The following is a 70,118-nucleotide window of genomic DNA, read 5'->3' as shown; positions in this document are numbered from 1 at the left end:
TCACAATAATTGAATAAACCTCATATATTGATAAACACAACTTGGATTCACGAATTGCACCAAGTTGCAAAGAAACAAGATAAATGCATTATACCTATTCAATGAATTGCAAGGTGTAATCATCTCTTTGGGATTCACGAATTTCACCCAAAAAGCCCAAGTGCTAAGGTACCTTTTATGATCTCTCAAACAATAGTATTCTCTCTAAGAGTTTTGCCAAAAGATTTTAAGGTAAGTGAAAGATGTTCTATTTATAAGTAATACAAATTGGAAACCCCCAATAGGTCCATTAGAAATAAATAATTAAATCAAATTAAATAAATAAAATAAATAACATGATAGTGGTCATGGACCAAAGCTAGTCGTGGCAAGCATGGGCCATGATGGGCTAGGTTGGTGCATGGTGGTCTTCGGGCTGGTCCATGGTTAGGTGGTGCGGCATGGCTTGCTGATGGTGAGCCATGGTGATGCGCTGCATGGCCCAGGTTGGTGTCCTAGGCGTTGGCTGCATGGCCCAAGCTAGTGGCTCGGGCGTTGAGGCTGCAAGGCATGGGCTGGAGCCATGCGCTGGATGGCATGCCTGGTGGACATGCCATTGACCTGCTCTGCAAGGCACAGGCTGTAGCCGTGCGCTGGATGGCATGTCGTGAGGCATGCCACTAACCTCGCTGGTATGGTACAGGGCTGTGCATGTGCGTGCGCGCCTGCATTGAGTGGGCTGGGGGTGCTGTGCATGGTCTTGCGGCACATGGGCACGCGCAAGGGCCACACAGCCCATCAAGGTGCGCATGGGCTTGCGCACTAAGACTCGCAAGAGCGCGCGGAGTGCTACTGCTTGCAATGCCGCGCGCATGCGCGTGCGGCCCAGTGTTGTGAGCATGGATGCTCACATGAGTGTGCGACGCATGCCTGCGTGCATGATTGTGTGGTGCATGCCTGCGCGCGCGGATAGGCGCTCACTAGCCTCGCTAGCCCGCATGCTGGGCCCCCCATGTGTGCCATCGCACGGGCCAAGGCATGCATGCATGCTGGGCGCCCTGTGCGTGTCACCCCATGAGCCAAGGCATGCTTGTGGGCTAGCCAAGGTCGTTATCCCCACCATGACTAGGGCATGTGCAGCGTCTCTAGAGGCAACTCGACGTGGAGGTCTAATACCTTGCCCCTTCACGGCACCCTACACATTGAAAAACACCACTCCCACACGCATCAACGCCACACGCAAAACCTCTATTCCTCACTTCCGAAAATATAGCACAAGCCTTCTCCACCTTGAACCGTTGCAAGCTACCATCAGTGAGACCTCACCAGGTCAGGATCCCACAGAAATCGCCGCCAAAGAGTTTCTGGCACCCTAGTCCATCGCACGCCTCTCACGGTCTCACAGTGAGTTTCGTCTCTCCCTCACGTTGTGCTTACTTCCTTCTCAGCCCCGATACTTCCCGGCACTTTACCACCCTCATGCACTTCACCGGCAACAGAGGATGCCGGAAAGCAAGACTCCTCAGTTGGATTGCAGCCCCTACCTTATTAATCAGTGACTTGGCATTTAGACCACATTAATCGGTAGTTCCCCCGCTCCCATAGTAAACTGCCAAAATCGTTTATTTGCACTTAGAGTTAGGCATTCCAACTGTTACAACCGTATATTGTTTTCGTGAAAAATTGTGTTGATTTCTAATTTCAACCAAAACTCAAAGCATCACAATGTTTCCTTCCTTGCAACGTTTCATGCTTCACTGATACAAAATGGACCCAATTTCTGGCTTTTCAAACAGCCCACGGCAAAACTATCTAGAAGTCATGTCGGCAAAATTCTCCTGATCATCACTTCTTTATTGCCGTTCAAACAAGCCGCCTGAACTTTCGTTCCATCTAGTCCTCAAAATACAATCCCTATTTCCAAAAATCAAAATACAGTCCTCAAAAACTCAGAAGGCATTGAAGTTGAGTTTTCCCTTCCTCCACAATGGGCGTTGGCCCTATCTCTATACTTTGACAATTTTTCATCTTTGATAGTGATTTAATTTGTGGGATTCACTCCTGCTTTGCCATCGAACATTACAGGGAGAGTCGGAAGACAATTCAAGCAACCCAGAAAATTTTGGCCCAGTCGCCACCATCGTACTCCAATCTTCTCTCGGTAAGACCACGCCGATTCCTCTCTTTTTTCTCCACCGTTCTTGAGCCTAACGAATCCGAAATTATTTTCTACTACACAGAAGCCTTCGCCATGGTAGCCTCAATCCAACCACCAGTTTCATCGCATTCTCTCCTTCCTTTCGGTGAGTCTATCGTATGGCTTTACGCTCAAGTGAATCTGTTTTTCCCTCTCGGCACCGAACCCTTTTTGCTTGCAAATTGTTTTCATTCTTTAACGTGAGATATGCAGCTAATTGTTAAATCAAATCATCTGCGTTTCCCTATGAGTTCTTCTACGGATCACACCTTAGCTTCCTGTTTTTTGTTTTTTTTTTCTTTTTCCTTCCTTTAAACGCTCGTTTTATCCAAACAAATACCCAAATTCGAAATCCGAAGCACATCCCGCGTCGCCCAGCACCTGCCCCTCCTGCCCAACGCCACCCCCCGACAGCCATCACTCGGTCCAGCGCCACCCGTTACGGCTATCACTCGGTCCAGTGCCACCCCGCGCCGCCCATCCCTCTGTACTGCGCCGCCCCTTGTGTGTTTCGCTTTTATCTCTATCTGTGCCTGTCTCTCTCTCGCACTCATGGTTTCGACATCTTCATGTTAAAAGAGAAATTTCCTAATTGAATCCCTTTTCGGCTCCCCAATAAACACTACACCTAATGTGCCGCAGCCACTAATCTAACCTCCATGTTTCCTGTTCTTCCCAGGGTTTATTAGGTCATTTTGCATGCTCTTCTAGGGTTCCAATACCAAAACTGGAAAGATTTAAATAGGAAAAAAAAAAATGCAAAAGAGGATAAAATGGATCTAGGATTCAGAAAGTTTATTTTCTCGTTAGCGTTAGTGGTTGTGAAATTTATGCAAATCCATCTCGTATATGCCTCAGGGCCGTGATTTCAAGTGCTGGGGGTGTTTTCTTTTATTTACAATTCGTTTTGTTTGTTTCAGTTGAATGACGAATAAGATGGGAGTACAATGTGAGATCTCGCTCGGAATCGTGCTGCTCCGCGGTGGTTATATGTTTGATTAGCGAAGACCGATCTTTGGATGCAATGGTAGATTAATATTTCGCGCTGAGTAGAGCAAGAATCTTTGTCTTAAAAATGCATTTCCCAAAGCTCGATGACTCTCCTATGTTTCGCAACTAGGTCCCCCCTGTCTCTATTCTTGCATGTTCAGCTGAATTATCTTTAATTGTATAACTGATGAGAGCACGCTCCAATGCTCTGTCTGGTGTCTAGGGAAATCTAGGAAAATCAATAGGAACTTTCAAATTTTTACTATTGAAGGTTACCTCTATGCCTATATTTTAGAGTTTAAAGTTTTAAGGAAATTTGTATTAATTGAATATATCTGAGTAATATGAAAATTATGGTTGTAAGAGTTTGCAGTTTTCTTGATTGTCATTGTTTGTAATTGCTTACTTGTTTAACAATGCGGGAAATTTTTTATTTTTGCTTGCACGGTGCTAAAATGTTTAGGCTAGATAATATTGCTTTGAAGCTTATTAAGAGCCTATGGTATAAGTCGTACAAATTTATCTCTGAAGCTTCAAATATGATACGAGTAGAACTTTGAGTTGGTTAATTTCCTTCTATAGTTTTGTTTGCTAATAGCTTGGTCTAGGTATTGTGGCTACCCCATGCAGTCATTATTAATGTTTAGTTGAGTTGAGTCGAGTCAAGTGGGTGGTGGAAACACTCCTGATTGTGAGAGATTGATGGTTGAGGCTCTGTATAGCTCTGTATCAACTTCATGACATTCCCGGTTTGTATTGTTCGAATACTTGAAGCAAATTGTTAATGATTTCTGAAGATACCATCACTGTAATTGCATTCATGATTTATACACTGCTCTGAAGTATTGTGGCTTGTTGATGATTTATTGTTAAACAGATATCATCCCTCAAAAATTTAATTCAACCTCTAGTACTTACTAAAAATAAAATTCAAGACATAGATTCATGTTGTAGAAAGTTTTCCAAATTGTCAATTGTCTAGCTATTGCTATCATTTTGAATAAAATTGTTGACAATGTAAATTAGAATCTCTACCTAGATCATGTTTTTAAAAATAACCTTTGTTTAGCAGTTTCTGAGTCGTTCCTGATGTTTTTGGTTGCATAAGGTAATCTTTGTTATCCTATGGACCTTCAGTTTGTGAGGGGTTTTAATTGCATTATTTTGTCCTTACACAATGAAGGACTTGGGGAGGAATATGATGGGGATATTGCTTTTGTGGGTGCACTAGAAACTTTTGGTGGAGGGCATGATGATCCCATTAGTTTGGCTTTTGGAGGTATGTCAATTTGTTCATGCTGGGCTTTATTCTATATTCTTTGTTTGCTAAATGGTAATTAACTCTTTGCCGACAGTTTTTAGAGATTACACTTTGAGACTAGAATATCCACGATTCATGGATCTCAAAATGCAGATTGAGGTGTCTACTAATTTAAATTGAATTTCTCTACTACTACATGCCTTGTTATGACCAAATTTACCATTGCGCTGAGAGAAATTGGGACTTACAAAGAACTTCTTCGATCCCAGGTGAAAATCCTAGCTCTTAAGAACTTTCAATCCTAGCTCCTGTACCTGATTCTGGTTTAGGATGAATTAGCCAGGAAGAAAAATGAATGGAAAAAGTTGATGTTACTGTTTCAAATGAAAGTTACTGAATAAAAATATACTGTATCATACAAATGTGCTGAAATCCTAAACTCAAAAGCATATAAACTTGCGGAAAATTAAAATGAACTGGAAAAATAAATTGAAGAAGAAAAACCGAACGAAATTGGGATGAGAACGAAATACAAGAAAAAAAACTGAAGGAAAACCGGTGCACGAATAAATTTTTCGTTTTATACTCTGCTTTGCGCACGCCTAAGCTACGCGTTTCATCTCCCTGCAGTGCGCACGCCTCAGCTATGCGTTTCACGTCCGCATCTCCTGCGTTTTGAGCCGGTGCTGTGAGTGGTTCTGCGTGAGTGCCCGCGTTTCGAGCGTGCGTCCGTGTTTCGCGTCTCGCCTAACTCCCATTCCACTTCGTCCGCTGCTGTGCGTTTCATTCCACTGCAGTGCGCACGTCTCTGCCCACCAGGCCTTGCTGCTGTGCGTTTCATCCCATTGCAGCCCAGGACAGATCCGCGTTTCATGCATTTCATCCCTGCAACTCTGCGTTTCGTTCCAGCCCAGTACATGCGTCCGCGTTTCATGCCTCCCTCTCTTGCGTTTTGATCTGCTGCAGCTGTGCATTTCTTTTGTTGCTGGCATTAGGTACTTCCAATAATACCCATATAATTTTAATATCTTTTCCACAATGCCCTGCAACATAAGTAAATTATCAGAATAAAATTTGAGATATTAATCAGAATTTAACATTGAGTCAAGTATTAAAAATCAATACATAATTAAGTGCTTAATTCATTTTTTGTTAAATAATTCATTCACTTAAGCAGCTTTATCATGTAATTTTTATCACTTTATCACACCCCCCAACTAGCTGTTTGCTAGTCTCTTAGCAAATAATGCGATAAAAATATTGCGGAATTCAAGAGTGAGCTACTAAACTCAAAAATCTCTACAAAAGATTAATCATATTGAAATCATGGGCATTAGAATATAGACAAGTCAAATTTTAGCTCAACACAAAAGCTTATAAAATTCTCAAGAGCTCAAACAAGGGAAATGTACTTAAGCTGGAGATCTTTGAGTGCACCAAGTGTGTGAACAGATTTCCATTTGTTGGTTTCAAGATCTCTCACAATAGTTTCAACCTAGCAACTTTTTTTTCAAGAAAGACCAAAAGGTCTTCACTCCAATTCAAAACCATTACGTTGGCGGCTTTCACGCTATCACACTTTGAAAGACCCATTTTTTTTTTAACAGATCCCGGTGATAGGTAGCCTTTTCCAATGTACATGCTTTTTTTTTTTTTTGCATGATCTCTAGCTTGTCCCTTTTCTAATGTACTTTTGCAACCTTTTTTTTTTTTTTTTTAATTTTCATCACACTTTTCCTAAGCCATTAAGATATGGTTCATTGTAGTTCTTGCTAGTTGCTTAGAAGAAACCACTGATTGTCGTCAAACAAACCACAAAAAGTATCTGTTTGTGTCAATTAAGGTCATCAATCAATAGCTTTGAAGTAACTTTCCCAAGTTTGAGTTGCTAAGACATATCATAAGATCAAGTGTCAAACTTAAAACTAACCAATGAGAATTAGTGTAGCCCAAAACTGCAACTATCTGATCTTAAGTAGAGAAGTGTGAAAATAGTAGCTTGGTGGCAACAAAAAAATCAGACCCCACAATAATTAATCCTGAGAGACTAATGGTAGAAGGCTCTCCTTACCCCCCAACTAAAAATGAGCAGTGTCCTCAATGCAAATCATGAATGCAATAAAGCATGAAAGAAAATAGGGCCGAAGGGAAATACCTGAGATGGCTGAAAGGATTGTGAACGTAAAAATGAAACCATAAAGGAATAAACAGTGCTGAAGCTGAAAAGATATACTAAAGAAAAAGAAAAAGAAAGAAAGAAAAAAACATAGAACTGAAACAAATAAAAGCAGAAAAATAAAAGGAAAAGAAAGAGAAGAAGAAAAAAAAAATTAAAACAAAACAACAATGAGCTAAGAACCATGAGAATAAATGGGATCTTCCAAAGGAATAGAAGTATCCTCATGTGAAAGTTTTGGCAAAAAATGTTTAAGTTGTTGGCCATTAACTTTGAAAGTGTTTCCATTTTGAGGATTAGTAATCTCAACAGCTCCATATGGAAACACAGTCTTAACTACATAAGGCCCACTCCACCTCGATTTTAATTTGCCTGGAAATAGATGGAGGCGGGAATTGTAAAGTAAGACTTGCTCATTGGGCTCAAAACTCTTTCTTTGGATGTGCTTGTCATGTAATACCTTCATGAGTTCCTTTGACAATTTAGAATTGTCATATGCATCTCGCCTAAGCTCATCCAATTCTGAAATCTGAAATTTTCTCACAGAACCAGCATGGTCAATAGAAAAATTAAATTGTTTAACAGCCCAATATGCCTTATGTTCAAGCTCAACTGGAAGGTGACATGCCTTTCCATAGACCAAGCGATAAGGAGACATGTTAAGAGAGGTTTTAAAGGCTGTCCTATAAGCCCAAAGCGCATCAGTAAGCCTTAAAGACCAATCTTTTCTGTTGGGGTTGACTGTTTTTTCTAAGATGTGCTTAAGTTCCCTATTAGCTAATTCAGCTTGCCCATTCGTTTGCGGGTGATATGGAGTGGAAACTTTATGGTGTATACCATATTTTTTCATGAGGGCAGCAAATGGTTTGTTGCAAAAATGAGTTCCATTATCACTAATGATAGCTTTAGGCATGCCAAATCTAGCAAAAATGTTTTCTTTCAAAAACTTAAGCACAATCTTATGGTCATTTGTTTTACATGGAATGGCTTCAACCCATTTAGAAACATAATCAACAGCCACGAGGATATACAAATAACCAAAAGAAGATGGAAATGGTCCCATAAAATCAATCCCCCAACAATCAAAAATCTCAATGACCAAAATGGGTTGTAAATGCATCATATTTCTTTTAGTGACTGTGCCTAGTTTTTGACATGGCTTACAAGTTTTGCAAAAATTATACGCATCCTTAAACATATGTGGCCAATAAAACCCACTTTGTAAAATTTTTGCAATAGTTTTATTTGCAGAAAAATGCCCCCCACAAGCCTCATTATGACAAAAAGAAAGAACAGCTTGTATCTCATGATCAGGCACACATTTCCTTATGATTTGGTCAGAACAATATTTAAACAAGTAAGGGTCATCATAGAAGAATGACTTTACCTCATGCTTGAATTTCCGTATGTCTTGAGCACTCCAATGGGGTGGAGTTTGTCCTGTCACCAAAAAATTAACTATGTCAGCAAACCAAGGCAAATTTTCAACTGACATTAATTGTTCATCAGGAAAAGAGTCAAGGATAGGGATAGTGTGATCCTTTTCTGCAAATGTAAGCCGAGACAAGTGGTCGGCAACTACGTTTTCAGCACCCTTCTTGTCTTTGATGATAAGGTCAAATTCTTGGAGAAGAAGAATCCATCGGATTAAACGTGGTTTAGCATCCTTCTTTGACAATAAGTACTTTAACGCTGCATGGTCAGTGAAAACAACCACAGGAGAACCAAGAATATAAGTTCGAAACTTGTCTAATGCAAAAACTACAGCAAGCAATTCCTTTTCTATGGTAGAATAATTTCTTTGGGCTCCATTTGAAGTTCTACTTGCATAAGAAATGACATGTGGGAACTTATTTATACGCTGTCCAAGAACAGCTCCTATGGCTACATCACTAGCATCACACAATATCTCAAAAGGAATAGACCAAACAGGGGGCTGCATGATAGGAGCTGTGGTGAGCAAAATTTTCAGCTTATCAAAAGCATCTTGACAAGAAGAGGTCCATTCAAAAGCAACATCATGCATAAGTAACTCACACAAAGGCTTAGAGATAGAACTAAAATTTTGAATGAATCTCCTATAAAACCCAGCATGCCCAAGAAATGATCTGATTTCTTTTACTGTTTTGGGTATAGGAAGCTTGGAAATAAGTTCAATTTTAGCTTTATCAACTTCAATACCTCGTGATGAGACTATGTGACCAAGAACTATGCCTTGTTGAACCATGAAATCACACTTTTCCCAATTGAGAAGCAAATGCTTCTCTTCACACCTGGCTAGAACAGCTTGTAAGTTAGTCAAACATGCATCAAAAGAACTGCCAAACACTGAAAAATCATCCATGAATATTTCCAAACAGTTTTCAATCATGTCACTGAAAATACTAAGCATACATCTTTGAAAAGTAGCCGGTGCATTACATAGTCCAAAATGCATTCTTCTAAATGCAAAAGTGCCAAACGGGCAAGTAAAAGTTATTTTTTCTTGATCTTCGGGTGCTATTTCTATTTGGTAAAAACCAGAATATCCATCAAGAAAGCAATAGAAATCATGACCCGCAACTTTTTCCAACACTTGATCAAGAAATGGCAAAGGGAAATGATCTTTCCTAGTGGCGGCATTCAACTTCCTATAATCTATACACATTCGCCAACCAGTAGAAATCCTAGTAGGAATCAGTTCATCTTTCTCATTTTTCACAATGGTAAGCCCAAATTTTTTTGGAATTACATGAATGGGACTTACCCACTTGCTGTCCGCAATAGGGTAGATGATTCCCACGTCAAGTAACTTTAAAATCTCTGTTTTTACCACCTCTTTCATGGTAGGATTTAATCTCCTTTGCATCTCCCTAGAAACTTTAGCATTTTCCTCTAAGTAAATCCTATGAGTGCACACAAGAGGATTTATACCTTTTATATCTGCTATTGTCCACCCAATGGCACCTTTGTGTTGCTTTAAGATTTCCATCAATTTGCCTTCTTGATCATGAGAGAGTTGGGCTGAAATCACCACTGGAAAGGTGCTGTCCGGTCCCAGAAATGCATATTTCAAGTCATTTGGCAATGGTTTCAGCTCTAGTGTGGGGATTTCATTTGCTGAAGGCTTCAAACTTGCTGTCAACGGTGGGAGTTGCTCAATCTTTGGCCTCCATTTAGTCTCCAATTTATTTTCTGCATTAAAAACATGAGAAACATCAATGGGGGTGTCATCAGTGAGAAGTTCACAAAAATTTTCTAACTCAAACAGCAGGTTAGTGGGCTGGTATGCCAAATAAGTCTCCTCCTCAAGGATGCTTTCCAACAGATTCACTTCTTGTACATCTTCCAAGTCTTGAGGTTGCCTACAAATATTGAAAATATTTAGTTCAAGAGTCATGTTCCCAAAACTCAGCTTTAAAACACCACTCCTACAATTTATTAATGCATTTGAAGTAGCAAGAAAAGGTCTCCCAAGAATCACAGGTGCTTGAAAAGAAGATTTTGGTGTCAAGTGAACATCCAACACAACAAAATCAACGGGATAAAAGAATTTATCCACTTGAACCAAGACATCCTCAACAACTCCTCTTGGCATTTTAATAGACCTATCCGCTAGTTGTAAAATTATAGGAGTTGGTTTTAATTCCCCCAAACCAAGTTGCTTATAAACATTATAAGGCAGCAAATTCACACTTGAACCTAGATCTAACAATGCTTGACCAATTTTTGAACTTCCTATAACACAAGCAATTGTTGGTGAACCGGGATCTTTATATTTTGGTGGGGTATTACTCTGAATTATGGCACTGACCTGCTCAGTAAGAAAGGCTTTCTTTTGCACATTTAATTTTCTTTTAACTGTACACAAATCTTTTAGAAACTTAGCATATGCAGGAATTTGTTGAATAGCATCCAACAAAGGGATATTAATCCTAACATGCTTGAATATTTCTAAAATTTCAGATTGGTGTTTGTCTTTGTGCAGAGAAACCAATCTTTGAGGAAAAGGAGCAGATACAGGACATGAAATCTTTTCAGTTTCAGTTTCATTTTGTTCAAACTCACCATTTTCAGCCTCATTTGGTTCAAGTTTAGAGACCTTACCAGCCTTGTCTGAACCTTGAGCTAGAATGTTCACCACCTTTCCATTTCTCAAAGTAGTGACCGCCTTCACTTGCCTCACATTTGAGCTCTCAACCGCTCCTTGTGGTGGTTGACTTTGTGGATTGGGTTGAGGTTGTGCAGGAAGTTTTCCTTTCTCTTGAGAGCTCCAAGCCGTAGTCATCTTTGTAAGTGTGCTCCAAATGTCATTTATCGCTTGAGAGTTTTGATTGTTGATTGTTGCTTGACCTTGCATAAACTGCTGCAAGGTGTTTGACAATTGATGCATCGTCTTCTCAAGACCCTTCTTTTGCATTGGAGGTGCTTGAATTGCGAGTTGAGAGGGTCCTGGAGCCAAGGCTGCTGGAGCTAATTGCTGGTCATTCCTCCACCCAAAATTTGGGTGGTTTCTCCATCCTGGATTATAAGAATTAGAATAAGGACCAGAATATGGTTTTTGTATCATATTTACAGCATTAGATTGGTCCAACAATACCTCTTTGAATGCGGGGATCGTGGGACACTCATTAGTTGCATGCCCATGATCCTCACATATGCCACACTTCTCTAAATTTTTATGGACAGCATGCACTTCATTTACCTTTTTCAATTCCATAGCTTCTATTTTTCTAGACAACAAGGTTAACTTAGCACGCAAATCATCATCTTCTTTTAAAGTGTATTTTCCATGACCAGACTCAATTTGCCTAGACCTATCATGCACATCAGTTGTGTCCCAAGATTGAGCATTTTCAGCAAGGTAATCAAAATATTCAAATGCTTCCTCAGGCTCTTTGTCAAAAAATTCTCCATTACACATGGTTTGTACAAATTGGCGCATTTTAGGTGTCAAACTTTCATAAAAAAAACTTATCAAACGCCAATTTTCATAACCATGATGAGGACAAGCATTTAAAAGATCCTTAAACCTTTCCCAACTTTGATAAAAAGTTTCAGAATCTTTTTGGGTAAAGTTCATGATTTGTCTTTTAAGTGCATTTGTCCTATGTATTGGAAAAAATTTCTTCAAAAATTCAGTTTGCATTTCCTGCCATGTGCCTATAGATCTAGGTCTTAATGCATTTAACCATGTTTTAGCCTTATCTTTCAAGGAAAATGGAAACAACTTTAGTCTAATAACCTCCTCAGTGCATGTTGGGTCCATGAATGTAGAACAAACCTCTTCAAATTCTTTGATATGAAGGTACGGATTCTCGGAATCCATGCCATGAAAATGTGGAATTAATGGAATCATTCCAGGTTTGAAATTAAAGACATTTGCATTCAAAGGTAGGATTATGCATGAGGGGGTACTAGTTCTGACAGGCTGTAAATAATCTCTAAGTGTCCTATTCTGATTCACTACTTCCCGATCATGATTCTCATTTTCAGTCATGGTACTGTTAGTGTCAGAAGATGACTCAAAAGAAAGTGATGCTGAGGTAAAATATGCTTGTGATTCTGTCCTAACCAACCGAGAAGTTTGGTCCCTAGTCTAACCAGTCATACAAACAAGAACAGAAAATAAAAGAATATGCAAGACAAACAACAACAAAACAAAGAAAAAAATAAATAAATAAAAATAAAAATAAAATAAAGGAAAAGCATATAAACTTGCGGAAAATTAAAATGAATTGGAAAAATAAATTGAAGAAGAAAAACCGAACGAAATTGGGATGAGAACGAAATACAAGAAAAAAAACTAAAGGAAAACCGGCGCACGAATAAATTTTTCGTTTTATACTCTGCTTTGCGCACGCCTAAGCTACGCGTTTCATCTCCCTGCAGTGCGCACGCCTCAGCTATGCGTTTCACGTCCGCATCTCCTGCGTTTTGAGCCGGTGCTGTGAGTGGTTCTGCGTGAGTGCCCGCGTTTCGAGCGTGCGTTTCATTCCACTGCAGTGCGCACGTCTCTGCCCACCAGGCCTTGCTGTTGTGCGTTTCATCCCATTGCAGCCCAGCACAGATCCGCGTTTCATGCATTTCATCCCTGCAACTCTGCGTTTCGTTCCAGCCCAGTACATGCGTCCGTGTTTCATGCCTCCCTCTATTGCGTTTTGATCTGCTGCAGCTGTGCATTTCTTTTGTTGCTGGCATTAGGTACTTCCAATAATACCCATATAATTTTAATATCTTTTCCACAATGCCCTGCAACATAAGTAAATTATCAGAATAAAATTTGAGATATTAATCAGAATTTAACATTGAGTCAAGTATTAAAAATCAATACATAATTAAGTGCTTAATTCATTTTTTGTTAAATAATTCATTCACTTAAGCAGCTTTATCATGTAATTTTTATCACTTTATCATATTGTTATCATTACAATCACAATCAACAAAGTGCAATGTAAACTATTACATTATAAACATGTTTTTGTAAGTAACATTCAAAGTTACATTCCAAAATGTCTTACAAATATTACCACATTTTTGAACATTACAACTGGCCTAATATCCATATCTTAGCATTGAACGATATACATTATTGTTTTTCGAATATAAAATAATTACAACACAAATCACAATAAAATAATATCCAATCCAGCTTCGTCTTGAGTTTCTTTGCCTTTCATATTGCTTGATTCCAATGCAACTGTCCAATCATGCAAATGAACATACTTTGCAGTTGACCAGTGCAACTGTCCTATTCCAATTTGTTTGATCTGCATCCGATCTAAAGAGGCCCTGAAAATAGTTCATCAAAATTTATTAGCATAAGCTAGTAGAGCAATTTGCATTCATTGTTGTCCACTCTAGGGGAAAATTGCTAAAAGGACAAGATAGAATCAATAGAACAGCAAAATGTAGTATTACTTGCAAGCATTCACGAACTAATTACAAATACAGAACATTTCAGATTTCAGAGTCCTTTGATTTCACAAGATTCTGGAAAAGTCTAACTAATTACAAGTAAATGCTTCAAATTCATGCAGATGAGACCTTTTCTCCTTTGTCTTTCCTATAAATTCTTCCCATTTGTGGAAGCATAGTTCACTTAAGTGTTTCAATGTTAATTGCCAATCTAAAGTGTTTACACATATACTTACCATAAAAAAGATAAATATTAAGTTCTCCATCATCTAGGTACAATATCATAATCCATAGTGCATCAGTAATAAGTAAATAATTGAAATTCACCAGCAACAGATTCTGAAGTATAACATATCTTTAGGATATCTTGACTCGATAATACAACCAACTTTTGTAAAATGAAAGCCCTGAGCATGCAATTTTCAAGATCATAAGAAAAAAATATCCATTTTAGAAGATGATGCTAGAGCGGAATCTAAAAAAAAAAGAATATGTAGTTTTAAATTGCATCTCAAATGCCAGCACTCATAGTCCCTTGTCTATACTAGGAAAAACTGCACACAAAATTACAAAAAAACAAGAAGATGCAATTCAAGATCAATTGCAAAGCTTTTTTTGATAGTTAGGCAAGAAATTTTATCAATAGCAATAGACATAGCCCACGTACATGGGCTTTATACAAGAGAAACACCTAAGTAATTGCAAAGATTTCATATCAAAATGTGTGGCCTTGGCACAAGGTGAATGATAAATTGTCTAAAATAATGTGAAAATGTTTTTTTTTTTAAAATTAAAGATCAAGAGAAAATATGAAAATCGAGAAGATGAAGGTTATGATTTTTCTCTTGCATTTCTTCCAATGATTAGAAAAATTAAACAATGACTTCTAGGAATTACCCTCTTCCAAATTTGACATTATATGAATGAAAAATCAACACCTAGAGAAACCTACAAGAATGCATACACTTTTTCTCGTTAGGTGAAAGAATGAAGATAATATCATGATCTCATAGTAGAACCCTCTACATACAACACAAACCATGTATACAGTGATCGTGTACAAGCAAAAAACCATCAAGGTTCTGGTTTAAAACATCAAAAAGCCTGAAAAGTAGTATCCAAGCCACTGGAAGTACATTAATTAAACACTCTCCAAGCCAAGCCATTGGAAGTACATCGATAAAACGTGCTATGAGCCAATTATCTAACATATAGTAAGTGCATCAATATGGCAGAAGAGCTTCAATGCAGATGTAGGACTAAATCAGTGAGAAGAGCAGTCTACAATCAACTAAGTGGTCTACACTCAAACCAATGTTATTCATTAACAAAAAAAAATGACTCACACCAAAGTTTGTGAATTTAGTCTTTAAATGTGGAAGAGAATTTGTAAGGTTTATGAGCCTGACAGCTAGCGGGAGGTTCAAAACAAACTGTAGGATTTCTGTGAAAAGCAGCTATTTTTTGGGTTATAATTTAGACTCTAGCATGCTTGAATATGATTCACTTGCTTATATATGAAAATTTATAATCATTTGATTGCACTTTTAGTACATCAAATAATAGATACCATTCTATATACTAACCCTAGATAGTCAAAATCGCAGATCATCACAGAGAAGAAATGACAGAGGAAGTCGACAGGAGGAATTACTTTCTGTGGAAAAGCTTCAGTGTGAAATCGAAGTGTGTGTGTCGCCGGTGAGAATCTGAGTGTGTGAGTGAAATCATAACAGAGAAGAAGAATGAGGGCTTACAGGCGTCAAAATCGTAGAGAAGCAAAAATGTACGGTGTAACCCTAGAATCACAGAGAAAAAATGAGATATCCAAAAACAATTTGAAGAATATTAATGGGTTTGTTGACACATTACCTGTTTCGCGGCGGATTTTTGGATTTTTTTTTTCAAATCATGGTGTGTTGGATTTCTGGAGATGAAGCACGGGTCTGAGGGCTTGCAGGTCACTTTGAGGTGCAAACTTCATGAGGATGAAGGATGGGGGAGATGAAGAACCGATGAGGATGAAGGGAGGGGGGAGATGAAAGAGATTTCTGCATCGCACCTGAACGAGGGGGCTTCGGGAGGGAAGTAGATTTCGCTAGGGGGGTCTGAGGGGGCTTTGGGAGGGAATGGACGAGGCATACCTGAGGAGGTTTTGAGGCTAGGAATTGGTTCACCGAGCCGTACGCCTCCACCCACAGCCACCACCTCGGGCCTCCCTCAGCCATCAGCAGCTCCACCGCACCTCCCTCAGGCCTCCATGCTCAGTCATGCCTCTCATTTGGCCTACGGGGGTACGGGTGGGGGAGAGGATGCGATGCAGGTTGCGGGTGGGGTAGAGGATTGCGACGCCGGGTGGGGTGGAGGTGGGGGAGAGGATACCGACGCCGGGTGGTTGAGAGAATGCCGACACGGGCAGGTGGTGGGGGTGGGGGGAGAGGATGTGCGAGGGGCGGGGATGTGGTGGGGGGGGCTCGAGCGACACGGGGTAGAGGGAGCAAGAAGAAACATGGAATGAGAGGGAAGTTGATTTTGTTATGGGGTTTTTTGGTCATTTTACTTGGAACACGTAAGGTGTGCCTCGGCTGATCCAAAATCGGCGTTGATACGAAGATTTATCCTTTCCCTATAGCCTCCCTATGTAGAGCATAAAAGCAAGTCAGATTTGCTTTTGTCAATATCGTAGTCTCCCTCTCTAAACCATTAGCAGGTCAGATTTACTTCTTTATGGCTAAATTACGTTCCAACACTTTTTTTTTTCTCAAAAGTGAATACTTTATTCTTTTCAAGATTGAGATTTGGCTCTAACTTTTCCGCGAGACACACGCGTGTAGAGTTAAAATTATTACAAAAATGCCATCTAGCTTTTCCAATAAAACATAACCATTATTTATTGCTCTTGAATTCAAAATAATGACAAAAAGTGATTGCTTACAAGATTTGGGCTTGATTTCACTTGAATTTGTTTTAGTTTGGATTCTGTTTTATGAGAATGACACTTATATTTTATGACAGTTAAAATATATTACTAAGTATTGATTTATAATTAGATTATTGTAGTAAATTGCAAAGGATTTGAATTAAGCATTCTGCTACTTATTTTAATAGTTTTAGATAAAATATAACTAATCACTAAGTTATAATTTGAAAATAAGATATATTAAGAATATTTAAATAATATTATTATTAGTTTTATATAGAGAAACTCAAAATTTTTTACATTATTTTCTATTATATACTCAGTTAGTGACACGTCTTTTTAGAAATTTAGAGAAATAAAGATCATGTTTAAATATTTATTTTTTGAGATCTTGAGCTAAGTTGGGTTCTTCATGAATCGAGTATGGCATTACGGACCTTGGACTTTAAAGAGTTCTTATAGCTACCCATTTGAAGGTAATAGTTCATAGTTTTAGGAAGTGCATCAAGAATATGTGTTGATGGTGAATGAAGCAGAAATAGAACAACAGACAAATATTTAAATATATATATATAATTCAGCATAAATAATGGTCCGCACATTGTGCGGGTTATAGGCTCGTATGTTATAGTTTGTGTTATAGCTTCTATGTGTGATATTGCATGAATAACTTTAGACCAATTTGAGAATTAGTGTATACTCAAGTATTCACTAATTCTTGAATTGTCCAGTTTGGATAGTTTGAGATTATATTATCTATATTGCACATTTTCGTTACTCTTTCTTTAAACGTTCAGGATGAAAATCTTGGTGTCTTCTTCATTTGTTCTTTGGTATATTGTTCGCAAGTTGACAATCCCTCTCTGCAGCCATGTATACTTGGAGAATTATGGGGATGTGCTGTCGAAATTTCTACTGACGTGGAGAATAGAAGAGTGACGAAACTTGTACAATATGGATGATATAATCTCAAATGGGATATGACCAACTACCTTTATCTAAAGAACATGGGGAATTGAAATATTGAATTGGAGCATGTGATGCATCTGAAATTAATTGACATTACACTAATCCATAGGTTTTTTAAGAAATGGACAAAAGTTGGATGTATCTTGCCGATAGACTTGGAAAAGACTACGTTTTGTATGCACTTGGAGTTATAAGCTTTATTGATTTTGCTCGGTCCTCATATGATAGTCGTGGTTACATTAAATGTCCATGTCGAGGGTGCAAAAATATGTGCACTATAGAATTGGATGAAGTAGAAAGTCATATATTTGTGAATGGTATGGATTTGGGATATACACTATGTGTATTATATGGTGAGCCATACGAACAATCTGTTGATATTCTATTCAGTGATGGTATTGAAATGAGGCACATGGATGAGGTTATGAGCGGGATGAGATGGAGGAGATGTTGAGTGACATTAGAGCTAGGTGTTTATGGATGAAATTGACAATGATGCCTCAAGTGGCTAATGGACTGAGTCAGAGAATTTCTCTAGAACGTGGGAAGATGCAAAGTATGAGCGTTATCTTGGCTGTCCAAGATACAGTAAAATTTCATTTATTGTGCGGCCGCTGCACTTTAAGTTGTTGTGTAGGATATCGACGAAAGCAATCAACATGGTATTGAACTTATTTAATGAAGTGCTCCCTGAAGGTTCTACATTGCCAAAGAATGTTTATGAAGCGAAACAATTGAGAAAGAGATTAGGGTTTGAGTACAAGTTCATACGTGCATGCAAGAATGATTGTGTGTTGTTTTGGAAGGAGAATGAGGAAAAACAGGCTTGTTTCGTATGTGGAGAGTCAAGGTGGATGATGTAGAAATTTATTTCACACATTTTCTTAATCCTAATTGTTTTGATTCAGAGTGTTTTGTATATTTCTTAGCTCATTTGTCTAGAATTTTAGGTGTCTTTTACATTTATTTAATTCTTGAAAATTCTTGATATTTTGCACATGTTTAATTATTGAATTAGGTTGAGATTGGGATGATGTGAGGAGGCAGAAATCGAGCTAGGCCAAGAGAGCAAATCCTACTTGGTCTTGTCTAGTCAAACCAGAATACTGTCCGATTTTTGGAATATAACTAGAGTTACAAATCTCAGTTTCAGGAGTTGTTTAGCTTTATGGAAAGCCAAGACATAGGTATAAAACTTTTATGAAGAGCCCAAAATCCAGTTCTATTGTTTTGAAGTTCAAACCTTAGTAGAAACTGAGAAGTCTAAATCTGTCCAGAAGTTTATTGCAGCACAGACTCTGTTTCGGTTTTCATCCTGTATCTAGAGTTCTCAAAGTTAGAATAAAGCAAGCCTATGTGCATTTAAAAGCTGAGAACGAGATCTAAAACTTTTGTGAAGGACTCAACTCCAAAATGTATCATTTTGATGCTCTAAAACTAAATGGAATTCGGTTAGCCAAAAATTTTGGATTTTCAGTAGCAGATATGGAGGAGATCTGTTTTAAAATTTGAAAGGAGAATTGGTTTTGAACTGATTGGATTTTCAACTGTAGATATCAATGATAGGTTTTTGAATTAGTTGGCACATAACAAAAACATTTTATAATTAAAAATAGAGGAGACCAAGCGGTGATGAACTTCTAGCTAGCTGCGTATTGAGAGAGGTGTAAAAAAGAAAACAGATCGGTAGAGAGGAAAAAAAAAAGGATTGAAGGAGTAGCTGTAATTCCGAAAGGAAGAACAAAGCACCATGATTTCTGCAATTACAATGTTCTTTTTCTCTTTCTCTAATTTTTAGTTGTTGAATTGTTATTAAGGATATTGAATTCGAATTTATGTTTGTGAAATAATTGGATTATTTTATTAGTTATTGTTTACTAGTTTTCTTATTTTAGGGTTAGGATGTAGTCATTGAATTTTGGATATGATTTGAGTATGGTTATATTAAATACCCTTGTTAATTGCAATTGGATGATTTCGGTTTTCATTCTTGTAATTTACTGGTCATGAATTGCATGCTTAAGATGTTGAATGAAGTAACGAAAGTTGAAGTTCAATATTTGTTCGTGAATTCATCGAACCTTGGCAGTGTAGTTTAGATATAAATACACTTTCTTTGTGACCTACATTCAAGATTTCCATAGAGTATTATGAATTTATATTGATTTATGTGATAACGATAGTAGATATAGGATTAATATAGGTATAAGTGTTATACCTTGAAAGAGGACTTCACCTAAAAAAGGAAATTTGGTAATTCTAATTAACAAAACATTAATGCAAGCAACCAGGTTTAAACTTATTGAAGGAATTCAATTGATAAAATCCAAGCCCTAGGAACATTTCATATTTGATTTTTCAGGTTAAGAATTTACAGCCAATCACATCAATTTGGGATCGTCTAAGTAATATAGGAAATTTTATAAATTGGTACTCGAATATTCTCCTTATGGAAATGATACTCTTTTTGCCCTATTATATTTGTCACGACCCATGCACTTGTGGTAGAGTCTAGGGATCATCAAGTTTTTGGCCCTATTGTTGGGTATGATTGTTTTCAATATTAATACAAATAATTTCTTGTGTTAATTTAGATTGTATTGTTCTTTTTTTTATTATTATTCATTTAGACTGGCCCACCTTCTCAAGGCCAAATTCCATCATTTTCTAGGATTTTTAGGCTGTTTTGTATTTCTGTTTGTCAATTTACATTTTCTGTATTTAGTGTATGCCATGTAACTGTGAGCTAATTAAGCTTCTTGATCCAGAAATTGAGAGAACCCTACATGAACTAAGGAGAAAATAAAGATTGGAACTAGAGCAAGAACAAGCAGTAGCCATGGCAGATAACCAGAATTAGAGGGTGTTGCGTGATTATGCCGTGTCAAATGTCAATGGTGCTCAACCCAGCATTGCGAGACCTACAGTCAATGCTAATAACTTTGAGATTAAGCCTAGTCTCATTTAGATGGTGCAGTAGGAGCAGTTTGGTTAAGGACCTGCTGAGGATCAACATGCACACCTTGCCAATTTCTTGGAGATTTGTGATACAATTAAGATAAATGGAGTTAGTGATGATGCTATTCGGCTCCAACTTTTTCCATTTTCTATAAAGGATAAAACCAAGGCCTGGTTGAATTCCGAAGCGCCCAACTCTTTTACCACCTGGAATGCCTTGTCACAAGCTTTTCTGAGTAAGTATTTTTCTCCAGGTAAAATTGTCAAACTTAGAAATGATATTACTAGTTTTGTTCAGTTTGATGGTGAATCTTTGTATGAAGTTTGGGAGAGATTTAAAGAATTGTAGAGGAAGTGTCGACATCATGGTCTCCCTGATTGGCTGATTGTATAGACTTTCTATAATGGATTAACACATTCAGTCAGGATTACCATAGACGTAGCTACAGGAGGTAATTTAATGAGTAAGTAAAAAGAAGAGGCATATGAGTTGCTAGAAGAAATGGCCTCTAACAATTATCAGTGGTCTAATGAAAGAGGTATGCCTAAGAAAGTTCTAGGTATGTATGATGTAGATGGCATAAACATGTTGAATGCCAAGATTGATTCTCTGGTAAAAATATTCGGTAAGCTGGGTAATGTGAATTTGGTTTCTTGTCCCGTATTCAGTTGTAATTGTTGTGAAAGAGCTCACATGAGTTTTGATTATATACAGGTAGAGCAAACCCAATTTGTGTCTAATTTTAACAGCAACAGCAACTAAACAACCATTATTCCAACACATAAAACCCAGGTTGGAGGAATAATCTCAACTTTTCATGGAAAGATCAAGGTAACCAAGATAGCAATTCTAGACCTTTCCATCCTCCTAGTTTCCAACCAAGACCATCCTAACCAGAAAGTAAGCAGCCTTGGGAGATAGCTATTGAGAAGTTAGTCAATGCTAGTTCAGAGAGATTTGAGACACTGGAAGCGAAGGTTGACCAGTTGGCGTGTTCCAACAGAAATGTGGAGATGCAAGTGGGGCAGTTAGCCAATTCCATCAATTCTCATGGACAGGGCAATTTGCCTAGTAGGATAGAGGTTAATCCAAAGGAGCATTGCAAGGCAGTCACCTTAAGTAGTGGTAAGCAACTTGGTCAGGTAAGTGGTGAGACTGTAGTTGGTGATGAAATAGACCATGAAGAGGTGAGCAAGAAGGTCAATAAAGAAGTTGAGGACCTAGTTAAGAAACCATCCCCACTGCCACTAGTCGAACTCATTCCTTTTCCTCAAAGGCTTAAACAAAATAAAATTGATCAAAAGTTTGAGAGATTTTTGAAAGTGTTTAGGCAGCTTCACATTTATATTCCTTTTGCAGATGCCTTAGCACAGATTCCTTCCTATATAAAGTTCCTAAAGGAGATCGTGTCCAAGAAGAGGAAATTGGAGGATTGCAAGACCATTGCCTTGACAGAGGAATGCAGTGCCATTATCCAGAATAAGCTTCCACCAAATTTAAGAGATCCATGGAGCTTTTTTTTATCCCTTGTACTATAGGTGATGTTAAGTTTTCTAAAGATTTGTGTGATTTTGGTGCTAGTGTTTCCCTAATACTTTTGTCTATGTCTAGGAAGCTTGGATTAAAGGAGTTGAAGCCTACTACCATCTCTTTGCAGCTAACTGACCAATCGACGAAATATCCTTCAGGAGTTCTTGAGAATGTGTTGATCAAGGTAAAGAAGTTTATCATTCCAGTTGATTTTACTGTGTTGAAGATAGAAGAAGACACCGAGATCCCTATCATTTTAGGCTAGCCTTTTCTAGCCACAGCTGACGTTTTCATAGATGTTAAGAATGGTAGGCTAACTTTGAAGGTTGGTGAAGAAGAGGTAGAATTTAATTTATTTGAAGCTGTTAAATATCCTTCTTTTACTGATCCTGTTTTTCGAGTTGATGTTGTAGATGAGTTGACCATAGAGGTTTCTAGGGCTAAAAATACTAAAGAATCTCTCAAGACTTGTTTAGGGAGTGCATAGACAAGTAAATATGATAATTTGGAGGTTGTAGAAGTGGCTTGTGCATTAGAGGCTACATGTCTTAAGTTGAAGTAGAAATGTATTAATTTTGAGAATTTAGGCAAATGTAAGCCACTCCCTCCCCCTTCAAATGTGCAAGCACTAGTTTTGGAGTTGAAGTTATTACCCTCACATCTCAGGTATGCATTTTTAGGTGAGAATAATATTTTGCCTGTGATTGTAAGTGCTTCTTTGTCTAATGATCAACTTGACAAATTGATGTGTATTTTGAGATTGATAAAAAAAGTCATAAGATGACCTATATCAGACCTTAGAGGAATTATCCCTTCATTGTGTATGCATAAAATTTTAATGGAGGATAACCATAAAACTATTGTTGAAAATCAGAGACGATTAAATCCTAACATGAAAGAAGTAGTTAGGGCTGAAGTTCTTAAATGGTTAGATCTAGGGATGATTTATCCTATATCTGATAGTTGATGTATTAATCCAGTACATAAAAAGAGCGGGATGATTATGGTGTATAATGAAAATAATGAATTAATTCCCACTAGGACACTAACTAGGTGGATTGTCGGCATAGATGATAGGAAACTTAATAGTGTTACTTGTAAATATCATTTTCCTTTACCTTTTATTGATCAGGTGCTTGAGAGACTTGCTGGGTATGCGTATCACTGCTTTCTATATGGTTATTCAGGCTATAACCACATACCTATATTTCCCAAGCAAAAATAGAAATTATTGAAATATTTCCATCACATACCAATGTTAAGGGAGTTAGAAGTTTCCTTGGTCATGCAAGATTTTACTGGCATTTTATCAAGGACTTTTCTAAAATTTCTAAACCTCTTTGTAATCTGTTGAATAAGGATGCTGTGTTTGATTTTGATAATGATTGTTTGAATGCTTTTAAAAGGTTGAAGCAAGAGTTGGTATCAGCACCAATTATGGTAGCCCTAGATTGGAGTTTTCCTTTTGGGCTATATGTGATGCTAGTGATTTCGCTTTGGGTGTTGCTCTCAGCCAGAGAAAGGACAAGAAGTTGCATGTTATATATTATGCTAGTAGAGTTTTAAATAATGCACAGTTGAATTATGCAACTATTGAAAAGAATTGCTTGTTGTTGTGTTTACTTTTGACAAGTTTCGATCTTATCTTGTAGGTTCCAAGGTGATCATATATACAGACCATTAAGCAATCAAGTATTTGCTGAAAAAAAGATGCCAAACCGTGCTTGATTCGGTAGGTGTTGTTGATTCAAGAATTTGATACTGAGATTTGAGACAAGAGAGGCATGGAGAATGTGGTAGCAAATCACTTGTATAGATTAGAGGGGCAATCAAGAGCAGATGAGGTGCCCATTAATGAAAGCTTTCCAGATGAGCAATTGTTGGCAGTTTCAGTCATCCCTTGGTATGCTAATTTGGTGAACTATTTGGTGAGTGACATTCTTACCCCTAATTTGAGCTATCATCAGAAGAAAAAGTTTTTGTTGGATGTGAATCATTATTTTTGGAAAGAATCGGTACTGTATAAACACTGTGCAGATGGGATGATTAGAAGATGTGTACCCTAGGATGTGATGCAGGATATCCTTGACCATTCTTTGGAGTGTGGTGGGAATTTCAATACCTCCAAGACAGTTGCAAATGTATGGCTGTTAGGTTTTCACTGGTCGACCATGTATCAAGATGCTAACAATATGTGAGCATGTGTGATAGATGTCAAAGGGTTAGCAACATTTCAAAAAAAATGAGATGCCCTTGACTAATATTCTCGAGGTTGAACTGTTTGATTTGTGGGGAATTGATTTCATGGGCCCATTTCCTTCTTCCTTTAACAATTAATACATCCTAGTAGCAGCTAATTATGTGTTTAAATGGGTTGATGCAATTGCAACTCAGACTAATGATTCTCGGGTGGTGATGAGATTTGTGAAGAAAAATATTTTTTAAGATTTGGTATGTCGAGAGCCATTATTAGTGGTGAAAGCTTCCATTTTTGTAACTGGTCATTTGAGGCTTTGTTGAAGAAGTATGGGATTACTCATAAGGTGGCACTTGCCTATCATCCTCAAACAAATGGGCAAGTGGAACTTGCAAATAGGGAATTAAAGCAAATTTTGGAGAAAACTGTGAGCAATTTAAGGAAGGATTGGGCAACTAAGTTAGATGATGCACTTTAGGCCTATAGGACAGCTTTCAAGACACCTTTGGGTATGTCTCCTTACAGACTTGTCTTTGGAAAGTCTTGTCACTTACCAGTTGAATTTGAACATAGGGCTATTGGGCAATTAAGGAGTTGAACATGGACTTGAAAGCTGTGGGAGAAAAGAGATTGTTATAGTTGAGTGAGTTCAAGGAGTTTAGGTTGGATGCTTATGAAAATGCTCGGATTTACAAGGAAAAGACCAAGCATTGGCATGACAAGCATCTTTAGATTAAAAATTTCAAAATTGGGCACCAGGTGTTACTCTTCAACTCAAGACTTAAGCTATTCACAGGCAAGCTTCAGTCTAAGTGGTCTGGCCCATTCACGATAAAAAAAGTGTATCCATATGGTGTTGTTGAGGTGTATAGTGAGGTCACTGGTGCATTCAAGATTAATGGGCAGCATTGCCTTATCTTGCTGGCAATATGGTTCCTAAAGGAGTTACTTTTGAAAAATCATACCTACGGTTGATGGTGCAAAAGTCAAGCTAATGACTATAAACAAGCTCTTCTTTTGTTTTAGTTTTAGTTTTTATTTAAGTTTTTTTTTTTTTTTTAGTAAAGATGGTTGTAACCCCCCTTCTTTTGGTTGTGTTGTGTAGGTTCGAAAAAATAAGTAAGAAGCTAGTTCATGTTCACTTCAATCGGATATTCGTTGTGTTTAGTCTTGCTAAAAGGACAATATTAGTCTTCTATTTTTATTTCCTTTCACATCAAGAACAATGTGAAAATTAAGTTTGGGGGAGTGGATATTTGATTATGTTGAATGTTGGTGTTGGCTATGTTTGTTTGAGAAATATTTTTTTTTCTTCAAAATTCTGGTTTGTTCACATTCATGCATGTTAATTGGTGATCGTATCCATGTCTTCCAAACCAGATTTTATATGAAAGATTAGGAGAAATGAACCTACATTTGCACTTGTGTGAGACTTATTTAGGATCAACATTACACTTTTGGGTTCTTTATTGTGCTAAGCATTGTATTTTTTATTTAGGATAGACGATATCTTATAAAGTAAGATTAAGCATATTTGTTTTCTTTAGGATTATTGAAGTACACATTTCCTTGCAAAGTTGTGTGACTATGCATAAAATATTAGTGTGATGATTTTCTTGTGATTATCCCCTTTGATCTACTCCTAAACAAGGTTTTTTTTTTAGAAGAGCCGAAGTCACCTGTCCATGAGTGACCCCGTGCCAAATTTTATTAATAACCCTCACTTGTGGCGGAGGAATACCGTGGTTACAGACCGACACCTAGTATTACAACCAATATTACCAGATGTCAAAATTACAAAATAAAATTACAAACCTGCTAAAACGGACAAACATTACACAAGAACAAGACACTAACGATAACGTAAAGAAGGCAAACCCAAATTATCCAAACGGATTAAACCACGAAGCACCCTAGGCACCTCCCTAACAAATCTCCACTCTGAATTAAGACCCGACGCACCACTTCGAGCCAACCAATCCGCAACTTTATTTCCCTCTCTATAAACATGACAAACAACGCACACCATAGAATCCATGAGAGCCAACGTATCTTCCCAAAAATCTTCTAAATACCACACACCACACCTTCTCCTATTCCACCACGAAATCACCACTTGCGAATCTAATTCAATTTCCACAAAATTAATCCCCAAATCCTTACATGCCTTGAGCCCCTGAAGAACAGCTAACAACTCCACTCTATTACTTGTACCGATACCAATAGAAGAATTAAAAGCATTAACCATAAGACCACGATCATTCCTAATGATACCGCCCACCCCTGAACAACCAGGATTACCCAGACTACTCCCATCTGTATTCAATTTAAACCACCCATGAGCTGGCTTTTGCCAAGCCACTGATTGTAAATGCTTTCTAATAGGAACCAAAACAGGAATATTCAATGACTGTAAAACCTGTGAATCATGTCTGGAAGAATTACTAACCTTTTTCATATCTCGAACTACAACTCCCATCCATCTACTAATAGAAAGCCGAACCGAAAAAATAGACTGGAACCTTCCCTCCATACGCGCAGCACAACGTCTAGTCCATAGATGCCAAGTAATAATAGATGGTAAAATCCCCACTATTATTCCCAGTTGAGAATTAAAAGATGCCCTTCGAAACCAAATTTGTACCGTCTTCCTCCAAGTACGACCAATACGAATACCAAAAATAGATCCATAGAAATGCCATAAAGCCGATGCAAATTCACCTGTAAGTAACACATGATCTTGGTCTTCATAATTACCTTCATCACAACAATCACAACGAGAAACTATCTGGATCCCAATGCGCCGAAGACGATCATCAACACTTAATGCCATGAACCACACCTTCCACATTAAAACCGAAACTTTAAGTGGAAGTAATTTATGCCATACCCAAGGATGCCACTCCATACTAGATCCTTGAACACGAATATAATCCCAAGCGGATTTGGTCGAAAAATTCCCACTGTCATTCTTCATCCAGATCAATACATTAGATCCTCCCTTACACCCAGCCAAAGCCTCAATAATACTCTCCACCTTATCCTGACCAACCAACGTACTCAAAAACTCCACATCCCAACTATTGGACAACTTACACTCTTTAACTTGCAACATCGGATTACCCACTATCTGTAACTCATCAATTAGAGGACCCTCGTCTCTCCATTTATCATACCAAAATAAAATATTACCATCTCGAACTCTCCATTTAGCATTATTAAAAACACTCGGAATACTTTTGACAATCATTTTCCAAAACCTCGTACCTTTTCTCATATCAATAAGACACCAACTCGAATTTCCCACATATTTTCCTTTAAAGAAACTAGCCCACAGAGATTCTCCTTTCAAAAGATTCCAAGCAAACCTCATGTGCAAAGCTCTTTGAATATCCCCCAAATTCCGCAAACCAAGACCACCCCCCTCTATTGGCTTACAAATATTCTCCCAGGCCACCCACTTTTTTTTTCCTTTACCATTAATCTCACCCCAAAAAAATGTGCTCAACAGTAGATTTAAAACTTTAATAATAGAATGAGGAACCTGTAAAACTGCAAAAATATGTAAAGCCATACTAGACAACACATGACGAAGTAAAATTAAGCGCCCACCCGCAGATAATAATTTCATTTTCCAACCACTGATTTTATTCCAGACTTTGTTAATCATCTCCTCTAGATGCTCATGCTTAAGACGCCCTAATACAATCGGAACCCCAAGGTATTTAAAAGGAAACAAACCTTCAGAGAACCCTGTCAGCCTTTTAAGATCTCTCTTTCTTGCTAACGAAATTTTAGGAGAATAAAATATAGCCGTCTTTTCTTTACTAATTTGCTGACCTGACCATTTTTCATATTTTTCAAAAACCACCAACAGTTCCTTAACCGATTTCTTACCCCCATTCAGAAAAATAACAATATCATCAGCATACATAAGATGAGAAATATGAGGAGTACCTCTAGCTTGGGAAAATTTTCCAATCTTGTTCCCATCAAAGCTTTGTTTCAAAAGTCTAGAAAGCACTTCTTGAAGAATAATAAAAAGGTAAGGCGAAAGGGGATCCCCTTGGCGCAAACCCCGCCTCCCTTGAAAGAAACCTTTCGTCGTACCATTAAGCATCACAGAATACCACACATTCGAAATACAAGCACTAATCAGAGCACAAAAGGAAGAAGGAAAGCCAAAACACCTCAAAACCTCAATCAAAAAATGCCACTCCACCCGATCATATGCTTTAGCCATATCAACTTTAATCATAATATTACCACCATGTGACGTCCTCTTCAGAGAGTGAACCATTTCCTGGGTAAGACTGATATTCTCAAAAATACTTCGCCCAGGTATAAACGCTCCTTGTTCAAGAGAAATCATTTTGGGAAGGAAACCTGTCATGCGATTCACAATAATTTTTGAACAAATTTTATGGAAAACTGAACAAAGGCTAATTGGCCTAAATTTATCAAACCCCGAAGGCACATCTACCTTCGGGATAAGCACAATAAAAGAAGCCGAATAAAATCTCGGAAGACGTTTTGATAGAAAAAATTCTGAAATAGCTTCTAAAACGTCCACTTTAACCACCTCCCAGCAACTCATAAAAAAACCCGCGCCAAAACCATCTGGACTCGGAGAACTATTAATAGGAATAGTTGATAGAGCCACTTTCACTTCAACCAACGAAGGGATCCCACAAAGCCGGACACAATCCTCATCATTAATAACCGACGAAATTAAACTAGATAAATCAGGCACCTCCCTAACCGGATTAGATCTTTGAAGAAACTCAGAAAAATAATCAATAGCTCCAAGATGAATTTCTTCCGGAGAATTAAACTCCAACCCATTCGAAGTTCTCAACTGATGAATTTTCCTATGCTTTTTATTAGATAACCACACATGAAAGAATTTTGTATTCCTATCACCATCCATTCTCCACTTAATTTTAGCCATTTGTGCCAATCTAATATCCTCTCTAAGCCTCCAAGAAGACAACTCATTAGAACTCCTCACTAATTCCCTTTCAATATCATCATCCCAACCTCTCTGCAACAAATTTTCCAGATTCTCAATCTTATCTTCAAGAATAGCAATCTGATTATTAGTTCTCCCAAATACACTCTTGTTCCATACACGCAACGCCACCTTAAGTTTTTTAAGTTTAGTAGCTAATTTAAAAAGGCCCGAACCTATAACCGATTCAGACCAAACATTTTGAACAAAAGTCATAAAATCCGGATGCTCAACCCACATTTGCTGAAAACGAAATGGAGGTGGACCATAAGAGAAAGGATCATTTAAAAATTCTATAACCATAGGACAATGGTCCGATGTAGTCCTAGGAAGATACAAACAATGAGCAGTCGGAAAAAGAGACAGAAAATTTGCATCAAGTAAAACTCTATCCAACTTTGCCCAAGCTCTAGATAACCCTTGCTGACCATTACACCATGTAAACTTACCACCTTGTGAATTCATTTCCAACAACCCACCCTGATGAATCCATCTATTAAACTCATCAATTGCAACTCTATTCCTCGGACGCCCACCACACCTCTCAATATCCGACCGAATTACATTGAAATCCCCAGCAAACAAACACGGCTCCACACCCATTCTATCCGAATTCAACTCCTCCCAAAACAGCTGACGTTCAAGCCTATTACACTTTGCATAAATAAAATTACCCAAGAAATGATTACTTCCTTCGGTAATACATAATGACACAAACTGCGAACTCATGCGAACCACCTGCACATCCAATTCATTTTTCCAAAACACCCAGATTTTACCACCATCAGTCTCATTTGATATCGCCTCATCAAATTTCAATAACCGCATGAAACTATGGATTTTAACCACACTCTGAAAAGGTTCCAGCAACACTATCAATTTTGGCTTATATTTAGACAGCATTTTTTGTAATCGTCTCTTAGAGGTACCTAAACCTCTTACATTCCAAACTAAAATTGATCCAAGCATTGAGAAAACTTTTGTGTTCTAGTGATCACCCGCCTAGAACTACGGATCTTCTCAAACTGCCTCTTTTGATATTTACGCTGAACAACTTCATCTTCGGCAGCCGAGTGATATTCCTTCTCCTGCAAAAAAACTTCCGCACATTTCTCAGGTTCCGGATCAGACATCGACCCATCTTCCAGACATACCTCTTCCTCAGGTCCATCATAAACATCTTTTTCTGCAGAACTAGGAATCACTTCCCCCTCCCTCATATCTGTTTCCAATTCTATTTCCCTTAAACGGTTCGCACAATCCAAATTTCCGTCCATAATTCTTGGAATCATTTCTTCTGTAAGTTCCGGAATCTCAAGATTATCCTCTTGATCCTTTTCCGGTTCCAACTCCGCATGATCAAGATTATCTGCTTGAACAACTAACACCCGATCCTCCTCAGCTGGTTCTTTTGGCTCAACGTCTGTATTTTCAAGAACTGAATATTATTCTTATCCTTCGGCTCCTCCACGATCGGTTCTTTTTGCCGAACCCACACATTACTTCCTACATTTTTTTCCCAGCACGGCAAGTCTTTAAATTATGTCCCTGTATATGGCATTTAGAACAGAACGCTGGCAACGTTTCATAAACAATTTCTTGCTTTCTGCTAGTTCCCAAACCAGGCATTCCAATCCAAAAAGAAAGTAACGGTTTCTTAGCAACATCCATTTCAACACAGATACGAGCACCATCAGTCCGAGTAACACAACGAGTAGAGTTATCACTTCTAATAAATCTACCAATAGGGGCTGTAAGAATTTTAAGGAAAGATTCATGATAGTAATTTGGAGGCAAACCTGGAAGTACAATCCACACCGGAACAAGCGAAGGTTCTTTTTCTTCTTTAAATTCTGGAGTCCAGTGGAATGGACGGTAAGGAATTCCATCTATATCATTAACTTCACGAGACAGAGCCTTATTGCAATCTTCTTCTGAAACCATTCTAATAAAAACATTCCGAGGATGCCGCATATTGGAGACGACTGGAACTCCATCAAGATTCCATCTCTTATGAATGAAGGCCCGAATGGCATCCAAAGATGGTCTGTTTCTCAAAAACTTCAATACGATCGAATACCGAAATGGCTCAGCAGAACGTTGGACTTCCTCCTTAGAGAACTGGAAAAAAATTTCTCCATCCTTAGACTTCGGCAGACGAAAAGCCACAGACATATCTGGAAGAGGTTGAGGAACCACCAATACTAGATCCACGAAGGGACGCCGACCTCCGTTGATAGCAGCAGCAGCCATTACTTGCGTCAAACGAAGCAAGAAAAAACTTTCAAGGAGAAAGCCATTCTTGGAGCGTTCTTGGAGCTTCGGACTTCATTTCTCTTATACAGAATTAGTAAAAATAGAAGCCATGAAAAAATCAAGCTCAACATCCTTAATAACTTTAATGGGGGTGTGGATGATAGTGTAGCATTGCTTTGCTCCTATGTCAGAATACTAATCCGAGCTTATGCACCATTTTATATGCTGTCATGGTGAGATGTTCCGAATGAGGTTAACGATAACATTCAGAGTCGTGTACTGATGAGTTTATATACTATATTTTTTTTAGACATGTTTTAATTTCATATTTTTGACGCAGCTCACTTCTTAGAATGAGCTCGACCTAAATTTTGGCCGTAACGAGGAAGTACGAACTGTGAATGAGTTGATGACAACATTCTTTCGGCTTCACAAGGGATGATTTCATGATCACTTCAAGAAATTTGAGATCTTTTTGACAACCCAGATTATCAGGTATTCTTTTTGCTCAATCCCTTTTTCAGAAAATGAAGTTAGACGATTGTAGGAAGTGTTGTGATCTTTTTGAATGCCTAGATTATCAGGTATTCTAGATTTATATCCTATAACTTATTTATATCTATATTGGTTTCATATATTTTATTTAACATTGTTAATTTCTCCTGCAGGACTTTAGTTCTATCAATGCACTGAATATCTTTGACAAACCACCATCGCGCTGGTTAAAAGGTCATTCCAACGCCTTGCTGATAAAATGGTAATTAATAACTTATTAAAATTCAATCATTTTTATCATAACATGATTTTTTTAAATTACTAATGTGGCTTTGTTAGAAACACGATGATTCTGAAAATTTTTCCTGCATTCATGTCTATGCTGCTACTCACACCAATGCGCACAACAAGTGGATTGATCCTGTTGCTAAAGATAATTATGTAAGTAAGGTCATTTTGTGTGAATAAATTATGCCACCATGTGAATAGTTATTATGTTTACTTACCATTTTTTTTAAAACGTTACTTATTGTGTGTTTTCTTCCTAATTGTAGGAAAAAAATATTGAGATGCAGTCAACCTCTGAGGAATCTTCTCCTAGTGACATGGAAATATTTACGCTGGTCCTCAGGACCAAGTTTGGTTTGGTAAGAGGTTTGAGACATTCTTTCAAGCGTGTCGATTCATCCTCCACTACCTCGATTTTAGAAGTTAATAATTTTACCAAATATTTGGATGTCGCATGCCAAGACATTGAGCAGATGAAGTCAAAACCGCAGGAGGTGGAGGCTCTCTTATTGCGACAGTCTGATTTAGAGACGCATTTCAAAGAGCTACAAACGGACTAGGAGGAAAAAATCCGCATTGAAGTTCAAGAACAAGTCCAGAGGGAAATACTGGTCTGGATGGAATGTGTTATATCACTATAGCAGGATTGCATTGGGCAATGAAAGAAGAAGAAATAAACTTATTATTGCTCAAAACTTTTGTTTTCTAATTTTGTAACTCTATAAAACATTTTTATCAGATGATGCTATTAGTGGTGTAATATGATACAATTTGTATGCTTTTAATTTTATGAAATTATAAGTTCTAATCAATGCACTCGAATGTAAAGAAAAAAAGTTCGAACATGGCTTTACGTTCAAAGCTACGTTCGAACATAATTACACCAACGTTGTAGCACAAACGTTTGAACATGTCTATGTTTGAACGTTAAAATGAAACGTGTGAATAAAAAATACCAAACGTTACGTATTTATCGTTCAAACCCTCATCGGTTGGGTAAACGTTCGAACGTTATTGGGTACGTGCAAACATTACTTTTTGTGATGGAATTTGACTGTCACAAAAACTCTTCACGTTTGGACATTATATCTCACATAAGACTTCTAGCCGTCACAAAAAAACTTTCTGTGACGATTGTACAGTAAATCTTCTACTTTATGTGATGACTTTTTGGTGACGGTCTCAAACCGTCAGAAAAAATGTTTTGTGACGGTTTGCTTATTTTTTATGATTGTTTCGTCCATCGTAATAGATCAAATATGTTGTAGTTAGAAAACACAAACAACGGGGAAACATTGACTCTTATCTACAAAGAAATTAACTAAAAGAAGCACCACCACAAATAATGTCAAGCGGTAGATGTTTTCAAGTTTGACAATTGAGGGCTCAAAATGTGTACATCAACATTTTCCAAGATGTAATTGTAGCCAATATGGTTTGAAAGAGAGAGACCAAGACTTGAGAGAGTGAGATAGAGATTGAGATTGAGAGGGAGACTGCGAGAGACAACGGATGGTGGATAATGGGAGACCGAGAGAGAGAGAGAGAGACTAGACAATGGATAGAGGCAGACCAAGACTTGAGAGAGCGAGACAGAGACAAAAGCTTGAGAGAGGGAGACAGAGAACATCGAACAAAGGGAGACTAAGAGAGGTGGGTGTACTAGCGTGGGGAGTGGGGGCGGTGTGAGAGAATGAGGGATGAGTGATAAGTTAGGGTTTTTTTAGTTTTTAAGGTTAAGAGGGTATAATTATAATTTTGATACAAAATTTAGACCAGTTATGTGGGTTGATTCCGGGTTAATCAGGTTAACCTGTTTTGATCTGAACTCATTTATATCAAACCTCAATCCGCTCATTTCATGTCATGTTGATGTTGGGTTCAAGAATTGTGTCATATATTGTTATACATACACTACAAGAAATCAGGATTTTCTCAGCGATTTTTAAAGCGTTGCAATGAAAATCGCTGGAACAAATGATTTTTACCGTCGATTTTAAAATTGCTGCATATTTTGCCATGTTTAGTCAATGCTTGTATGCTGGGATCCATGATTTACTTTATTGTGGCGCTTTGGTTTGAAATTTCGACGATTTAGGTCGCTGTAAAAGAGAAAATCGTTTTGCGGCGCTGTGATTTCCGTCAACACAACATGTGGGGCGGGAAATCACCAAAGTCATTTATTTTCCCCCCATGATAGTTTCCCCCAATAGTACCCTTCTGCAATTCGACGAACCCGGCCATTAGACTCGAGCTTCCCTCCACCTGCAAACCACCCTTCCAAGCTATTATGCACGGCGTCACCTCCACCATCAGACTCGACCTTCCCTTCACCTGCAAATCCACCCTTCCCAGTGTTTTGACTGTCCCATTTTCCGAACGAATCTCCCTTCTGTTACTTCTTCTTCTCCATTTCCGATCTCTCCACATGCACATTAAGCAAAACTCACTCAAAAAACATTGCTACACGACTGTCTCTTCCACCCAAAACCACCACTAACAGCGGAGATTCCACCAATTTGGCCACCGCGGAAGCTGTTGTTGCAAATTTCTTGACGCATGCAGAACACCAATTGATTTGGGCATTCGATAGACCATATATCGCCAGCTCCAGTTCAAAATTTTGATTTTGAACATTTCTAAGTTGTCGTTCGGCATCAAGCAAGACCCTTTCCCTGGTGGCAAAGGGTTATCCAACTCGCCTCCTCCCCGTCCTCTCATCCACTCTGTTGCAGTTGATTAATGTTGGTAAGTTAGTCTTTTTTTGGCTTGTGTGTTCTTAAGGATTCTGTTTACTCTAACACAAAATTAGTATCCATTTTGTACACTCTACTGAAGTTGGGAATGGCAAGTAGTCTAGTCTGTGTCGTGTAAACAGGGGTGGTTTGCTCTTCCAATTTATGTATAGATTGAAAATGTGTTTGTGTACATATAATGTAACTGTGGCCATATAATGTATTTAAAAAAAAAAGAAACAGACAATCCTATGTTAGACTGACTAATAAACAAATGGTAATGATTTTGGAATCGATAGCATGGGGGAATTCAAAGCTGGATCAATGGTGGCTTTTAACTCATTGGACTACAGATTGGAACCCAATCCTTTTGTTTAAAACAGGGTAATTTGTCCACCCACTAACTTGAATGGAATGCCTTCACAGCTCAGCTTGGGATTCCCCACCTGATCTGAAATTCAAAGCATCTTCTTTGAATTAGGGGACTAATTTATAGGCTTGGAATCAAAGTTTTTCTTAAGGTGGAATTGATTTTATGCTCTTAAAAGTGTCAATCCCTTTACCAAAGAAAATTCCCTAGAAATTATTTGTTGTTCATGTTAAAATTTTTATCATGTGATGTTCCCCATTGGGCGTGAGAAAGTGCTTCTTGGAATGTGAAAACGGTTGCTTTCCTTTATAACATCTTCGAAAACATTAGTGCCTCATGATCATATCTTCGATTGAGTTGTTATCTACAGAAAAAATAGCTAGTTCTCATCACATGATGTGCAAGAGAAAATTCCTCTGGTTTTTTTACATGCTCATGTAATCCTCCTTTTGTAGTAGCGATCAAAGTTAACAAGCTGATGCACACTTTCATGCAGTTGGCTGCATGATATATAAGCTTGATATCTTGGCTAGCTCATAGCTAGGCTCCAAGAGTAAGTTGATAATCGTTCCATTGAATGTAAAGAACAGCAAGATTATCTGTGTTTTGTTCAATTACTTATTCACCCTCTACAATCTTGTGCTGGAAGTTTTAACATCTAGTTTTTGGAACCAAAGTACACATAAAGTGAAGAACCTTATATTAATTGCTACTGCATCACCATGATGAACAAAGAAATAATGAGGTAGCGCAGCATGCATAAGAGATCATCGACAATTGTTGATGTTGATCTAGGCAGCCTCTAGGTTGTGGTCACAAACTTGGATCAACGTCCCTTATAAATTTGTTTTGTATACTGTTTGGAGACTAGTGTTTTCTTTTGGTGATACTTGGATATCTAACTGCTAGAGCCTAGGCTCCAGATTGATGCACATCAATCTGCTTATTGGACTTAATCCTTGCCACTGCATGTAAAACTTGATCATGTGCTGTCCAGGAAGGCGAAAATATTCCATTGTACCCATGAACAATATATGTTGTAGATGCAAGCTGGATTTGTCAACCATCTTGATGAGTAGATGATATTCGAGCAATATATATACATATACATATGTATTTATATATATATAGAGAGAGAGAGAGAGAGGGTTATAATACTCATCATTTCACACACCACACATCATTTCACTTATTTTTCTTTTTTTTAAAAAATATTTTTTGGTTTTATTACTCCTAAACTAATTGATTTCATTTACTCATCATCCATACAATCACGCATTTGGTAAAGAAATTCAATTAAAAATTAAAATCATGTGTGGTACTGTGTACATGGTCATGTGGGCTGTATGCATGATGAATATAATTTTTCATATATTATATATATATGGATGTATGTATATATCACCCAACATATACATACAATACTTTGTTTGTTTTCCCTTTGATTGTTTTTTATTTTTTTAGAAAATTATCTGTATTCGAATAAGGTAAACAGATCTTGAATTGTGTCTTCTAGTTAGATTTTATCATCATTTATATTTGAAAACTGTTATATACTACATTAGAGATTTTATTAGTTCTATTATATATATAGAAATTGTATGACACTACCATAACCCTTGGATCCACTTGTAGAAAAAAACTCATCGATTAATGGAGAGACTCAGTCATTAATTAACATGAGTAAATTAACATGAGTACAGTATGAGAGTGAGGTATATTAATTGTTTTGCGTGTACATATATATATATATATATATAATTAACTGATCTATATTTCTTGCTAACTACGCTAATTAATATTACTAGTTGGCTGAATTTAGTTTTCATGGTTAGATGGAACATACAAATTGAAAACATACAAATTGCAGTCCATAATTAAACTATAAAAATATCTTAACAATCTCTTGAAGTCTCTTACTTTATGCTGGTTGGACAAGCATATATATCTGAACACCAAAATCTAACTCTTTCCAATCTTTAATATTGGTCTCTATATATATATGTTTCTGGTATTAATATTAGATTCTGTGAAATATTTCATGGCATTTTCTTTATGCAGTCTTTTTTATTTCTTACAATTAGTTGTTTCCTAAACAAATGCTAATGTGTGTATACTTAGGAAAATTTATTGAGGATGATGTGCCATTTACAGTTGGAGCTTTCTGTGCAACTGTCTTCTAGAAGATCTTATTAAAGAGGCAGGGAGCCCTTTCGAGGTAATTACTGTAGACATAAAGCCATGCCTGTTTCTATTGCCTACATAGACTGTTTATATCTGAGGAATAATAGGCATTTGTTTGACTCCTTGCTGTTTTGCTCATCTCGGCCAAGTCTAGTTGTTGTAGCATATGGCTTTTTTACATGTATACGTTACTTTAATGTAATGACTTAGTCTTAAAACTTGGTTTTCTTAATTTCTGGAAAAGAAGCATACCGAGTACTAAATACGTCTTACTTTGTATTGCTAAGTTGTAATACACAAGAGGAACACATAATGCAACGATGACTAATAATTTTCCTCGAATATTGATAGCGTTTTTGTTAATTGTGGTTTGATTCAAGTTAATATTATCTTGTCGTGGTATTATGGTGTGTAGATTAGACAGTGATGATATGTTTCAAACTTTGCCAAGTATTATGGACATATTGCAGTTTTTAGATGTTTAGTAATGGATGATGAGTAACAAAATATGCCGTATTATTAGCTTCATAACCAGCTTGCAGTAGCATTATTGAAGTTGTGCCTAATTTATTTCCCTCAATTGCAATCTGTAGTCTTCTAGCTTACTCATTACTCCAGATTTTTTCCCAGCGATTGCCAACTCAATAATAAATTCACTACTATTATAATCATTTTTCTTATTGGTCAAAGCGGATCACTTCAAAATGACCATATTTTTTTATGTTTCTGCTACCGCCTCCCATTATAGTTTTGATCAAGGCAGGGATAAGGCGTCCATGATAAGACGTTCATGGAAAAATTATATCTACAAGTCATTAAACAACACTGAATTAATTAAACAAGCAGCCAGGTCAAAAACTTTTCATTCCTTTCCTGATCAACCTCCCTCTTTTTGCCCAAGTACTGTGTTCAAAAGAATCTATCTATATTTTTCGTTTTTATCAATTCTTGAATTTGCAATATTTATAAAATATTAGATCATTCCCCCCCATATTCCATGAGAGGAATTTGGACAATCTTTTCAGGTACGTGTCCTCAAAATCTTATGATGCTCAATGAAAGTGTAACACATTTCAAAAGTTCGATATACTTTTAGTACTACGTTGTAAAACAAAACAAAAAAAAACTTTGTCGGCTTAAAAATGATAGAAACGTAAGTAAATAAAAAGAGGGCATTGCTACAAACACAAATTGTATGCGGAAAAATGAGAGATACGAACACTGAAATTGATGTTCATATGATCTCTTATTTGTGTACACAAAATATTCGTGTTTTTTTTTTCAAGTCTTTTAGGTTTTGGAGTTGACATGTTAAGAGTTTTGACGTATTTTCCACTTTTATTGGGTGTCGATTGGCTTCCAATTAACATGTGGTGCGTTTGCCATTAATTTACGAAATATGAATCCAAAGTTATAGGTAATAAATTCACAAACCCTAGAAATCAATTGAAAACATATGGTAACTTTGAAATTAAATAATGAGAATTACAGGAACTATTTTAACATTTAATTAGTTTTTAAAATTTGGCGTACGTGACTACAAATTACTTTAAAATTTGATATTAAAGAGCACATATGATTAGAAGTAGTAGTTTTTTTAAGTCTTAATTGAAAATAAATGCTCAAATCTTCACTCATTTGCAAAAAAATACATCCATTGTCTAAGATTTGTACACTAATTCCTCTAGTTCGAAAAGAAAAGGAAATCTTAAGATGAAAATATAATATATAACATTTATTTTATAATCGTAACCCAAGTGACACACGATTAAGAGATAAGGTTCAATTTTAAAAGTACGTTGATAATGATTTTTTTTTTTTCTTATATACATTAATGGGGAGGAGAGATTTCATCCTTGGTTTTCAGGATCTTGGCTACTTTGATAATGATTAAGGGTTAAAGATTATATAATTTTTATAATTCTTTTACAATACTAATTTAAATAAAATGGATTTTAATAAAATTATGATACTCTTAAAATTTTAATGTTTTACAAAATTATTATTCTTCATTTAAAGCTAATATTGTATAAAAATTATGTTAATCGTTTTACGCGTTGTTGTGAACGAACCGACCAAATCATGCACTATTTATTCTAGATATATAGGACGAGATGACAATATTGAGTACTTTGTCTATGCACTACAAGAAACAGCGCCTTTCCCAGCGCCTAAACTCGTTGCTAATAATGCACAAAATCGCTGCAAATACTTATTTGCAGCGATTTGTACTGCGTCGGCTCTCCGTCGCAGTTGTTGCGCCTTTTAAAAAATTCGCCAGCGAAATGAAAAATTCGTCGCGACAAATGTTTATTTGCAGCGATTGTTTCCCCCGCAAATAAATTTAAATTCGCCGCAAATAATGATGATATTTCGCTCTTCTATCGCTGCGAAAAAGTATTTGCAGCAGTTTAGATTGTTGCAAATATCCAAACAATCGCCGTAAATAGTGCATAATTTATGGCAGCGATATTCTTCACGCCGCAAGTCGCGGCCCCAAGCTTATTTGCGGCGACTTGTTTCGCCGCAAGTGGCGGCCCAAGATTATTTGCGGCGACTTGTTTCGCCGCAAAGTGCGGCCCCATGCTTATTTGCGGCGACTTTAAGGCGCCGCAAAAACCTCGTTATATGACTTTGTTTTTGGCGTCCAATTATGTTCGCCGCAAAATGAATATTATGTTTTCGGCAACAAAGTTTTAATCGCCGCAAAAAGGGACACGCTGGTTGGTTTGCTTTGGCGTCCTTGTTTTTTCGCCGCAAAAACATTTGAAAATGTCAATAGCGGCGAATTTGAAATCGCCGAAAATAGTTTTTTGATCCTAAATTATGCAGTATACGTACAGAATGCAAAATTTGTAGTGGGTACCTAATTCCCTGCTCCAACTGATTCACAACATTACCAAATAGTACTTTAATCCAAGTCTTGTATGCATAAAATGTTGTACATTAATATAAATTCAAATTCTCATCCAATACATCAGCAATACATCATACCCTTTAAGGTTACTATAAACTGGCATATGGTGCATTAATGGAAAGCAATAAAGTCTTACAAATGGGAGCAGCTAATGCATGTCTCTTACAACTTTAAAGTACAGATCAAACATCCACAATCCAAGTGATACAAGTATAAACAAATATAAAAAATATGCTTGCTTGGGTGGTGTTCATCCGCAACTTTGAGATATTGATCGTTGATGATTTGCGATGACTTGTATATTGAGGGGCAAAGATCGATGAAAATGCAAAGAATAGGGTTATCGCCGCAAATTTTTACACTGCCTTCTACATTCGCTGCACAAAAGAAATATCCATAAAATGAAAATCTGCTATTAATATAAAAACAAATGGTGTACATGAACAAATAATGGGGCAATTAATAGGAAATCTGCAGTGGAGTACACTGCCTTCTACTTCATATAGTTCTATATAAATACATAAAACTCACGATTTCTTGGTAGAAATTATGTAAAACCTATTAATACAATTGAAAACCAAAAGAGGAAAAGAAATCATGTACATGAACCATGATTTCTTTTCTACCTAGCTAGCTACCTAATAGTGGATTTTATTGTTAATCTAATTAACAAAGGTATTAAAATGGAAGTATATATATGTATTCAAGATCCACATGATCTGTATTAGATCATGTGGTACATTATATTTGCATATACCACATGCATAAAAAATAAACTGGTATCAAATGTATATATGGCTAGCTCATGTTGACTTTGGAACTTCAAAGTATTAGCTCTAGCAGCTAGATATATAGATATTTCAGCTAAACACGACATTCGTTCTCTACTGATCACAAGCTGCATGTTTTTTTGTTTTTTTTTTCAGTTTCTTTCTTTGTTTTGAATCTTTGTGAACCTAATCTCTCACTGCTGTTCTGGAAATTCTTGCACTTGTTCTGATTCATTTCGAAAAATAATTTCTTTCTATTTTCGAAGTTTTCCTTCGCCTAACTTTCCACCTTCCCAATCATAGAATTATCAAAACATATTTATAGCGTTTTCCATATTTATGATCAGTAGCTCAAAACATATGCATGTTTGTAATTTGTTGTTATATATATATATATATATATATATATATGGTGGTTTGCTGAAGCTAATTAAGAGGCTAGCTAGCTAGGGATGAGTGATCAATAATATTGAGCATCAAGCCCAAGATAATGTTGGCTTTTATATAGTCATTAGTCGCCCCCGGCCCTCAATCATCAGTAAGTAAATTTATGCGAAGCCCTAGATGCATGCAGGCCTAGATTTGAGTGAAATTATAAGTACCAGCTAATTAATCCTGCTCTTTATCATGTTTCAACGGCACTAGTACTACTGACTGCAAAAAAAGCTAGAACTCAAAACAAATTTGAGTTTAGATATTGAATATGCATGCTGATCTTGTTGTTGCAGTTTCATGATCATCAATGTGTCTGCATGTGGCAGTTTCTTTTAGAATTACAGACACTTGTTATTTGGGAGAGACTCTAGCTACCTCAATGGGATCGATTAAGAGCCATTGCATTAATCAATGAATGTGAATGGCAAGTTATGATTTGATACTAAATTGCTTAGAACTTGTACCTCCAATCTATGATAATTAACTAGAATCCAGATCTACAAGCTACTTTTCTGTCAGTACGATCAGACGATTAAAGAAAGACATCTCATCCATTTAATTCCATTAATTAACTGGCCTCTAATGTTTCATTCCACAATTTCTTTTCTTCTAACAATGAAGGTGGATCAACTATCAAGCTGCTGAGAGTAATAAAAACTATCAAGCTCTACTCTAAAACAACTCAACATAACTAAATTGTACAAGAAACCAGACTACACTTAGTGTTTTTTTACCTGTCCAGAAGCCTCGTATGATCTGAAGTTACTTCATGCTTTTGAAGCCATTTCTCCATCACTTCTACGAACATCCTATTAAACATAAAGAAAGTTAAGTTCGACACCCACCACACTTATACATCCATCATAAAGTTCCCAACTCTTGAAAACTATAACATAATTTTGTACACAAAGTTTGCAATCAAATGGACATATCAATACTCATCCCAGAGAAGGTTAAAATAGAAAAGGTACAAGTGTCCAAAGGATGTCTCATAATTCTACGAACTTAAACTTAAAAACACAAATATTACACTTGTTATCAAGCTAACACAAATTGGCACCACCTTGCCTTTAAATGTGCAGCCAAAATCTGCACATGGAGCCCAAAAACTGAAACAAATGTTTTGAGTTTCCTAGGACTCAAAATAGATGTTTCATAGGGAAGACAAACTGCTAATCAAATGTTAAAGAATCAATAATCATAAAAGTTTAAACTTTTATGAACTCAGCCCCTCAAGGTCTATCAAGTTAAGACACTAACCGAACATCAAAATGATTCATTTTCCATAATTGCATAATCCAGTTTGCAAAACCAAACTATGGTCAATGTACATAATGTTTAGAAAGAAACGCATTCAAAAAGTAGAAACCATAGTAGAAGTAAATCGCATAGGGGAATGAAGACATCACCTGCTTGTAGCCCTTCCGTGAATTTGGGCAAGATGCTTTTGTCCAGTCAAGCATCAGACAAAATACTTATCCACTTACCATCAGTACATAACATATAAGTTGAAGAGGATTACAAAATTCTAGGACACGTCTTAGGCTCTGGCGTAGGCCGACCCCTCCCATTCACATCCATGTACATACAATATGGTATGAATTATCCTGTACAACAAGCAACCAAATGTTGTTCAGCATTCGTATACACCCAATCGATATGTATAGTGAAGGCGGTGGCAAGTTATTTACTTACATGTTTGACTCATGTTCAATGAGGCCTAACATCATCTGATAATTTGCACTTGATATTATCATACCTATCTAATGTGCCAAAACATGTGCTTTCCCAACCCAGCTTGCTCCCACAAAATATATATATATATATATATATATATACCTCCCATTGGATAGATATTCTATATATATAATGCTTGTCAATCCACCATCAATGTCCAAAAATGCACCACAAAATACCACAAAAAACCTTCCCATATTTTCCCACAAAATATCTCCTCAATGAGTCTCCCGAAGAGACTCACTGAGGGACGGGTTCGCAGCTAAGATGGCCCTCAACATACGATCGGTTTCATTTTGTTTCTCCATCATAACCTCCATGTTTGCCTTCATTGACTCCATCTCACTCTTGGATGCTTCAGCCTCTTTTTTATGTTTTTCAATCAAAGCAATATACTCTTTCTCTCGTGCTAATGACCGCTGTCTTGTAGACTCGGGGATCACCATCTCTCCCAAGCCTCTTGCATATCCCGGTCGATGCCCAAGCACCTCTCTAAAGACACCCGCAGCTGCTTCGTCAGTTCGTTTAGCTGGTTCTAGATTATCCAGCTTTCCTACCATATCCTTCTGCAATTGGACATAATGAACCGATTATGGACTTTTATGTCCTAATAATGCATTTTTAAGATAGTAGTCAAATAAATTGAACCATCATTGCATTTAACATACAAAATATCAAGGTAGAATATACTCACATAAATGTCTTCGGTGGCAGGTGTAACAAATTTTTCTTTCTTCTTGGACCAGTGGGTTTCCTTGTAGAAGTCCACCAAATTTGCATTTTCAGCACGCTACATGTGTGTGGTAAGTGTGCATGTAACATATTCAATCAATACTATATTACATATGGCATGTATAGCTTAATCACTAATAACATGACTAACCAAACAAATGCTAAACAAAATGCAAATGCAATCATATATCAGAGAAAGCATGGGGATATATATATATATATATTTCGCGAAAATCTACGTCCTATATTAAACATTATGTTAGTGTGTGGTTGCCATGATTGGCATGATATGAGCTTTCAAATTTTATACCTTTTGTTCTAGCATCCTCACAAAGGATTTCCGACCAGTTGTATGGTTAATTTTCAGCATCCTTCTATTGTCCCGATTTTGACTTGCTATTTTCTGTCATGAAAAACCATCATTTTAATCAAATGTAAATAGAGTAATAAATATCTCATCCAACGCGAGGGTTTGGATTGAACATGCAGAATGCATACCTGGAAGGCCTCACTACCCCATCGTTCACATAGCTTAAACCATACTAGGGGGGTGACCAAACTAGTCCCAGTCGCCAATGCCTCGTCATGGCTGCCATATGACATATATATCTGATGCAGTTGGTGGTGGAAGGCATTAAAGCGCTTACGAAGCTGTTTAGTCACAGACAATTGATGGTTCTCTAAGTCCCAATCCAATTCAAAATCACCCTACATAGCCCATTAAAATTTAGGGTGATATGGCGTTAATTAGATATGGTATAAATCTTTAATGATCAACATCAAAGTGTATAAAAGTCTTACCCGAACACGATCGATCAATTCATCTTTATGCTCTTGGGGTACATCACTCCATCTTGGGTAACTCATGTTGCAGTGATGTTTAATGATCCAGCTTAAACGTGTTGTAAACATGTTCGCATTCTCGCAACATGGTGCTGTTTCTCCACAATTTATCTTCAACAGCACTTTCCCATGCTTACGTAGTTTCTCAAATTCAGTACACTTCGCTGGCCCGCGACCACGTCTTGTCTGTGCCTGCTGATCTCCAGGCACAGACGAGACATCCTCACCTGTATAACATGAAAACAATAAGGGTGCGTTAGGGGTCTCATTTGTTTAAAGCAAGTGTAGATGACAATGATATAGTATCCTTAAATCACCTTGTGCATCATTGTCAACTAGACCGATCTGAATATGTTGAACAGAATCCGGTTCTCCCCTCGGGGAGGGTTCTCTGTTTGCCTCGGTCTCTAGGCATGGGTTCGCACAAGGAGTCTCCAATGGATGGCTTGGAGGTTGCGTTTCATCATCTGAACTAGCGTCTCCAATGCGGACTCCACGTGGCCTACGTGCACTACATCTATACGGCACATATTTCCGGGGACGGGCTCCTCGTACACTAGGCAAGGATCTACAAGGACCGTTTATGCTCCTCGTTAACTCCATGGGTTGAGATGAGATTAATATGGATTTTCCCTTGAACACTCAAACCAAATGTCTCCTATTTACGTCCACCTGAGATTAAACAATAGCAAACGTTAATTACATGAAATTATTTAGAGGAAACATAACCACGACAACCATATATATGAATACTAACTCAAGAGAAGATAGGTACAGAAATGCAATATGTATATAATACTGTCGAAGGATCACTATCACATGAGAAGGATTCAAGGCAAATGCTGATAATGGAATAATAAACATTTACTAACGTATAAAAAAACCATTTATATATATTAGAACATTAAAAAATGCAATACTGCTTAACTTGGGTACTCTCATTGCACCTTTAATTCTTTATAATCAGAAAATTCAATGTAAATAATATTATATTTGATACACAACGCTTTAACAAATGCAGTAATTAAAAACAGAAAATGGTACGAACTCTGTCCAGTGAAAGGTCATAAACAACAGCAGAACATTCTTTACCTCTTCAGTAATAGACAGACAGATGAGATGCATCCAATTGTATTTGCAATAGAACTTCAGAGAGTTCATTCTAATATCCAATTAGATATTAGGCTTTTTTTATCAGTAAAACCCAAACTGTACACATATCACAATCGGCAAGTGCATTATAACTTGAAAAGGTCACCAATCAACCATGAGAAACTATATCTCACAACTGAGGTGCAGAACATTTCAATAATCAATTGACAAGGAAAATACTATTCCTTGTTACAATTAGATATTTTGAACTTTTCTAATTTATTTTTTTACTTAATAATTCACCAATCAACCATGAAGGTCGACTCTTTTTGATGATGCGGTGTTCACCTGGTTTCCAATGGTTGGCAGATGCCTATTCTGACTCCGATTCTTCATCGGTGGATAGGTCCTCTTCATCCGAATATTCCCAATCACCATAACCATCTCCGGAACAAGATGGAACCATTCCATCATCAATAAAGTCTGTTGAATTGATGCATTCACCACCAACCGCCATATGGCCTCGTGCATCAATGTGGATAGGTTCTATATCAGTCCTACTAAGTGGAGTTGATACTGGATATGCATCACAATGTAAAAGTGGATAATCAAATGATGGCTCATTTTCTTGATATACATCATCCTCACTTGATTCATCATCAATATCGTCTGGAACCCTTGGCACTGCTGGAATGTCATACACATTCCTATTATTATACTTCTGCACAACATACCAGTTTCCCTTCGACCTTATATCTCTAATGTAAAAACACTGGGAAGCCTGGCATGCCAACACAAATGGTTCGTTCTTGTACCAAGTTCTGTCCATGTTGACACTAGTTATATGATCGTCTACTCGTACCCCACGCTTCTTATCACCAACATCAAACCAATCACAACTGAACAAGTACACTCGATGACCTCCCATGTAGTGTAACTCCACAACATCATTAATAACACCATAAAAGTCTAAGTTATTAGTATCTTCGTCACCAGTTACCAACACCCCTGAATTTTGTGATCGTCGGCGAAGTTCAAGCTGCTTCGTATGGAACCGTTTACCATTTATAATGCAGGCAGCATATGATGCAACCCAAGGGTCTGGACCACAAGCTAACGCATACAAATCAGCAGACACTCGTGGTGGGTTTCCCGTACGTTGGTCTTGAACCTACACATATCGATCGGGCTAAGTTTTGAACTTATACTTTGAAATACATACTCAAAAGCAAGGTCGGGTTAATGTTAAGTAGATAGAATATACGCCATTGCTAACTTACACGTTGCTTGAACCAACTTGGAAACTCATTTTGATGCGTGCGATCAACAGAATTTGGGTTTGACTCCCTACATTTGTCATAGTGCTCCCTGCATTTGGAGAACACAATCGGCCAATCAATATTAACCCAAATTACGTAAAGTCTACAAGATAGTAGTAGGTCATTGCGGAAAAGCACAAAGGAAGTCATGATTGCTTACTCGAGATAAGGTCCAATCTCGATACAGTTGTTCAGCACATACCATATGGCCGAGGTGCGGAGTTTATCTTGTAATTGCACATTACGAGCTATACCCAATGGACGAAGTCTTTGGTTGAAAACTTTGAAACCATCTATCGTACCATCTTCTCCACCATCAATGTTGCGGTCCGCTCGATTAAACTTCGTCTCAACATCTTGGAGATACATGGAGCAAAATGTCAAACACTCGATGTGAATGTAGGCTTCCGCTATTGAACCTTCTGGACGAGCTTTATTCTTAACATACCGCTTGAATTTCCCGAGATACCTTTCGAACGGATACATCCACCGATATTGAACTGGACCTCCGAGTATGGCCTCACCCGGTAAATGGACAGCTAGGTGGACCATAATATCGAAAAAAGAAGGAGGAAATATCATCTCTAATTTGCATAGAATGGTGACGATATCAAGTTGAAGCTGGGATAAGCGATTCACATCTAGGGTTCGGGCGCACAACTCTTTGAAGAAACTGCTAAGTTCAGTCAACGCCAATGCAATATCACTCCTTAAGAACCCCCCACCAGCAATAGGAAGCAGTCGTTGCAAGAAAACATGATGGTCATGGCTTTTGAGGCCAGTGATTTTGCAATCACGTACAGATACACAATGCGTGACATTGGAGGCAAACCCATCTGGAAATTTAACCCCAGCAAGCCACTCACATAATTTATGCCTTTCATCTCCATGTAATATGTACAATGCACGTGGCATTGTAACACGTCCACCTTCAGACTTAAGATGCAATTCTTTTCTGAAGCCCAAGTTCTCCAGATCACGCCGAGAGTTTATATTATCTTTTGTTTTGCCAGGCATGTCCATTAAAGTGCCCAATATGCTATCGGAAATGTTCTTCTCAATATGCATAACATCTAGATTATGTCGAAGCCGCAACATTGACCAATAAGGTAGTTTGAAGAATATGCTTTTCTTTGTCCAGTTCAACTGTTCTGCAGTGCGTTTTCTCTTCCTACAAGATTTTCCAAATTGGACATCTCCAAGCATTTGTAGTTGAGTTAAGAGACCATGTCCGTCAACCCAATTTGGTGGCATGCGATGATCTTCTTTACCGTTGAACAACCCTTTTCTTGTCCGCCACACGTGACCTGCCGGTAATAGACGTCGATGTCCCATATAACACTGTTTTCTGCCATACTTCAACCAATTAGAATCTGTGCTTGCATTGCAAGAAGGACATGCCAATTTCCCTTTTGTTGACCACCCAGAAAGATTTCCATAAGCAGGGAAGTCATTAATTGTCCACAATAATGCAGCATGCAACATGAACATTTCCTTTGTGGAAGCATCATATGTAGGTACCCCATGTTCCCAGAGTTCAAGCAACTCATCAATTAACGGTTGCAAATACACATCAATGTCATTCCCTAGTGATTTTGGGCCAGGGATAATGAGCGATGTCATGAAGAACTGGTCTTTCATGCATAACCACGGCGGCAAGTTATACGGGACAAGAATCACTGGCCAAATGCTATACGGTTTTGCTAGGTTGTTGAAGGGATTGAAGCCGTCGCTTGCTAGACCGAGCCTAACATTGCGAGCATCCCTAGCAAACCAACAATGGGCTTGATCAAATGTCTGCCAGGACTGAGAGTCAGCAGGATGTCTCATACTACCCTCATCGGGTACCCGCTGCTCTTTATGCCATCTCATATCACATGCTATCTTGTCTGTCACAAAGAGACGCTGCAATCTTGGCTTCAAAGGAAAATGCCGAAGCACTTTTTGTGGGATCACTCGTGACCCATGTGTATTTGGCATCCAACGCGAAGCCTTACATATAGGGCACTCATTAAGATTAGCATATTCCTTCCAAAATAAAATGCAGTCGTTGGGGCATGCGTGTATTTTGTGGTACTTGAAATCCAACCCTCGCTCCAATGACCTTGCCTCCTCATATGAACTAGGCAATTTAGCATCAGGAAAGGCAGACCGCAGAAGGCTTATGAGCATATCGAAAGACTTGATTGACCACCCACCGAGCGTTTTAATATGTAACAACTTCACAATGAATGAGAGTTTTGAGAATTTAGTGCAGCCGTCGAATAGAGGACGTCGAGCATCCTCTAGTAGTTGGTCAAAAGTTGAGCTTGGGGAGGGATGTGGCATTGATGGCTGAGTTGGCGTTGTAGTGTTGTCTTCAGGAGCATCTCCGAATGTGCCTGCCCGGATGTCATCTAACATACAGTCGATGTCATCAATGTAGTTGTCTTCAACTCCAACCCCGGGAGCGGTGTCATCGTCAATGATGGGGAGTGTGTCCTCCTCCCCATGAAATATCCACTGTGTGTAATTTGGATTGATCCCTTTTATGAACAAGTGAGACTCCACCTCAAATATAGGCAAGAAGAGGTTATTAGAACATATACGGCAGGGACACCGAATGCGATCACTCCCCTCACAATGGTTTCGTGCCATTGTGAGGAAATTTTTAACCCCTTCAGCATATGCAGGTGATACAAGTCTATCACCCAAATTCATCCAGCTTTTGTCCATCTAAAAATAAGTCAAGACTCGTCAAATTCTTTATTCGTCTCGGTGAACGATGATATGGAAAAGGTTATTACGATGTTCTATATACATATAGAATAAGAAAGTGTAAAAAGAGATTTATGAGGTGAGAAAAAATCACCTCACAAAGGATTTAGCACGAGGAAGTGATCATGCATGTGGATTTCAAACTTAATATCAATACATATTAATAATAATTTATGATATGCCACAAATAACAAAATCATGTAATTTGTTTAACAGTCTTGTAACCTAACATGATCATGATGAAGTAGTAGAAACTTATCAAACTCAGCATGACATATAAGTTGATAGATACATATATATAACCTCCAAGATTAATATGCAGGACCTAAAACTGAAAGGCAATCGAACTCAGTTAGTGTGTGTTAGTTACAAGTTGTTACGATGTAAATGCAAAAAAATTAGGAGATTAAGTGAAAAAAACATGACCAGTATGATCCCATGCCAAACCACCCAATTCGTCCCCCTTCCCAAGGCATTTAATTGTCAACCCCATGGAAGACAGTTATAAGCGTTGATCAAAAAAAAAAGAAGGCACCCAAGCGCTGAGAAAAATTCGCGTACTTAAAAGGCAAGGTCATCAATTATCAGTAACAGGTGATATGTACTTCAAGTTCTGGGAGTTCAAAAGATCCAAACAAGTATACAATAAAGGAAAAAACTGCTATAAACTTGATAATTGATGACCTTTGGAGAATATCACGATGAAAAAAAGGGACTTGTAACCCTTTAAAATCGAAACCAACTAGTGAATTACAATAACCTATGATTTTTTTTAATTCAATTCTTTTTATAAAAAAAAAGTATAAACAAAAGAGTTAAAGCACCCAAAAAAAACTTATAGAGAAAGGACAAAAGCAAACGAGAGGAAGGAAGAAAAGCATTACACTTGTTAGATATTAAGGCATGATGGCATTTTTGGGGAGTACTTTTTTATTTAGGCCGTGATTGGTTGTAAAAAAATGTTTGAAAATATATTAGAATTTTGAAATTTTGTTTGAGATTAGACGTTGGAAAATTCAAAATAAAAATCATTTTGAATAAAAATCATTTTTAAAATAAGTATTGCATTGTTAAGAAAAGGGGATCAATTGAAGAATTCAAATTGATAAGTGCAAAGACACTAGTTATATTTTTCCTGTTTTTTTAACCATTTTTTTCCTATTTTTAAATATTTTAAAAAAATAGGAAATAGTGCTACAAGTACAGATCATTTTGGGTTGGATGCAGTTTTAGGATATCAAGTTTGAGCTGAACAAAAGGAACAGTTTTCCTAGATTGCCTACTTACCTTGCATGTATAATAAACATTTGATTTAGGGTTCATCTGCACTAACAAGCAGCTACCAACCAAACAAATATCAATCAAACCGACCATAAATTTCTGTTAGTGCTTCATGCTTTTGATGATGATCAATTTGTTTGCATCATAAGTATTTCATTTGCATATTTCTATATATTAATAGTGCAATAAGAATGTTGGTGATTAAAAAGGTTCTTTGCAGGAGATATATAAACATATTATACCTAACTAATTTCTTGAACACATAATGTTGGCTGATCAGTAATTCATACAGACAGCTAGAGTAATAAATGTTGTATGAACCATGTAAATAAATATATGTATTTATTTATCTCAGTCTTATAAAAGTGTTAAAGTTCGTACGGCACATTTAGGACTGCTAATCAAAATATTACATGAAATCAAACTCCCATATATGATTAAAGATCGATGAAAATGAAAATGAAAATGAAAAACTCCCAAATGACAAGAATTATGTCACATTTATCTCATTATAAGGGAGTAAATAATATCATTTTCCAGTATATTTGTGTGGCTGTTTTTTTACTTTTCTAATATAGTTAGTGGAGGGATCTTGACTTTATTTTTACAATACACTAATGGACCATTAATCTAATTTCAAATTGAAATTCTCTTTCCTATCTTTTTTCGCCTCCTATATATATATATATATATATATATATACATATAAAACCATATATATAGATATTTAAATACCTTCCCACATTTATGCTGACTTATGTGATTCTCTTTTCTCATATCTTTTCTATCTTTTTTTCTCCTCTTCTATATATATACCTATATATATACATATACCTACCCACATTTATGCTCTAGACTTGTGCACTAGAATTGGCAGGCAAAACCACCCTGTTTTGACAGGTTGTAGAAGGTCCCATTGGATAGACGTCAGCATAGAAGCATGCAGTGCTTTGCAAGTACCCAAGAACCTTCTTTGTAGATTTCCATAAAATGTAGTAATAGCAAGAAGTTTAATGAGAGTGAAAAATTCATCCAAATTGATCATATATAGGAAATTCCTTTGCAATGTTATCTACAAAGTCATTGGCTTTCATATATCAGACAAGTACTATTTAAATGTTGCATACACTTGTTATGGTCGAATGGCACTATCCTTGATCTTTTGGGACCATAGGATTCAAGGTTGGACGTTCAAAACCCCCAAACCACTAGGCTTGTTGACCCTTAAAATACATACTAGAAAAACAAAAGCCACCATTTAAATGCTACCATGCATCCATCAACTTCAAGCTTATCCATATCAAGATTCACACAAGCCTATTTAGAAATTGCCTCAACCATTGAAGCCGAACCTGTATGGTTAAAGAAGTGATTTATAGTTGGTTGCACCTTCTCAGGATTTTCATGGCAGAAAATATTAGTTAATTTTAGTTGGGTTTCCAAAAGCTAAGAACATCAAAACAAAATATCCAAAAAGCTTGAGAAAGCAAAAACATGCTATTTTGGTTATCCCTAGAGTTGCTAGAGTCCAAAATACAAAAGAGATTCATATTAATTAATGCAATCACTTAGTGACTCACTATCTATAAGATATGATTAAGCCACCAAGTAAAAAGTACAAATTTATTTTATTTGACTTTTATTGTTCTAAAGCTACATACTTAATTACCTCGTTTAATGGAGGATTTCACTTTTATGTTCAAAATGAGGACGAGATGCTTGCATAAATCATGACAAAATGTAACATTAATGTTCCAATAATAATTAGTTGATAATGGTAAGAACAAAACTGGTATGGATGTTTTTACGTGTGATTACAATTATGAAAATAATAATCAAGATCCATTTCAAATATTACAAAATGATGTCTCATGATTAGTTTTACAGCAATAGATATATATATATATATATATATATATATATATATCTATTGCTCGATTCCCTCAAAATTTCAATATAAAAACACTATTTTCAACTATAAATCTCATAAAACAAATATTTAAAGCATTAGACCACAAACATGTTGTTCAGCACAAAGGCTGAGAATATGTGATTTAAACAGGCCAAAACACTTTTATACAATCTCCTTGTTCTTTGTTTATGGGATAACAATTTTTTTTTCACCCTAAAATCAAGCACCACGTGTTTCCTCATGACTTTGCCTCTTCCATTTTACTTATATGAAGCAACAGATGCAACTTTGTGATTAGGTCCTGTGTGTGTGTGTATATATATAAATATATATATATAGAGAGAGAGAGAGAGAGAGAGTGAGAGAGGGTAGTGGGTTTGTAGTTGCTTCAGATATTTAATACTAAAACAATCCAAAATGCATTATCCAGCACAATATATTATTATATTGTATAAGGGAAAGGCCAGAAATACATGTATATGTATATTAATGGCATAGAAGATTTCATGAGAAAGGTGTGGGAGCATGCATAATGCAGGTCCAGTAATAGTACTACTCAGCTTTTCTGTGATTTTTTTTTTTCAAATTTTTTTCCTTTCTGCAACACTAAGCAGAAAGCAATTGAGTAAAATTGTCCCAACCACCAATATAAGTACTGGCTAGCTGGCTTGTGAATTGATTAAAGCTTGGTATGCTTGTAATCCATGGCACTTTTCTAATAATTTTTTGTAATTTTTATTGGTCTGTAATGGGTGGTGCCGGGAAGACAAACTGCTGCTGTGCATGCAGGGCCAAAAATTTATATAGGTCATCATTATATTTTGCATATATACACATCATATATGCTTGTCAATTCACAAGCCAGCTAGCCAGTAAAATTCCCTATGGCTTCAGTATATACACATCATATATGCTTTAATCATATATGGATATATACACATCATATATGGATGTGTATGCACAGAAATGGATATTCATGGGAAGAATAGACGGAATATATTATATATATATAATATGACGTAAGTCCAAGCATAGTTATCTAGCTTTCTTACGTCTCAAATTCCCTATGGCTTCAGTATATATTAAGTACTACTATATATATATATATATATCGATATATTTTTTTTTCCCATGTGTTCATGTCTAAGTACGTGATCAGCTCAGTACTGCTGATCATGATCATATATCCTAGTACTACTTGCATGAAAAATCACTTCTGATTTGATATGCTGTCCGAAGCAATAAGATCGATCGATATTACACCGCCTACTCCACTAGCCATTACTCCACCAGTTTATATGTAGTTCATCAAGATTTTGGAGTACTTTAATGTTAATGATCAAATATTAATTAAACAGTGAAATCATGTCATATATTATATATCTATTATCTAGTTCCTATTCAAACCCAAATAAGCTAGATATATAGGTTGTGAAGTGTTTATGCATGTCGATTGATCTGTCTCTGATCATGAACGTTATAAGCAATTATATATGTACATACATATATATATATATAGCTGATCAATATATATAATTTAAACTCATCAGTAAGAAATTACATACGGTGATCTTATAGTACTACTACTATCTAGCTAGGCCAGAAAAATATAGATTACCCTTTTAAAAATTATACAAGGGCCGGGTCGTTGATAATGAACCGATCGATCATAGACTAAAAGAAGGTGGTATATACGTAATTACACACATTACATTATGGTTAGGTATATATGACTTTCTAGGGAATAACCTCATGGAGAGAAGATTTGCGAACGGGACGTCACATCGATGTCTACTAAAACCCTCATATATGATATATTATATATATATATATATACATTTATATAGCATCTACAGTTTGGGCAGTTGCCCAGCTTGCGCTTGATGTAGGGCAAAGAAAGTAAGTTTGCCCAGATTTCTTGGGCAGTACATCTTTTCACAATGATCTATATGTTTGATTTTCATGATCTATGGTGACCTTTCCATGAAATGAATGCTATAAATATTGTTGGAGATTAGATGGGAGATAATATATATAGGGTTTTTTTTTTTTCAAATGCCAAAATCAATTTTGGAATTTAATAGAGTGCATTAGGAGAATATGTTCTAATTTAATGAGTGCTATCGAGGATTCTTATCTATTAGTATTTGTTTTTGCTTAATAGTTAAAGAAGTGTTTTTTAATGACTTGATAATATTTTTACTTTTAAAAATATTTAAGAGGTCTAAAAAAGAAATAGGCTGTTCGGGGAGACTTCTCAGTGGGTGTAGCATCACCCTGACTTTATTCGTTCTAAAGGCAATATCTTCATTTGAGGGAAAAGGGAATACACTATAATTTTTGAATAGTTTGCAGTATGATTGTCTGAAATTAATATAATAGTTTGAGAGGTGATTTTAAATTTGATGATAGTTGGAGGAGGTTTTGTATATTTCTCCCATTCCGTTTCTTGATGGTGAAATAGTTCTGGAAATAGTTTACATATTTACAAGAGATTAAATTATATCTCAGTTGGGGAATATATTTGTAGGAAATAGTAAGATAAAATTTACAACAAATAAAGTTTACATATAATAGTTTGGAACTTCAAAGACAGTCGACTAAAACACAAACACAAACAATGCACCAGTGAAGGGTTGATGAATAAACCAATCAGAACTCAAAATCCATAAGCTACAGATCAACAAAAAAAAATTATCACTCAGAAACCAGAATGCATAAGCTAGAGATCAACAAATCCATTAAGACTTGACCACAATGTTCGAGACACTCTTAATCAGTATTATCCAAAATGCATAATTTTTGCAATAAGCAGCTCATGCGAGGATGAAGGAGGAGAGCAATTTCTTAAAGGGAACCACTTACAAGTGTCGATGGACGATCTGGACCGCCGATACTGGCCCTCCCAAAACAATCACTCGGAAACGGACCGCGGGGAGGCACTGACTCCGCTGCTGCTTCAAGTATGGAATGAGGGGCCTGGGATGAATTTTTGCTCCAGAATCGACGGGCGCGAACAGGGGCGAGAGAGCTCTGGCGTAGGCCAAAATGGGGACGAAGGAAATCGGGATTTGGGGGGAAATAGGGATTTGGGGGGAAGTCTGAAAATCGATATGGGTATTGGCGCGCGCGTTTACATTAAAATCAGATTCGCAGCGAACTTATGCGTCGGCAGAAGATTTTGGGATTTTGCGGCACGTTAATTCGCCGTAATTAACGTTAAAATCGCTGTAAAATTAAGGATATTTTCTACGGCGACAATTTTCGCCGCAAAAAAGTATAAACTCGCCGCAAAAAAAAAGACAATTATTGGCACCGGTTGGAAGCCGCGTCGACCAAATGTATCGCCGTAAATAATGATTTATTGCGACGACATTTATTACAGCAGACCAAAAATCGCCGCAATAGAGCGATTTTCTTGTAGTGACAGTGAGAGATCATCGACGAGCACATGATATTAGAAACACTATTAGGCCAAAAGGCATCTTATAAAGAAGCTGCATGGATGGGGTAAGCTGCATCATTTCGTACGCTAGTTCGATCGAGAAGTTTCGAGCCAAGGGTTTGAAAACACGTACGTAAGAAACTTTCCCACGTTGAATGTCATTCTAATTTGCAACACAAGGGCCAGGTGGATGCATGGTGGTAGCTTGGCTCTTTGATTGCTAAGTAAGTACTCATCTCCGGCCGGCCAATCTAATATTTGCATGTGCTGGCTTGGAATAATTGAACCACCTCGATCGTACGTCGTACCAAGTTCCCATATTAATATCTTCTGACCTACATAGTTGTCGGTTTAATTAATTAATTAATTGTGGCCATGGATATATATGCAGTACACACACTGGGGAACCGTACACGTGTTTCTATTCCAAGTTGTGCATGCCAACCATGCATTTAGCTAGGCTAGGGAGGATAAAGCTTCACTTGCATATTCACGCTATTTTTTTTTAAAAAAAAAATACATTTTTTGACCTTATCATGTCTCACTTGTAAGCCCATGTCCTTGCATACATGAATTGCACTCTCGTGTAATCGGATTGTGCATAATCTCGAAGGTGGGAAATAATTTGTATAGTTTTAAGATGTATAAACTAATTTTATGCATTGTTTTTTAAAAAAATTAATAAATCTTTAAGATCCATATAAAAAAAATTTATTTTTTAATAACAAATCTCACTATTTTTTAAAAATGATTTGCAAACTTACATACCTTAAGATCGTATCGAATATTAACTTGTTATCAATATAGAATTAGTGGTAGTATGTACTCGAGTTGACTGACTAATTTCTACCAAATTAACAAATTTGTGTATACGTTCTCATGACCAAGTAAATTAAAGTGAGAAATCTTATCAATGAAATTGATTGAGAATTTAACTTCTCATTAATTCACATATAACCAACAAATTATATTAATTTCTCATGTGCACGAAAAATCCTCAACAATTCTCATCATGTAAATTACTGAGGCATGCAGATCAGCACTAAACTTGAATAAATCAGCATGGAGGTTTGCAACGACAGTACCAAACCTAAAAGGTTTAGAGATAAATATGCGCGCAGCACGAGATCAATATATATTAAAGATCAATCATATACATAATTCAAATCATTAAATGGACGTACAAGATTTCATGGGTAATATTAATATGTCTCTTACATAACACGTACGTACGCGGGAACACATAAATTATTTTAATATTGTAAGAGACACGATGATGACCACCTTACGTTTACATGGTTGTGCATCCTGTGGAATCTCCTCCACTGCAGTACTCATAACGGCTCACATTAGAAGGCATATGACAGACACTAGGATACGGTTGCCTGCACGACCATGGGCGTGTCCCTCCGCAACCACAAGTACAGAATGGATAAACGACCTGTCCAACTGGATAACATAGTCCTGGAGGCCCTCGAGGTCCCTGAGGCCCTTCAGGCCCTGGTGGTCCCGCAGGCCCAGGTGGTCCCGCAGGCCCAGGTGGTCCTGCAGGCCCTTGAGGCCCGGGAGGCCCTTGAGGCCCTTTCTCAACAAACTGAATGCAACCTCCACCCTTGCAGATGATCTTCTTCTTAATCTTCTCAGGACAGCAGGATACAACTTTGATTGTGACCAAGTTTTTCTTCTCGTCGAATTTCTGGTCATGTATTTCTGTTGTTCATAACAAAGTTCAACATTAACGCATAATATACAACATCATATATATATATATATATATAGAGAGAGAGAGAGAGAGAGAGAGAGAGAGAGAGAGAGAGAGAGAGAGAGAGAGACTGACCAGGAAATTTACATAGAATTTTCTTCACCTTCTTGTAGCATTGACAGCACTGCAGGTCAGCCTTCAGATACATTTCTGTGGCCTGTAAGATCAGTACGGAATTTCTAAATCCATGCATACATATATATATATATATATATATAATATTCCCAGCCAAGAAAAACATATATACATATAGAACAGTACTTTCTGACAAAACAAATAGAAAGTTGTTGATGATCATCATCTGCGACAAAATGAAATCAGCTAGAAACAAGAATAATAAATGATGAGATCATAATATGAAAGAAATGCATCATGGGTAAACGAAAGATGTCTCTAAATTTACAAACCTTTTCACCCATTGCTGTATGTTCGGGTTTGATCAACCTGATCGAAACCAAAGGATTGCAGGAAGAACACTACTACTCTACTTTCACTAAAGTGAAACTGCGAAACAGAATGCTCAGAGATTGCCAATTTAAAGATGCAGGATGGATCGGAAAACAGTTTCCCACGTTGTATTTCTGCGTGCGCTGTGCAGCTGGCTTTGTTTGACCCACGTTACCCTCCATCTTTAATCATTAACAGATGGCATCATATTTTACATTATTAAAGTTACCAGACTACAATTATTATGCTAGGGAGACCAATTGTGAAAGTCTTCTCAATTTATTTTATATTATTTTATTTAATAATTATAATTTTTTAATAATTTTATATAAAATATAATTAATAATTTAATTTTTTTAAATTAGAAAGAATTATATGAAAAAATTATATTCTTAAAATATTTTATTTAATTTTTAATTTTTATCTTATTTTATCTGAATTTATTTTTAATCAAACGAGATTAAAAACGAGATTAAAATACAGAAAATCCCCAACCCGTATATTTACTGGGAACCGCGCTATAGTGTTTTGAAAAAGTGGTCGCGGTCTTAACTTTTTCTTAGCCGTGGACTTCACTTTTCAAGGTCTTTTTTTAAGGTATTTTTGGGACGGTGAGTTGGATGGGATTGATTGAGATGTAAACTAAAAATCGAATAACATATTATTAAAATTATTTTTATTTAAAATTTTTAAAAAATTTAATTATTTATATATTTTATATAAAAATTTAAAAAAATTATAATTATAATATGAAATAGAATAAAATATTTTTACTATTTAAACGTGACTTAAATAGTCTTTATCTATAAAGTATATTGTACATTTTCATTCTCTTTAATTTGGCACCAAATTATCTATTTTTTAATATATAAAAATTAAATTATTAAAATATAATTTTTTAATAATTTATATTTTTAAAACAAATAATAATTTAACATAATATCTTAATAGAAGTTTAGAATTTGATTACTATTTAAAAAAATAAATTTGAATATTAATTATGAGAAGAGATAAATTTAATTAATTTATGCAATATTTTTTATGTTAAATATAATTATAAATTATATAAATATCGTGCATTTTTTTAAAAAAATAAAATTTATTATTAAAAAATTAATTAATTTTATATAAATTTTATATTTATTTATTTTTTATAAAATAAATACGCATCGCTTTATCTAATTTATGACAATAAATATTATTTTTTAATTTTTAATTCACATTAAAGTACTATAACTGTAACATAGGTGTAGCTGTGGTCTTGTGGGGGCTATTAATAACTCATGGGTAGCCGCCCCTATTAAAAATGAAAAAATTCTATTCTTAAGTCTTATACACTACACACTAACTTTTTTGTGATTTCTTTAATTTTATTCTCTTACTAAATATATAGTATATGGATTATGAGTAGAATAATTCAATTATTTTAAGAATAATAAAACCAAAAAAAACTTTAAGAAGATTTTAAAAAAATAAAAAAATTTTGGTGTGTGGTGTATGGGCTTATGAATAGCAATGCTCTTAAAAATGGCATGCATGGTAGGTTAGATGCATCTCGAATATAAATACATTTTGTTAGTTTTATCTTTTCTAAAATATAAGAAATTTTAGGTTACATCTTTAATATTCGAAGGTTTTGTCATTTTCTGTTATCTTATTTCATTATTTGTTGTAAGTTTTTTTATACTATATATAATCATAATTTGTGTGAACATCATATATTTTTTTGAAAAAGAGTGAGATATACTATTTAAAAAATATTTTTTTTTTCATATAAATTCTATATTTATTTACTTTTTTCAAAATAAATACGCATCGTTTTGTATATTTTATGACTATAAATATTATTTTTTATTTTTTTAATTCACATTAAAGAACTATATATAATTGTAACCTAGAGTAGCTGTGGCCTTGTGGGGGTAATTAATAATCCATGTGCCTATTTAAATGGCATGCATATGTGGTAGGTTAGATGCATCTTGAATATAAATACGTTTCGTCAGTTTTGTTATCTTTTCTAAAATATAAGACATTTTATGTTACATCTCTAATATTCGTAGCTTTTGTCATTCTCTGTTATCTTATTCCATTATTTGTTGGAAATCCATGAAGCTGAAGATAACGTACAACCACACGATATTTATCAATAAATTAACTATCTATTGCAATTTATAATGAATATTGTGCAAATTGAATGGTAATTTGTAGGAAGTCTCATCCCTCTTAGCCCCTTACATATATATACAAGTCTTCATAAACTTAAATAAAAACAAAAATCTGCACAGCACAAATTGAATGGTACTGGCTGTTTGGCCTACAAGAAAAGTAGATATGTTTTTAAATTTATGCATTTGTGCTGTGCAGCTGGCTCTGATCGATCCACGTCACCTTCCATTTCACTTTAATCATTAACATAGATCGATCTATAAAATTTAATAAAAAATTTAATTTTTAATTTTTATCTCATTTAATAATTAAATCAGACTTAAAAAGCTGAATTGATTTTTTTTCCTTAAATATAGGATAAAAAAAACAATGCACATAGGTTCTGTCGACGGTAGTCCTCTCGATTTCCGTAAAACCATCCTTGTCCTAATCCTTAATATATAAAATTAAATTATTAAAATATAATTTTTTTAGTAATTTATATTTTTAGAATAAATAATAATTTAACATAATATCTTAATAGAAGTTTACAATTTGATTACCATTTAAAAAAATTAAATTCAATTATAATTACGAGAATAGATAAATTTAATCATTATTAATCGCTGTTTGGCCTACAAGAAAAGTGGATATGTTTTTAAATTTTTGCATTTATGCTGTGCAGCTGGCTCTGATCTATCCACGTCACCTTCCATCTTTAATCATTAACAGTGACATCAATTTTTAATTTTTAATTTTCATCTTCTCTTTTATATATATATATGTATATCGAAAAAGCTTGTTGCAAGCGCCCCTATGCAAGCGGCGTGCAAGCGGGGCCTACGTGGCATAAACAAAACAAATCGTTTTGTTTTTTACTGTGTTTTCGTCTCCTCAGTTCCCCGCATTTCCCTCCCACCCTCTCTTTTCCCTCAATCAATTCCCTCCCTCCCTCCCTCTCTCTCTGTTCCCTCAATACCCGCACTCCCTCCATCTCTCTCTGTCATACACCCACACGAAGCTTCCTTCCTCGACTCGTCGGCGCGAAGCGGCTACCTCGGGTAGACGTCCCTCCCCATCTGGGCCATCCCTCAGCAGGTCTATCCTCGGTTCGTCTCCCGCAGAATCGATTCCACCGCGGCTCTCGTCTCCCACGAATGTGAGATTCTGGTAAGTTTCCCTATCTCAAACCCTAACCCACCCTAAGCCGCCCCAATCTCGCCCATCCCGAAACCCTAACCCGCCTCCCAAAACCCTAACCCTAGCCAAAGCCCTCCCCAATCTCGATCACCCAGAAACCGTAGCCCTAGCCCGCCCCGATCTCGTTCATCCAGAAACCCTAGCCATAGCCCTCCCCAATCTCGTTCACCCAGAAACCCTAGCCCGTGCCCGCCCAGACCTCGTTCATCCAGAAACCCTAGCCCGCCCCTTCCTGTTCATCCCGAAACCTAATCCAAGTGGTAATATTGGAAATCCATGAAGCTGAAGATAACGTACAACCACACGATATTTATCACAACCACACGATATTTATCAATAAATTAACTATGTATTGCAATTTATAATGAATATTGTGCAAATTGAATGGTAATTTGTAGGAAGTCTCATCCCTCTTAGCCCCTTATATATATATACAAGTCTTCATAAACTTAAATAAAAACAAAAATCTTCCAAAAATTATTTAAGAGTATCCCCTAATTATGAATACCCAACTAGTCAGTTTTTATCAGAAATAATCATTATCGTCGTAAATAAACAATTTTCTTGTAGTGGCTAGAGAGTTTAAAAAAAAAAAAAAAAAAACTACTCATAGTTCCAAAAATTGTTTTGTTTGTTTCCTTTTCTTTCAGTTAAAGAACTAAAAACTCATAATATTTTCCAAAAACTTAAAAAATGGGTTGTCATGTAGTGTTGCTTTTAGGTGAAGTTTTGTCAAGTAGTAGTTATGTATGTTGGTTCGGGCATGGGTGGTGCATTATGTTTCTGCTAGGTGTTAGATGGATGGACCTATTTAATTTGTCCTGAAGTGATTTTATAAGTTGGTTCATAAGTTGGTTCTGGGTGGTTTCTAATGTATTGAGCAACATTGAAACTTTACGCTGTTAATTACTTTGTGATGAAATTTTATATATGAAGAAGTTGGTTCGTATATGATCTGGTCTTGTATTTCTCTTGTTCACAAAGTTCAAACACATCACGAAGATTTTCTTTTGCAAGAAATACTGATTACAATTAAAGAGATCATGACGAAGAGAAAAGACTCATGAGGATATCTAGATCACAAAACTCTCTTCATCTTCTTGTAGCAGCGATGGCACTGCTTGTAGGTCAACTTTCATCACCATTATTGTAGTAACATGTTAAAAGTGTTCGAAATTCGAAATATATCCCATTATATATGCCACAAACAAAAGTAATTAAAAGCGAAAAATAACGACTTATGTAGATCTGGAAAGCAAATGAATAATCGAATGATCAAATAAAGTTGTGACACAAAAGACATTGATCCTGGATCATATAATTATAAAATGGGTATTAATTAAGAGATAGAGATCATGGTTAGTACAATATTTACAAACCTTAATTTATGGCCCCATGGTTGTCAATTCAGATGTACATGAGATTGAAGAACACTCCTCTTAGAGTAACTAATTAAAGTGAAATTGTTGTGGAACAGATCATCATGATCATCATTGGTCGTACAGAAGGCAGGGCCGTCAGACAGTGAGAGATTGATCAACTAGGGCATTATATTAGAAACATTAGGACAAAAGGCATCTTATAAAGAAGATGCATGGATGTGGTAAGCTGCATCATTTCGTACGCCCAGGAAAGAAAAAATAAATAAAAGAAGATTTCATAGTACGCTTCGATCGAGAAGTTTCGAGCCAATGGTTGTAAACACGTAAGAAAGTTTCCCACGTTGGATGTCATTCTAATTTGTAACACAATGGCCAGGACATTGGCAGCTTGGCTCTTTGATTGCTTAAAGTACTGATCTCATCTCTGGTAGGCCAAACTAACATTTGCATCTCCTGGCTTGGATTAATTGAATTAATTGTTAGATTCACAAGATGTGATAATTTCTTCTCATAAATCAAAGTATATATTCATTAAAATTGAGAGTTCATACCTCCAATAACTTGTGATGGATTTTCCATGGAGTTTTAGGATTCCTACAAAAGGGGAGATTTTTCCAGCTATGGAGAGGACTACTTTATACATCTCTTTTCTAATTTTTGGTTATTGCCCTAAAAGAGAGAGGAGGAAGAGTAAAAATCATAAATAGAACTCAATGGACTAGTTCTATTTTAAAGAGGGGTGAGACTAAAGGTTTCCATATGTGTCTATTAAAATAGCACATCCCATTATGGCTCAATGACTAAAAGTTAATGCTAGTCAATTGTTTATAAAAACAAATACAACAATATCTCACTTGGACAACATTACATTTAATCATAATATAAACACAAACAAGTATCCCAAAATCAAAGGCCTTGTTCAAACCTTCAAGTACAAGTTAGCGAACAATACACTAACTGGGCATACGACACATGACCAATACTTGCAATCACGTATTCACGCCGATGAGATGCAAGTGTAGTATGGAAATAATCAAAAGAGTGACAAACATCCGTTTCCACAAGAAACCCTAGAGACGAAACTGAGTGTCTTTAAAGCAATAGGCCTTATCCAAAATGCAGTTGTAGCACCTAGTCTAGTGACTTTACCGACATGATATATGACACCAAACTTATACTTACAACCACTTGACTCAGGCATAGACTAAAATAATTTGTCTCTTATAGGTAATATGCCTTGTCCATAATGTGTGTGACTTAGGCACGAGATTAATTAATATGTCTCAATACATAATGTACGCTATGTCCAAAATGCACACGACTCAGACATGAGACTAAGTATAATGTCTCATTACATAAACAATCGTCTTATCCAAAATGCGCATGACCTAGGTACGAGACTAGTCAATATGTCTCAATACATAAAGTACGTCATATCCAAAATGCGCGTGACTCAAGCATTCATTGACATTGCTACATTTAGAACAGAATATGATCATAAACAATATAGTCAAACAATCAATAATCATAGAACGCCCACCAGCTAAATACAACAGAAGATTTTAACAATCTCAAATGAGTCACATGCTCTTGAAACAGTTTTGGGGCTAAACCTTTAGTTAGTGGGTCAGTTAAAATATGCTTTGTGGAAATATGCTCAATACAAATATAAGACTCGACTATTTTCTCTCTAACAAAAAAATACTTAATATCAATATAGCGAGAAGAGCTCTTAGTGTTTCGAGAGAAAACGACTGCTGCAGAGTTGTCACAAAATATCTTCAGCGGCCTCAAAATGGTGTTCACAACACCTAGCCCCAAGATAAAGTTCTGCAACCATATAGCCTGACATGTAGCCTCATGACAAGCTACATACTCTGCCTTCATTGTAGAGGAAGCTGTAAGTGTCTATTTGACACTTTCCAAGAAATAGCCCTTCTTGCCATCATAAAAATATAACCAGAAGTGGATCTCCTATCATCTGAACAACTCGCAAAATCGGCATAAGAATATCCAACTACATCGCTGATATGTAAGTACTAGATCTTTAGTGCCTTGCAACTACCTAAGTACTTTCTTTGCAGCTTTCCAGTGTGCCAAACCAGGATCACTCAAGTACCTCCCAAGTACACCAACAACATAAGCAATATCAGGTCATGTACATACTTGAGCATACATCAAACTACCCATAACCGACGAATAGGGAACCGTTTGCATTTGAGTCCTCTCACTATCATCTTGAGGGTATTGAGATTTAGAAAATTTATCACATTTTACAATAGTTGATTTTCTAATAGAACAAGAATGCATATTAAACTTATTTAAAACTCGATCAATATAAGTTTTTTGAGACAATCCAAGAACACCTCTTGATGGGAACCAAGATGGACCTAGTCTTAAAGATCATTTGCAACTTCTAGATGGGCCAAGAAGATCAAGGAGACAATGCAATGATTGATGCAATCCACTTGGGACAAGTTTAGCAAGAGCCCAACATTCAAGATGGGGCTTGAAGGATGAAGATCAAGTTTTAATTCATTTGATCAGTTACGGAAGAGGGCAACGACAAGACTTAAAGGCTTTAGGCTCTTGAAGGGTTTCAACTTATTTAATTCATTTAAAGAACTTATTTTATTAGTTTAGAATAATTGAGTTTATTTTGGGAAGCACTTCAGGGGTCCTATGCAAGGGCATGTTGGAAAAATTATTATTTTATTGAACTAGGGTTAGGGTTAGGGTTACTCTAGCCGAGTTACTGTAGCACGGCACTGTTCATCCAGGGGCACTTTTGGAAGATGGAGTTTATTTTGGCTAGGGTTTCATTAGATTTTGCTTTAAATACTCTATGTAGTCTCATTCTAATCAGTTTATGAAGTTTATGAAATTTGATGAATTTATTCATTGTGAGTTGAGTTTATCTCCTCTTGTTCTTAATTAAAGTTTTGAACTTATCAAAGGTAAATCACAACCTTTGTGGCGTTCTTCCTTTGTAATCTGGGTTCTTGAGATGGGTTCTTTAACGGGTCTAGATTTTAATATAATCTAGGTTCTTGAAACGAGTTCTCATCGGGTCTAGATTCTCCATCCATTGACTTGATTTTGGCTTTCTTGGAGAGTTTTCAAATTGATTGTGGTTTCAAGGGAATTCATTCCCGCGGGTTCATATCACCTCTAGATCTCTCACGAAAAATCTGGATTCCCAAAACATAAGAGATCTCACCAAGATCTTTCATATCAAAATGAGATAACAACATGCATTTTGTCTCAAACATAAGCTCAACGTCATTTGCAGCGAGTAATATATCATCAACATAAATAATAAGAAAGATATACTTATTCACACTAACCCTCAAATACATGCATTGATCAACAAGATTCTCTTTGAAACCACAAGAGGTAATAATCTCATCAAATTTTAAGTATCATTGTCTCGACGCCTGCTTAAGCCCTATGTAACGCCCGTCCTTGTGGTGGGACTTTTTCTAAAATATTTTTATAAAAAAAGACGACGAGTACCGTCCTGTTTAAAACTTTTCACTTGCATCCCCAGGGTGCGAGACTCCACGTTTATAAATAAAATGTGCATTGATAATAAAAGAGGGTTACAGCGGAAAACATAAATCTTATAATAAAAAGGCATCTCGTACGTTTAAATCTCGTGCCTAGACTTCCGTGCTCTTCTCCATGGGCCGTGTCCGTCCCGATCGTACAGCTCCTGTGGGGGAGGGACATGCATAAAAACTAAAATGAGTCGAAGACTCGTAAGCATTACTTCATACGGTTAAAATATAACAACATAGGTTTTCATTCATGCATTCATCATTCGTACATACTATTACGTGCGTGCCTACGTGTCTTGTGTGCGTTCGTTTGAAAATGTCACTGGACGGGGCTTTTCTTTTAAAAGGCTTTCCTTTATTTAAAACGTGTCCCTCGTCAGTGCCTTCATTTCTTCAAGAGTCGTTGTATGGGGTTTTACTTTAAAAAAAGGGCTTTCTCGTCGTAAAACGTTTCCCCCGTCAGTGCCTTCATTTCTTAAAGAGCCCGTGCTCTTGTGCTCTTGTGCATACATGCATGTGCGTTCGTGCGTTCGTGCATACATCCATTCTTTCTTATCGCTTTCATAGGCCAGTACACACAATTACGCCTCGTGTGTTTGGGGTTAGCAGTCTTCCTTCGGACCCGGATTACGCCCGTGGCCACGAGTTGGGAAACCCTTTTCATAGGGGGCAGCACTGTGTGCACTTCCAGCACTACTTACCCGGTATTGCAATCTGCCCATTCATCGGTACCCTTTCATTCATGTCATGTGGCCGTTACGTGTCTTCATACATTCATACTTTCATTTCTTTCTTTCTTGTTTTTCATTCATTTAACAGTCCTTTCTTTTTATGAGAAAACATTTTTTTTCGTGAGAAAATATCGTTTGGGGCGTAAGCCCGAAAATGGTCTTTTCGTTTTTTTTAAATTTCATTTCAGCTCTATCCTCTCTTTACAGTTCGTTCGTGGAAAACTTCGTTTAAGAACATACATGAGCTTAAGTGTCAGCTTCCGTGGCATCCTATAAGCGTCATCTTGAACGTCGTCAATCATGGCATCCGCGAGCGTCACCTCGTGGCGCACATGAGAGCGTCGGTTCGTAGGATTCACAAAAGCATCCGCTCTTATGCCTTTCATGCATCTTCATCAGTTTATGGGTTTTTCTTAGAAAATACATACAATAGATACAGCGTATAGTCATCCATTCACATGCATACAATTAATACTTTGGGGTGCGTAAAAAGGGGCTGCCAAGGAGGGGGGCCGTACATACTTATACTTTTGAACATTTAGCATTTTCTTTCTTAAAACGTCTTTAGTCTTTTCGTGAGCATTTTAAAGGAAAAGCGATTCTTGTATCTTTGATAACTCTAGAAGAGTATGAACGTAACACTTACCTGGACTCCATGCTACTTGCATGTCATTCAGTCCATTCAAGTGCTTGTCAGATGGTAACCTACATGCATACACATAACCTTAGCATCATTCTCTATCTAATGCATAAGTAACTTAAACTATAAATAGAACTACGCTATACTTAGAACACTCTCCTTCTATCCTGTGCACTTACGTGCCCTTCACTATGTTAAACCCTTCGAGGACCACTTACGGTCACCACAACTTCCAACTCAAAGTCTTGTCTCAAGTGCTCATCCTCTAAAGTGAACCCCTTATTCACCTTAGGATTAAGACACTAGGGCCTTCGTCTTACTCTTCTTAAACCACATTCGACGCATGATTCCGACCGATGGAATCACACATCTCAATCCTAACGATGCATCCGTCACTATCTTCATGCATCTTGGCCCACACTAAATCCTCATTCCCATCCATAAAGATACATGGCCCTAAGCCAACTCTGAGACTTAAGCATCGTGCAACTATGCTCATGACAGATTACCCATTACATATGGTGAATTCGTCCGGCACGTGTCTCTCACCATGTTACACAGGTACCTTACCCCTTGATCACCTAAGATCAACGTATATAACACGTTGATCACCTGCTCGTAGGGACAAGGGCCATACTCCGATACCAATCTTCTCTTAACTCGGTTAGCATGACTCTTCACGCTACCCGTCCCTTTTGACAGTTCATCCCAACACTTAACATGACAAGACTCCATTCGTAACTACGTTTCATGTCACGTTATAAGCACGAGATTGCTCCAGTGCTACACTGTGACCTTGTCGTGTTACCTAGCATTCTACTTCATCACTCATGACTCATCACGAGTACGGTTCCTCACGCACTCCCGTCACATTGTGACATCTCGTCACGTTCCCGTTACGCCATTTCTACACTTCAACACTTCACCCATCATAAGCATGACTTCCAATAATCACGTCACTTCGTGACGTTGCCCAGTCATGCTTCCGCTGCGTACTCTTACACTTATTCCACTACTTCACCCATCACAAGCACGACTGTCAGTAGTCATGTCACTTCGTGACATTCCTCAGTCATGCTTCCGATGTGCACTCTTATACTTGCTCTGATACTTCACGCATACTTTTAGCCATAAGTCCATCGCAGTGAAACTTGTCACCTCAGACTACAGGCTACGTCATAACTACTTCGGGACACTGTTCCACAGTTCCCGACACTATCCATCACATTCCACGCCCATAAATCACATAACCATCCTTATCTCTACGACACGCCACACGGAATGTCGCTGCTACGTGGAGTACACTCCACGTATACTCCCTTCATACACACCACATTACCATTATGGCATACCTACCATATGGTACATCACTCCATCACAGGGAGTACGTTCCACTCGTACTCCCTTTACATACGCTCCATCACCACTATGGCCTACACGCCATATGGTGCATCCCCAATCATATGGAGTGCATTCTACATGCACTCCATCCATACACACCATATCACCACTATGGCATACCCGCCATATGGTACATCATTATATCACATGGAGTACACTCCCCGTATACTCCCTTCATACACACTACGACACATCA

At 36.8% G+C, this 70,118-nt stretch overlaps 3 protein-coding genes, 2 non-coding genes and 1 pseudogene across 5 annotated transcripts; 2 read left to right on the top strand and 4 right to left on the bottom strand.

The window, feature by feature from the left end:
• The first annotated feature begins 11,576 nt into the window (after positions 1–11,576).
• LOC118348353 lies at positions 11,577–11,683 on the top strand. The gene has a single exon (XR_004801447.1). It is a non-coding gene; the product is annotated as a small nucleolar RNA R71 (small nucleolar RNA).
• Positions 11,684–20,612: 8,929 nt separating this feature from the next.
• LOC118348345 lies at positions 20,613–20,719 on the bottom strand. The gene has a single exon (XR_004801439.1). It is a non-coding gene; the product is annotated as a small nucleolar RNA R71 (small nucleolar RNA).
• A 3,612-nt stretch (positions 20,720–24,331) lies between these two features.
• On the top strand, positions 24,332–25,050 carry LOC118348221 (annotated as a pseudogene).
• An 832-nt stretch (positions 25,051–25,882) lies between these two features.
• On the bottom strand, positions 25,883–31,339 carry LOC108999051. Its single transcript, XM_018975845.2, has 5 exons — positions 30,655–31,339; positions 30,085–30,509; positions 28,711–29,938; positions 26,239–26,358; positions 25,883–25,890 (listed from the first exon to the last, which is right to left on the bottom strand). Exons 1-5 carry the CDS (start codon positions 31,337–31,339, stop codon positions 25,883–25,885), a joined length of 2,466 nt encoding a protein of 821 aa, XP_018831390.2.
• A 14,974-nt stretch (positions 31,340–46,313) lies between these two features.
• LOC109018506 lies at positions 46,314–49,431 on the bottom strand. Its single transcript, XM_035689262.1, has 4 exons — positions 47,766–49,431; positions 47,420–47,615; positions 47,221–47,308; positions 46,314–47,111 (listed from the first exon to the last, which is right to left on the bottom strand). Exons 1-4 carry the CDS (start codon positions 49,429–49,431, stop codon positions 46,314–46,316), a joined length of 2,748 nt encoding a protein of 915 aa, XP_035545155.1.
• Positions 49,432–57,771: 8,340 nt separating this feature from the next.
• LOC108999698 (cuticle collagen dpy-7-like) lies at positions 57,772–59,015 on the bottom strand. The gene is made up of 3 exons (XM_035689859.1): positions 58,824–59,015; positions 58,492–58,573; positions 57,772–58,364 (listed from the first exon to the last, which is right to left on the bottom strand). The coding sequence occupies exons 1-3, from the start codon at positions 58,833–58,835 to the stop codon at positions 57,946–57,948; spliced, it is 513 nt and encodes a 170-aa protein (XP_035545752.1). The 5' UTR covers positions 58,836–59,015; the 3' UTR covers positions 57,772–57,945.
• Positions 59,016–70,118: the final 11,103 nt, after the last annotated feature.

This window comes from Juglans regia, chromosome 4, assembly GCF_001411555.2.
Source record: "Juglans regia cultivar Chandler chromosome 4, Walnut 2.0, whole genome shotgun sequence".
Lineage (NCBI taxonomy): Eukaryota > Viridiplantae > Streptophyta > Magnoliopsida > Fagales > Juglandaceae > Juglans > Juglans regia.
Note: the sequence above shows the minus strand (reverse complement) of the source record. Positions and strands in the feature narration are given on the sequence as shown.

Excerpts from the sequence above, each read along its gene's own strand:
- LOC108999051 (XM_018975845.2), bottom strand. The coding sequence starts at position 31,339 with ATGGCTGCTGCTGCTATCAACGGAGGTCGGCGTCCCTTCGTGGATCTA. Across the intron at positions 30,510-30,654 it reads TGAAACGTTGCCAGCGTTCT|ACGTTGAGCCAAAAGAACCA; the intron begins GTTCTAAATGCC and ends TTGAAAATACAG. Across the intron at positions 26,359-28,710 it reads ATCAACTATTCCTATTAATA|GGGTGGGCGGTATCATTAGG; the intron begins GTTCTCCGAGTC and ends CTGGTTGTTCAG.
- LOC109018506 (XM_035689262.1), bottom strand. The coding sequence starts at position 49,431 with ATGCTCATAAGCCTTCTGCGGTCTGCCTTTCCTGATGCTAAATTGCCT. Across the intron at positions 47,309-47,419 it reads GAGATTGGACCTTATCTCGA|GGAGCACTATGACAAATGTA; the intron begins GTAAGCAATCAT and ends CTCCAAATGCAG. Across the intron at positions 47,112-47,220 it reads CAAGTTGGTTCAAGCAACGT|GTTCAAGACCAACGTACGGG; the intron begins GTAAGTTAGCAA and ends CGATATGTGTAG.
- LOC108999698 (XM_035689859.1), bottom strand. Across the intron at positions 58,365-58,491 it reads AATTCTATGTAAATTTCCTG|AAATACATGACCAGAAATTC; the intron begins GTCAGTCTCTCT and ends TATGAACAACAG.